This window comes from Moschus berezovskii, chromosome 18, assembly GCF_049115385.1.
Source record: "Moschus berezovskii isolate FMDL1 chromosome 18, NW_MosBer_1.0, whole genome shotgun sequence".
Lineage (NCBI taxonomy): Eukaryota > Metazoa > Chordata > Mammalia > Artiodactyla > Moschidae > Moschus > Moschus berezovskii.
The window spans coordinates 7,287,451-7,357,748 of record NC_142477.1 but is presented as its reverse complement, the minus strand read 5'-3'; the positions used below and the strand labels follow the sequence as shown (position 1 = coordinate 7,357,748).

General features: G+C 51.4%; 2 protein-coding genes across 4 annotated transcripts; one reads left to right on the top strand and one right to left on the bottom strand.

Annotated features, from left to right (window-relative positions):
- Nucleotides 1–21,532: 21,532 nt before the first annotated feature.
- LOC129553121 (uncharacterized) lies at nt 21,533–25,596 on the bottom strand. The gene is made up of 5 exons (XM_088845559.1): nt 25,380–25,596; nt 24,571–25,316; nt 24,270–24,393; nt 23,627–23,709; nt 21,533–21,912 (listed from the first exon to the last, which is right to left on the bottom strand). The coding sequence occupies exons 1-5, from the start codon at nt 25,594–25,596 to the stop codon at nt 21,553–21,555; spliced, it is 1,530 nt and encodes a 509-aa protein (XP_088701685.1). The 3' UTR covers nt 21,533–21,552.
- Nucleotides 25,322–30,208, top strand: IRX2 (iroquois homeobox 2). Of its 3 annotated transcripts, none has more exons than XM_055422298.2 (5): nt 25,323–25,843; nt 27,175–27,580; nt 27,880–28,599; nt 29,384–29,458; nt 30,134–30,208. In XM_055422298.2, exons 1-4 carry the CDS (start codon nt 25,595–25,597, stop codon nt 29,434–29,436), a joined length of 1,428 nt encoding a protein of 475 aa, XP_055278273.1. In that variant the 5' UTR covers nt 25,323–25,594; the 3' UTR covers nt 29,437–29,458; nt 30,134–30,208. The 3 variants fall into 3 exon arrangements, with proteins under 3 accessions (XP_088683745.1, XP_055278273.1, XP_055278274.1); XM_055422299.2 differs by lacking the exon at nt 25,323–25,843 and adding an exon at nt 25,926–26,207; XM_088827619.1 differs by having other exon boundaries at nt 25,322–25,843; nt 29,384–30,208.
- Nucleotides 30,209–70,298: the final 40,090 nt, after the last annotated feature.

Genomic DNA, 70,298 nt, shown 5'->3' with positions numbered 1-70,298 from the left:
GCGTTATGAAGCATCCTTATGAACAAAACTAGTGTGGGTGATGGCATTCCAGTTGAGCAATTTCAAATCCTTAACGATGATGCTGTGAAAGTGCTGCACTCAATATGCCAGCAAATTTGAAAAATTCAGCAGTAGACACAGGACTGTAAACGGTCAGTTTTCATTCAAATTCCAAAGAAAGGCAATGCCAAAGAATGCTCAAACTACCACACAATTGCGCTCATCTCACACACTAGCAAAGTAATGCTCAAAATTCTCCAAGTTAGGCTTCAACAGTACATGAACCGTGAACTTCCAGATGTTCAAGTTGGATTTAGAAAAGGCAGAGAAACCAGAGATTAAATTGCCAACATCCGTTGGATCATCAAAAAAGCAAGAAAGTTCCAGAAAAAATCTACTTCTACTTTATTGACAATGCCAAAATCTTTGACTGTGTGGATCACAACGAACTGTGGAAAATTCTTCAAGAGATGAGAATACTAGACCACCTGATCTGCCTCCTGAGAAATCTGCATGCAGGTCAGGAAGCAACAGTTAGAACTGAACATGGAACAACATACTGGTTCCAAATCGGGAAAGGAGTACACCAAGGCTGTAAATTGTCACCCTGCTTATTTAACTTATAAGCAGAGTAAATCATGTGAAATGCCGGGCTGGATGAAACACAAGCTGGAATTAAGATTGCCAGAAGAAATATCAATAACCTCAGATATTCAGATGACACTGCCCTTATGGCAGAAAGCGAAGAAGACCCAGAGTCTCTTGATGAAAGTGAAAGGAAAGTGAAAAAGCTGGCTTAAAACTCAACATTCAAAAAACTAAGATCACGGCATCTGGTCCCATTCAGTTCAGTTCGGTTGCTCAGTCGTGTCCGACTCTTTGCGACTCCATGTATCACAGCACGCCAGGCCTCCCTGTCCATCACCAACTCCCGGAGTGCACTCAAACTCATATCCATGGAGTCGGTGATGCCATCCAGCCATCTCATTCTCTGTCGTCACCTTCTCCTCCCGCCCCCAATCCCTCCCAGCATCAGAGTCTTTTCCAGTGAGTCAACTCATCGCATGAGGTGGCCAAAGTATTGGAGCTTCAGCTTTAGCATCAGTCCTTCCAATGAAAACCCAGGACTGATCTCCTTTAGAATGGACTGGTTGGATCTCCTTGCAGTCCAAGGGACTCTCAAGAGTCTTCTCCAGCACCACAGTTCAAAAGCATCAATTCTTCGGCACTCAGCTTTCTTCACAGTCCAACTCTCACATCCATACATGACCACGAGAAAAACCATAGCCTTGCCTAGACGGACCTTGGTTGGCAAAGTAATGTCTCTGCTTTTTAATATGCTATCTAGGTTGGTCATCAGAGAAGGCAATGGCAAGCCACTCCAGTACTCTTGCCTAGAAAATCCCATGGATGGAGGATCCTGGTAGGCTGCAGTTCATGGGGTCGCTACGAGTCAGACATGACTGAGCGACTTCACTTTCACTTTTCATTTTCACACATTGGAGAAGGAAATGGCAACCCAATCCAGTGTTCTTGCCTGGAGAATCCCAGGGACGGGGGAGCCTGGTGGGCTTCCATCTATGGGGTCACACAGAGTTGGACACGACTGAAGTGACTTAGCAGCAGCAGCAGCAGGTTGGTCATAACTTTCCTTCCAAGGAGTAAGCGTCTTTTAATTTCATGGCTGCAATCAGCATCCGCAGTGATTTTGGAGCCCCAAAAAATAAAGTCTGACACTGTTTCCACTGTTTCCCCATCTATTTCCCATGAAGTGATGGGACCAGATGCCATGATCTTACTTTTCTGAATGTTGAGCTTCAAGCCAACCTTTTCACTCTCCTCTTTCACTTTCATCAAGAGGCTTTTGAGTTCCTCTTCACTTTCTGCCATAAGGGTGGTGTCATCTGCATATCTGAGGTTATTGATATTTCTCCCGGCAATCTTGATTCCAGCTTGTGCTTCTAAGTTCCCCCAATTTGCTGGCATATTGTGTGCAGCACATTCACAGCATCATCTTTTAGGATCTGAAACAGCTCAGCTGGAATTCCATCACCTCCTCTAATTTTGTTTGTAGTGATGCTTCCTAAGGCCCACTTGACTACACGTATCAGCATGTCTGGCTCTAGGTGAGTGATCTCACCATCGTGATTATCTGTGTCATGAAGATCTTTTTTGTGTAGTTCTTCTGTGTATTCTTGACATCTCTTCTTAATATATCTGCTTCTATCAGGTCCATACAATCCCTGTCTTTTATTGTGCCCATCTTTACATGAATTGTTCCCCTGGTATTTCTGATTTTCTTGAAAAGAGCTCTAGTCTTTCCCATTCTATTGCTTTCCTCTATTTCTTTGCATTGTTCAGTTAGGAAGGTTTTCTTATCTCTCCTTGTTATTCTTTGGACAACTGTATATCAGTTTGCAAAACACACATGCCAAACACAAAAATGGATTATATGCCTAAACATAAATCTGCAAAATTCCTTGAAGAAATAATTAAGAGAAAATATGTGTGATATTGAAGCAGGCAGAGATTTCTTAGAATGAAAAAGTGTAAATCCCATAAAATAAAAATTGATAAAGTGAACTTGAATAGAATTAAAAACCTCTGCTCTTGGAAAGATTTCTAAAAAGTAAAAAGGCATGCCACTAACTGGGGAAAACATTCACATATCAGAGCAAGGGTTTACATCCGATATATATAAAGAACACTTGTAACTCAATAATAGGAACATAAATTGCCAAATTTTTTAATGTTGGCAAATATTTTAAACATGCTACATATAAACAAAAGATAGGAGAAAGATCAGTAAGCACATGAAAGACATTGAGTATGAAACCATGGGAATACTTAAAATGTAAAAGCTTGGAGACAGAAGTGTTGGCGTGGAATTAGAGTAAGTGCAACTCTCACCATTGCTGGTGGAAATAATACGCGCCATGGTAGAGCAGCCAAGAAGGTCTTATAACGTCAGCAGTATGTTCATCATAAGACCCTTGTGCTATACGCCACTCGCAGTCCTGGATCTCTACCCAAGGAAATGAGAACAGTCTACAGAAAACTGGTGCATGAATGTTCATAGCAGTTTTATCCTTAATAGCCTCAATGAGTACATAAAATCATGCTCTGATAATGATACTTAAATACACAATTAGAGCGAGGTCAGGGATAACTTAGAAAACACAATCAGCAAAATGAATTTATAAGGAAAGGATAAAAAAGGAAAATATGGTACCTAGAGAAAAAAAAAATATGCAGAAAAGAAAAGCTCAGCCTATCAGTACTTATAATAAATGTAAGTGAGCTACATTCATGTCATAAACAGGACTTTACAAACTGGGTTTAAAAAATCCTATTTTAAGTCAGCTGAAGAGACACATCAAAACATGGAAGTTGAAAAGAATGTGAAGGATAAAGGTAGGCCAATCAAATGTTAATAAAATGCAAGCAACTGGAGCGACGTGGCACAAGTTAGAATTCAGCGCTAAGACAACAAAATGGATGAGGCTGGGTATTGATATAACAAAGGGAATGATGCAAAGAACCTGTCACTCAGAAACCTTGTTGTCCGCAGCAGTATTTCTTAAAAGGACACAAAATAAATTAACGACAAGTGAAAAATTCTCACAGAAGAAGCATGAACTTAAATTTCAGAAACTATTAACAACAGACTAAACAGAGAAAATGTTTAATGCAGAAAAGATGGACACCACACTTAACAAGTTATATCTACTTTGCCTTTCAATACTGAAATTGAACAGTGAAAGAATATCCTGTCTTTTAAAATTATCATGAAAAATTGGGCATTTATTACTGCACATAGAAATTTCAACACATTTTAGATAAATCTTAGAGTAGATAGTCTTTAGATGGATATAAAAATTGATGTTTAGAAAAGAAATAAGATGAAAACTTCACAAGTTTGAATAAGAAAAAAATGGGAAAACACAAACAACCAAAATTCACCATGGAAGAAGAGCATAAATGATTAAAACTTTACAGAAACACATTTTAAAATCTAGACTTAATGGAATTATCATGAAGACATAAATACACAACACTTTCTCAGGAATAGGTAGAAAATCTAAAACAATGGAATATTTTGCAGTCAATAAAAAGCAAGGAATTTGATGATATGAAAAGTTCTTAAAGGTTCTTTAATGAAAGAAGACTGCAGAGTACACAGAGCAGGTTCTATAGGACCTATTGCATTGTCTATTGAGTGTACACCTATTATTCCACAGTTTGTGGCTCAGAAATCTGAGTGACTTAGAACCTCTGGAAAGGCTGTGGCGCTGCTGATAGCTGAGACCACAGCCATTTCACTAGGAGAAAATCTAACTTGATCCTACTGGTATCAAGGACCCTCCTCCAAGTTCAAACATGTCTGTTGGCTGGCCATAGCCCCCCACCAGGCAGCCTGTTCAGAGGTTGCTTTGCAGAGAGCTGGTTTTCCACCAGAACAGGTTCTCTGAATAGAACAAGAGGAAGCGCACCCACAGTGGAAGTGGCAGGGTTATAACTCAGACTTGAGAGTCCACCATTCATGCAACCCGCTCCAGTGTTCGTGCTTGGAGAATCCCATGGACAGAGGAGCCTGGCAGGTGCGGTCCATAGGGTCGCACAGAGTCAGACACGACAGAAGGGATTTAGCACGCACGTGCTAACCAGTTCGCGACGTTCTCACTCGTCATACGCACACACCTGCTCATGCCTGTGCACACGCCTGTGCCCGCCGTGTCTGTAGATGCATGTCCGTGCACAGAAATGCTTGGAGAAGGCTCCAAGCAATGCACACTGACCCTGAAGCGGGGAAATGAGACTGAGGTACTGGTCTGAGGTGGGTGTATAACGGTGGGCCCCCAAATCCCCCAAGTCCTAACCCCAGAACCTGGAAATGAGACCTTATTTGGGAAAAGGGTCTTTGCAGCATCCTTTCTGCTCACACCTACAGTCAGCGCCCAGCCACATGACCTAGCTGCAGGGCATTCTGGGAAATGTGGTCCTTACTCCAGGAGACCATGCTGCCGCTGCTGCTGAGTCGCTTCAGTCGTGTCCGACTCTGTGCGACCCCACAGACGGCAGCCCACCAGGCTCCCCCGTCCCTGGCATTCTCCAGGCAAGAACACTGGAGTGGGCTGCCATTTCCTTCTCCAATGCGTGAAAGTGAAGTCACTCAGTCGAGTCCAACTGCTAGCGATCCCATGGACTGCAGCCTACCAGGCTCTTCCGTCCACGGGATTTTCCAGGCAAGAGTACTGGAGTGGGTTGCCATTTCCTTTTCCTTCTCCAGGAGACCATGGACTCAGCTAAACACCAAGGTTCTGTATTTCTAGGACTGCGCGGTTTGTGTGCCGACGGGTTCTTGGCTATAACATTTCCCAGTCACTACAGTTCAAAATTGCATCTTGTGGACACCGCTCCAAATAAGCAGGGGGTTGCTGATGAGAGGCAAACAGGTTTTGTTGCATCAGCCAGAAACAGTCCATCATTGAAATCATTCAAGTAATGGGTAAGTATTCAAAACAACTTACTATGCAGTTACCATTTAGCTTTCCGTGGTTTTATTAATAGGATATGTGTAGATCACACTTGCTTTATCATACACAGAATCTAACAAGTTATAGAGGCGATCTTCACATTTTATTTCATATATTACTGCTCTGTCCTTTTTCAGAATCTTCTTAATACTCCACTGTTGGACTCAATCATAAGGTGTGTGACTGAGGACCTATCTTTTTAAATTATAAAAATAAAAAAGAAGAAAATTAAAGAAGTACACACGCTCCTGCTAGTTTCCTTTGTTCTATTCCTCAGAAGTTATCCATGTGGTATTTAACCGTATGGTATGAATCTTAACAAAAGATTTCAGTGTGTCTGTCAACTGTGCGAACACCTGACTTTGAGATTTGCCAAACATTCCATCATCCATGAGCTCTTACTTATTGCATCTCCCCAACAGGAGATGTTTACTGAACTTTAGGCTGCTACAGACCTGCAGTAAGAAATGCCCTTTTAAACAATCTTGGGGGTATTTCCACCATTTAAATTTGCAGAAATAAAATTCCTGCTTCAGAGATTATAAAGATTTTAAATTTTGAGGAACACTGTCAAATGGCCTCCAAAAAGTGTAACCAAAGTATATTTGTGCCCGAATCTATCATTTCTGTTTCCCCTCGCCCCCGATGAACACCTTCTCACATTTACTCACCAGATAGCAAGCTTTTTCCTTGTTGTTGCTAATGTTGCTTCATTTCAAAGTAGATTGTTTGGGGATTATTTTGTTGTTAATTTATGATATTAGGGCTGCTTGTCTTTTACTTGGAGATTTAGGACATAATTTTGTTGCCAAAACATGCATTTTAATGAATTTTCTATGAATTTTATAAGCATTTTATTTGCTGAAAGTGTATATGCATAACATATATGTATATACAAATATATATTATATATGCAAATTTTCAATTAAGATATGTATATATAAGGTCACGTAAAAGGCACTAGTTGACAGCTGCTACATGAATTCTTCTTAGCAAGCTGTCTTTGTCGGCATAAAACCTTGAGAAACTTGAGACTGACAGCTGACTTGGCAGAAGCCCACTCATGGAACAGTGGCCACCGCGCCCTGTCTAAGAAAGAGCGCGCGCCCTGGCCTTAGGGACGCAGGCCCGGGTGGACGAGCAGCGGGGCTGGGAGGGCCGCTCCGGGCGTGGGAGGCCTTGCTCTTGCTGCAGACCGACCCCTCGTTCTCCCGTCGAGGCCGAGCTGTCCGGCGGGGGTCCCCGCGGGCGCGCCTCCCGGAGCGCAGGTGCGGAGCGCGGCGCCTTGGGGCGCGGGGTGGAGTCTGCCGTGGCCCCCGCCTCCCGAGGCCTCCAGCAGGCGGTGGGGAGTCTGCGCTGGAAACTGGTTGAACCAGTTGCGCTCCGGAGCCTCTCCACCCGCACGCCGGCCTGTGGGACCGGAGGGCGCATTCCTGCGGTGGCGGCGGAGGCTGCGGACTGGGGACGGGGGGAAGGGGCGAGGGGCGCCCCCGCGGGGCCTGGGGGGCAGAAGACCCCCCAAACTGGAGCGGGCCCGGAATTCGGACGGGACCCTCCGCGGGCCCCCAGAAATGAGAGCGGCTGGGCCTCGGCCTGGGGACGGGAGAGGGGAAAGGCAGGGAGCCTTCCGCAGCCCGAGGGTAGAGCCGGGGAGGTGAGCTCTCAGTCGGGGCGACCTTCGGGCGGTAGGGGGACCCTGGAAATGGAAACTAGAGGCTTCGGTCGTTGGAGACGTGGGAAGAGTCGGGGGCGTGCTGACCTCTGCCCGCCGGCCCCTGCCCAGCGAGTCGGGGCGCTGTGTTCTGGGCGGGGGTGGTGGGGTGGTGGGGCGGTGAATGTCCCCCAGATGCCAGCCGAGTCTGGGTGGGAACAGCCGCTGTCCCTGCTTTCAGAGCAGCCCTGAGTGTTCTCTCACAGGGCCCATTGGTTCTGCATTCCTCTGAAGTCTGTGTTGTTGTTTAGTAGCTAAGTCTCCTCTGACTCTTTGCGACCCCGTGGACTGTAGCCCACCAGGCTCCTATGTCCATAGGACTCTCCAGGCAAGAATACCTGAGTGGTTGCCACTTCCTTCTCCATGGGATCTTCCCCACCGTCGGGATCGATCCCGTGTCTCTTGCATCTCCTGCATTGGCAGGCAGATTCTTTACCATCTGAGCCACCAGAGAAGCCTGTAATTTCTACATATTGTAGTTGGTTGAATAGACAACACTCCGCTCCAAAATCGACGGATCCACTTGGCACTGTGGCTGTGACCTTATTTAGATACAGGGTCTCTGCAGATGTGATCAAGGCAAGCATTGGCCTGGGTTAGGGTGGGTCTAAGTCCAAGACGGCGTCCTTCTAAGAAGAGGATGCAGAGCGGAAGACCACCGGCACAGAGGCAGAGCTCAGAGACGGGGCGTTGGCCCCGCACACGGAATGAGGCCACAGGAGGGAGCCTGCCCTGGGCAGCTAGACGCCGCGCTTCTGGCCTGCGGGGCTGTGCGAAAACCCACTGCTGCTGGTTTCAGTTCTGCTTTGTCACTCAGTCGTGTCTGACTCTCTGTGACCCCGGGGCTGCAGCACGCCAGGCCTCCCTGTCCTTCACCAACCCCCGGTGCTTGCTCAAACTCATGACTCGTGTCCATGAGTCAACGATGCCTTCCAACCATCTCCTCCCCTGTTGGCCTCTTCTCCTCCTGCCTTCAGTCTTTCCCAGCATCAGGGCCTTTTCCAGCGAGTCAGCTCTTCGCATCAGGTGCCCAAAGGATTGGAGTTTCAGCCTCAGCATCAGTCCTTCCACTGAATAATCAGGACTGATCTCCTTTAGGATGGACTGGTTGGATCTCCTTGCCGTCCAAAGGACTCTCAAGAGTCTTCTCCAACACGACAGTTCAAAAGCATCAATTCTTCGGCGCTCAGCTTTCTTTATGCTCCAACTCTCACATCCATACATGACCACTGGAGAAACCATAGCTTTGACTAGACAGACCTTTGTAGGCAAAGTAATATCTCTGCTTTTCAATATGCTGTCTAGGTTGATCGTAACTTCTCTTCCAAGGAGCAAGCGTCTTTTAATTTCACGGCTGCAGTCACCATCTGCAGTGATTTTGGAGCCCCAAAAATAATGTCTCTCACGATTTCCATTTTTTCCGCATCTATTTGCCATGAAGTAATGGGACAGTATGCAATGATCTTAGTTTTTTGAATGTTGAGCTTTAAGCCAGCTTTTTCACTCTCCTCTTTCACTTTTATCAAGAGGCTCTTTAGTTCTTCTTTGCTTTCTGCCATAAGGATGTTTTCATCTGCATATCTGAGGTTATTGATATTTCTCCCGGCTATCTTAATTCTAGTTTGTACTTTGTCCAGCCCAGCATTTCACATGATGTACTCTGCATAGAAGTTAAATAAGCAGAGTGGCAATAGACAGCCTGCTGTACTCCTTTCCCAGTTTGGAACCAGTCCATTGTTCCGTGTCCAGTTCTGCCTGTTGCTTCTTGCCCTGCATACAGATTTCTCAGGAGGCAGGTCAGGGGGTCTGGTGTTCCCATCTCTTGAAGAACCCCTTTGGAGTCATTGTCTACATCAGTCACAGGAAACAAATACACCTTGAATTCCGTCCTGCTCCCTGCGAGACTGGAAGTCTTTGCCCAGCTCCCCACATCTTAGGGAAGCTCTCTGTCACTTTCCTCAGGTTCCTGCTTAAAGATCATCTTGTCAGTTTGACATCTGACAAAAGCGCCCTCTGATCACAAGCCCTGTGGCCAGTCCCTCCGCCATCACTTCCCCCATTGAAGAAAATGGGGCGGACGGATTCCATGGATCCTCCTGCCCAACCTCTTAGACAGTCTTCTTAGCAGACACCTCTCAGGGCCGGGGTCCAGCCCCAGAGACCTGTACCTGGCCCTCCCTCTAACCCGCAGCTTCCCAGGTCTGCACCTGCCGTGTGTGAAGACTGCCGGGACCTGATGGCAGAGACAAGCCCCAGTTTTGCCCTCGCAGGACTCAGGGACGCCCTGCACAGGGATGTCGCTCTGCCCACAGAGACCTCCAGAGGCCCTTCTGGGAGAGACGCCTCCTCATTCTACCCTCAGAGCACAAGCCTGGACGTCCAAGATGGTCGAGAAGGCCAGTCGCCCGACACACACACCCCGGAAATGTTTCTCCCTCCAACAGCAGAGGAAATGGAGGCTCGGGTGAGAAATGGCGCTTACCTCACAGCTGACTGAAAACCACACTGGATTTTCTTAATTTCTTCTTGAGTAAATGGAATTTCCTTTGCTTTACTGTCCCTTGCTTGGCTGCTTAGGCTGCAGTGTGGAATTGAAGATACGGTATTTGCTGCAGATTTTTGGATGCTTTTGGCATTACCAGTGTGCATGCTAAGTTGCTTCCATTGGATCCAACTCTTTGCAGCCCATGGACTGTAGCCTGCCAGGGTCCTCTGTCCGTGTGATTCTCAAGGCAAGAACACTGGATGGGCTGCCATTCCCTTCTCCAGGAAAGTGAAAGTCACTCAGTCGTGTCGACTCTTTTCGACCAGGGACTACACAGTCCATGGAATTCTCCAGGCCAGAATAAGGGAGTGGGTAGCCTTTCCCTTCTCCAGGGGATCTTCCCAACCCAGGGATCGAACCCAGGTCTCCCGCAATGTGGGTGGATTCTTTACCAGCTGAGCCACAGGGGAATCCCAATGATATTGGAGTGGGTAGCCTTTCCCTTCTCCAGCGGATCGTCCCCACCCAGGGATCGAACTGCATTGCAGGTGGATTCTTTACGAACTGAGCTATTAGGGAAGCCTTCCCTTTTCTCAGGGATCTTCGCAACCCACGGATTGAATGTGTGTCTCCTACAGCTCCTGCATTGCTGGCGGATTCTTTACCACTTGAGCCACTATGGAAGCCCTAGCATACCAATAATCACACTAATTCCTAAAAGCCAATTACCTTTTTCTTTATAACTTCCTTTTGAAAAGAGCTTTTATCAGACTAATAAAATACATGGAAGCCCCAGCCAAGGTAATATATCATATTAATGTAAAATTTGCATTGCTAAAATATCGCTAATTTTGTTTGAATACAGACCAAAAGCATGACAACATTAAAATGTTTAATTTGTTTATATTATCATGATATATTAACAAATAAAGATTGGGATGAATATGAAAGAAACAAACCAAAACAAAGCCAGAAATAAAAAAATAACCGTGTTGAATACAGGTGAAGGGGCGGCTCATTGGAGATAAAACTGATGCTTTAATTTTATTATGTCTTTGGTCACACCATCAACTTCTTGCAAGATCTTGAGCTTGCAAGACCCAGGCGTGAACCCACACCCCCTGCAGTGGAAGCAAGGAGTCCTAACCACTGGACCGACAAGGGATTCCTGAAACTGTCATGCTTTTAGAAAACGAAAAGGAAAGCACGGTCTAAACCCTGGGAAGATCAGCGTATCCTTCAGCAAACCTAAGAGAGCGCAAGAACAGCTGCGTCGGGAAAGCTGGTCACCGCACATGTTTCTGCAGGAAGTGGCTGTAGTCACTTTGGATGTTGGCAGGAGGCTTGGACTCCTGTGTTGAAATCCCAACCCTCTCTATTCTGCATAATTTTATAGATTACAGAACCTGGTGGAGGTTGGCCTGTGTCTCTCTTCAAGTCTTCTGATGGGTTTAAGAAGAAACTCCGTGCTGCAATCTCTCTGCCCCACGGTGCAGAGTTTTTCTGCACAAATTCAGTATAGGTGCATGGAGCACACCAGTACCCCGACTCATTCCAACTTCATATCGCTCTCCTGTGAGCACTGGAGCAAACCCCCAGAGGGAAGAGATTAGGTCTCATAGACAGCCCCTTCCCACCCAATCTGCAAGAAGCTCAGGTTGGGGTGGGGGAGCCCGCAGGCGGCTCTAGGTGTCCACCACTAGCCCCCGGGCACATGGTGCTGCCTGGGGAGTGGGGGGCTGCTTGCCCACCTCCCACCCCCAGGGAGCCTGCCAGTAGTCTGCCCGTTGAGCACTGTGATTTCCATTTTCCGCCCGTCTCAAGACAAAGCAGCTGGGAAGTGTGACAAAGCACCTGTTCCCTTAGCTTGACGTTGGGGTCAAGGGAAGCAGGTCAGGGTGGAAGGCGGGCTGCAGGCGGGAAATGCAGGTGGGACTTCTGTGTGCTGGGGAGGCGGTGCGTCTGCATCCTCACCCTGGTGGCTCAGCCAGCGGAGAATCCGCCTGCCCTGCGGGAAACCTGGGTTCCATCCCTGGGTGGGGAAGACCCCCTGGAGGACAGCATGGGGACCCGCTCCAGTATTCCTTCCTGGAGAAACCCCATGGAGAGAGGAGCCTGGTGGGTTACAGTCCATGGTGTCACAGCGTCGGACACCACCGAGCGACTAAGCGTACAGCACAAGGGAAGGTTGGTTTGACATTTGAAAGCTGATTACTGTAATGCATCACCTTTGTGGAATAAGTTAAGATATGTTTAATCAGTAGACACAGAAAAACAGTTTCCAAGAAAGTGCAGCTCCCCTCCATGCTGGAAAACTCTGGGCAACCTAGGAAAAGAGGGAGACTCCTAACTTAAGGACGTCTCCAGAACTTACAGCAGCATCATGCTTAGTGAGGAAGCGCTGACCTTTCTAACGAGGGTCATGGCAAAACGAAGATGCCTCCATCACACTTGCGCTGCATAATCCCAGAGGCGCTGGCTAGTGAAAGGCACAATGACTGAGACAGCAGACAAGCTGGAAAGGTTGAAATGAAACTTTATTCACAAAAGACAGAATGGCTGACGCAGAAAATTTTCAAAATTCGCAGAAACCACTATAACCCATCACTGAGGTAAACAAGATCGAAAAACATGTGGTCAATATGCAAAAATCGCGGCTATTTCTAAATAAGCAGTGTCAAAATAGGTCACACAAAGGCATTCCCAGTGGCGGAAATAAGTGAATAAAATGCTCAGTAATAACTTTAGTAAATCTTGTCCAAAGTGTCTACACTAAAAACTATGAAAGATTCCTGAGAAAAACTTCTTGGACTCAGTGGGAGAAAGCGAGGGCGGGATGATTTGAGAGAACAGTGTTGACACAGGTACATTACCGTATGTAAAACAGATGATCAGTGCACGTTCCATGCATGAAGCAGGGCACCCAAAGCCGGTGCTCTGGGACAACCCAGAGGGGTGGGAGCATTTAGGATGGAGGGACGCATATAAACCTGTGGCTAATTCATGTTGATGTATGCAAAAACCATCACAATATAGTAATTATTGTCCCATTAAAATAAATTCATTTAAAAAAAGCCTAAATAAAAGGAAAGGTATACTATATTTATGGATTGAATAAGTTGATATTTTTTAAAAGACCAGTTTTCCACAAATTGATCTATATTATCAACTAAGTTCCAATCAAATTGTAGAATTTGTAGAAATTGAAGGACTAATTCAAAATTTACATGGAAATACAAAGGACTTCAAATTTCCAAAACAATTTTATGAAATAAAAAATAAAGTTAAAAGACATACTACATAATTTAAGATTTTCTGTAAAGAGATTAAAAAGCAAAACAATACGGTATTGAGCTAAGGACAGACAGATCTGAAAGGGACATTGTTAAGAAGCCAGAAATACACCCACACTCAAATGGGCAATTTTTTTTTTCTGCAAAAGTGCCAAGATAATTCACTGGATAAAATATGATCTCTAATAAGTGGCATGAAATAGCTACATACTAGATGGGGAAAAAATAATGTTGACTCATACCACACATCATACACAAAATTATTCCAAAATGAATCGTAATAGGTAAATGTAAGAGCTACAATCACAGAAACTGCAGAAATCACACAGGAGAAAATCTCCACGACCTTGGATTAGGCAAATATTTCCTTAAAAGAACACACACACACATCAAAGGAAGAATTTTTGAAAACTGAGTTTTATAAAAATGGGAAGTTTTGCTTGTTGAAAAACTCCATTAATAGAATAAAAAGAAATTGAAAACGCAAGGTACAGATTGGGAGAAAGTATCTGCAAAGCATATATCCGAGAAAGGACTTGGGGCCAGAATATGTAAAGAGCCCTTGTAACGCAATAATTAGAAGAAAATGCATTTTTAACAATGAGCACAAGCACTATATAGACATTTCAGAAAAGAAGGCACGTGGACGGTCTACAGCACAGGAGCAGATGATCTGCATCATTAGTCATTTGGAAAGTTCACCTTCAGCCGTAATGAAACGGCCACTTTGTTCTGAAACGAACGTGCGGGGTTTTACCTCCGGGAGGTGACTGAGCTCCAACGCCGAGAGGTCAATGCCATGGAAAGGAGAATTTATGGCCCATGTTTCACACATCAGACTAGACAACACGCTGAGTTTCTTTGAACAGTCTACACGGTTGGGATGAGAAGAAACGAGCAGTACTCAGGCTGGTGTCTGAGTACAAAACAGAAGAGAGGTCTGCCAGCTCCAGGAAAAACTGCACCCTGTGACCAGACGTCCCACGTCTGAGTGCTGGGTTGAAGCGGTGCCTTCTCCAGCAAGGAACAGCCTGGAAGAAAGCTGCCAACCACAGCACTAGAGTACAAGCTTGTAACAGCACACAAGTCCTTCACCAGGGGTCTGGTGGAGGGACTATGATGTACCCCTGAAGGGATACATTCAGGTATCTTGCAGAAAATCAGGTATATTTGGGGAAAATCTCCAGAAAGGAATCCGTAGTAATCTCCTTGAGTTACTGTTAGGAAAACAGCAAGTTTTGCAAGGACGCATGTAACGGAGGAAGAAAGGGAGAGGATTCATTGACTAGTGGCTGTGAACGTGTGCATGTATTTGCTCACGTTTGCAGAAAGAAATGCTGCAAAGACCTGTAGAAGCTAATGTGGGCGGAGAGGGACTGCTGGAGGGCAGGAGGAATGGAGAACAGGGCCAAGGCTGCAGAGCACACGCTCCCTGACTCTTAACCGCGCAAGCCATTGAACCCCAAAAGCCCAGTTCCGTCAAAACGGAGGAAAGTCCTAACGCTAACTTAGGACTGAAAAACAAATCTTTGTATACAGCTAATAACAGATGAAACACTATTTTCAAGTAATTTTGTAGACTGCTTTGTGAATCCCGAGTGTGATATTTTCCAAACGTTAAATGATCTGCAAAGGAAAATAGAAGCTCCACTCAGTGATTTATTGTTAGTAGTCATGAAGATATTTATAGTTTCGAAGCATTTATGTATGTTTTACAACAAATCAAATAAATGAAGACTGGTGAAAGAATCAAGAACTTCACTATATGAGGAAAGATATAAAGAGAACATTAAATATGAATGAAAATGTGTTCTTATCTCAAATATAATTTATTATCAGAACATATATGTAAATTCAGAACATATATGTAAAATATATGTTTTTCTCAGACTAATGTAAAAATGTATAAAAGTCAGAGAATTCAAAAGATAACATAAAAACATGTTTTTCTCATCTCATTATAGTATACACCCAATTCGTCATATTTGTATATAATTTTTTAAAAATTGAAGTATAGTTGATTTACAATGTTGTATTGATTTCAGGTGTAAAGCAGTTGACTCAGTTATATGTACATATATAAATATGTACATGTATGTGTGTGTGTGTGCCCACACGCTAAGTCACTTTGGTCGTGTCCAACTCTTTGCAAACCCTGCCTGTAGCCTGCTGGGCTCCTCTGTCCATGGGATTCTCCAGGCAAGATACTGGAGTGGGTTGCCATGCCTTCCTCCAGGGGATCTTCCTGCCCCAGGGATCAAACCTACGTCTGTTATGTCTCCTGCATTGATAGGCAGGTTCTTTACCACTAAGGCAATCTGGGAAGAAGCATACTTTTTGAGATTCGTTTCCGTGACAGGTTATTCTGAGACACTGAGTAATGTTCCCTGTGCTATGCAGTAGGCCTTTGTTGTTTACCTGTTATGTATATATATTAGATTTGTTGATACCAAGCTTCCAATTTATCCCTCCCCAACTGTCTGTAACTTTTTAAAAATCATCAAATACCTATAAAATCAAAGATACAGAAGGCAATGTTCCTGGCTTTGCTCCTCCAGAGAGATGCTGCCTCTTACCGTCCCCGGGTCACCTGTCCTGCCTGCCTGTGCTCAGAGCAGGCACCGTGCTCAGCTTCACACCTTCGCATGCCTGAAAGGTCTCTGAAGTCACAGGCCATCAAGGTGCTGCCTCTCATCACCCGGAGGACCCCGCCTGATCCTTTTTGTAAACACAGCCCCCTCTCTCATAACCCCCTTGACTCCCCCACCTTGTTCCTGACAGCCAGCAACCTATTCTCCCTTTCTAAACTTTTGTAATTTCAGAAATGTCCTCTTGGCAAGAATCACACAGTAAAGAAGCTTTGGCATCGGCTTTTGTCCTCCAGCCCAGTTCTCTGGAGATTTCATGCGAGCTGTTTGGACCAATAACTAGCTTCTACGGTTGAGCATTAGTTCCACCCACTGAAGGACATCTGGGCCGACTCCAGTTTCTGTCTGTTACAAATAAAGGTGCTGCGAACATCCGTGTACAGGGTTTGTGTGAACATAAGTTTCTGTTTCTCTGGGAACAATGCCCAGGAATGCAATCACCAGACTGCATGGTAGTTTCAAGTCAAGTCTTTTTTTTTTTTCTTTTAATTGATTTATTTTAATTGGAGGATAATTACTTGACAGTATTGTGATGGTTTTTGCATCATCGTGAATCAGCCACAGGCATACATTTGTCTCCTCCATCCCACACCCCCGTCCCACCTCCCTCCCCACCATGCCCCACCCTTCCAGGCTGTCACAGAGCAGGCATTGGGCCCCTGCATCATGCATCAAACTCGTACCATTTACCTCTATCAGAAGCTGCCCAGCTAGTTCCCACAGTGGGTTTACCACGATACATTCCCACCAGGAATGCATGAATGACCTTGTTTCTTTGCATTCTCACCTTTGATGTTATTGCTACTTTATTTTCTTATTTTAGGCATCCTGATAGGTGCATATACTTCACAGTGCTTTTAATTTGCATTTCCTTGATGGTTAATGATGTTGAACACCTTTCATGTGAATATTTGCCATCTGTATATCGTCTCTGGTGAAATGTCTTTTGACCAAATTCCAACTGGATAGTTTTGTATTGTTTTATTTTACTATTCGACTTTGAGTATTCTTTATATATTCCAGATACTAGTCCTTTGTTGGGTACATAATTTGCAAATATTTTCTGTCCATCTGCATTCTTTTCATTGTTTCAGAGAATAATATATTAATTCATGGATTCTGCTTTTGGTGTCTAGTCTACAAATTCTTTGCCTTGTCATAGATCTTGAGATTTTTATCGTCTATTTTTTTAAAAGTTTCATAATTTGACATGTAAGTCTGTGATCCATGTCTAGTTAACTTTTGTATACAGTGTGGGAGTTGGGTTGGAGTTTCTGTATGTTTATATGTGCATACTTGCTTGCATGCTCAATTGTGTCCGAATCTTTGTGGCCCCACGGACTGTAGCCCATCAGGCTCCTCTGTCCCTGGGATTTCCCAGGCAAGAATACTGGAGTGGATCACCGTTTCCTATTCCCGGGGATCTTCCTGACCCAGGGATCGAACCCCCGTCTCTCACATCTCCTTCATTGACAGGTGGGTTCTTTACCACTGAGATACCTGGGAAGTCCTGCACACTTGCTTAGGGACGTCCAACTGGTCCAGCAGCATTTGTTGAAAATTGCTTTGCATTCTGTCAAAATAAGTCAGAAATATGTATACATGTTTGTTTCTGGAATTTTCTCTTTTGCTCCAATGATGTAATGTCTTGGAATTGGGAAGACGGATCCTTCCCACTTTATTCTTGTCAGACTTGTTTTAGCCATCCTAAGAAGGAAACGGTAACCCACTCCAGTATTCTTACCTGGAGAATCCCATGGACGGAGAAGCCTGGTAGGCTGCAGTCCACGGGGTCGCATAGAGTCGGACACGACTGAGTGACAGAACGGAAGATTCCTGCCACTAAAAATAAATTTCAGAGGAAACTTGTCTGTTTCTAAAAAACCCTTGTTAGGATCTAATCAGCTTTACACGGTCGGTCCCACTCTGGATGTTTCGCTAACAGTATCCTCAGTCTGGTTTGTTTTGGCTCGCCTTCCTTGTTCAGGAGCCTCTGCGTGCTGGGAGTGGCGCAGGTCACGTGGGACGCAAAACCAACAGCCGGAGTGCACTCCCGCTCTTCGCGCTTCTCGAGGGGCGCGAGGTTTGGGGCGGACGCACTCAGGGATTTAGTTCTAAAATGAAGTGCTGTTCTCAGCGTGCACAGCTACTGGGCCTTAAAATTCAACGTGCCGATGCACCGCGCTTCACACACGAGAGCCAGGGCTCCCGAGCTGAGCTGCGATCAGTTTGCCTGGATCAAGATGCGCAAGTGCGTGGAGGGTGCCTAGCAGGGAAGCCGGCGGGAAACGCACGCAACCACCCCGTGGTGCTGCTGCTTCTGTCCCTCAGTCTCCTGGGGACCTTTGAGGAGAAAAAGTGGGCAACCAAGAGCAAGCCATTCACGGCGTCAGTCAATGCGTGTCTGCTGCTCCACAGTGCTCCCTGGCAGGCGGTGGCGGAGGCCCGTGGGCAGGACTTTTGCAAGCGGCAGGGACTGATGTGGAGGGGTGTGTGGCCACAGGCAGGAGGGCCGGCAGGCCAGGAGCCTGGGCAGAGAGCTGGCCAGGTTCGGGCGGCAGTCAGTACCAAGGGCCTTCAACCGTGTGGGTACAGGGAAGACTTTGGACACACAGGGCTCCCCAGGAAGCCGCCCCTCTCCGGGCACAGCCCCCCTCTGACTGATCTTGACTTGAATTTTTAAGGCACTTTTACTGTGGGTGGGGAAAAGATGCAGACTTCTCCAGGGCAAACGTGCCCTCCTCAGAGACGAGAGCGGCCTGCCCCGGAGAAGAGCCAGTGGCCACAGGTGAGCCACTCACCTGACGGGCCCAGGTGAGGAACCTGAGGTCCCGTGGACAGCGTCCTGCCCAGGAAGCCTGTCTCTCTCTGCCACGTTCTGGATGACGCCCAATGACAGACACACTGGGGGCAGTCCGTTCGGAGGTCAACACCACAAATCTAAAGACTATCTTTATGTTTTGAAGGATGGGATGGGTGGGGTGGGGGGGAGGTGAAGCCAGGAAGAAAGAGACAAAAATGTACATTTTTGAGAAACTAACATTTTTTTAAGAAAGCACTCAATTAATTCCCTATACTTCTGCGCTATGACACTTCTTTTAAACGATAACACACATTCTTGTTTTAATTTTCAAAGTGTTAAATATTTCACATGCTAGGAATGTAGAGTGCAGAAGAATCCATGTAGCCATCATTTCAAGTTAACAATCTCCAGTGACATTTGCAGCAGACAGATCTTTCGGAAACCAAGCATGTCTACCAGCGTGGGCCCCCAGCCTCTCTTCAGGCGCCCAGTGGGCCTGCAGCCAAGCCGAGAAGCCCCATAGCGACACTGCCACCCCCACCTGTAAACAGCACGCATATTGCTGGTTTGTTTCTCTTTTTGTCAATTTCAACAGCAGCAGCAAGCTGTCCGTATCCTTTTCTCAAAGTATTATTATTTTCACCAGCTCAACCTTATACCCCCAGGACTGGCTCCAGCGGGTACAAGCAGAGTCTGGGGTGGTTCCCATCATCCCTGGGGAACACTCTGTTCCAGGGGACGTGCCCCGGGATGGGCTCTGCAGCCGGGCCTCCTCTGACTGCCATTTAGGATGCTTCCAGCCCTGCACTTTGCAGACAATGCTGCAAGGGCCGTGCCAGGGCCCAGTGCCCCCAGCCTGGCATTTTCTCAGCGGTGGACAATGAGGCAAGGGATCTGGGGGTCCGAGGGGTGGGCAGCTCCTGCTCTTTTAGATGCTGCCAAATGTCTCCCTGATTCCTTTGTAGCAGTTTCAACTAACACAGCAGGGAGAGGGTGTCGGGTCTCCGCACACCCTGGGCCTTGTTTGGGGTCAAACCGTGGCATCTGATACACGGTATGGTTTCCCCGTCAAGAACGAACGTGGGCCTCTGCGACCCTGCCCTTTAGGTTGTCCTCTGGGCGGAGACTCTGCCTGTCTCTGCCTGGCCCATCTCTCGGGCGGATGGCTTCACCTGGTGACCTTGGGCGCCCTTTCTGGTTCTGCAGGGCAGGTTTGCCATTTAAGGGCGCTGCAAACCTTTCTCCCCAGGTGAGTGCCAGCAATTTCTGTGCAACTGAAGTTTTTTACTTTTAATGCAATCACATTTATCAAACCTTCCTTTCCGCATTTCCGCCAGTATCAACAACAACAAAGGCCTTCCTTACCCGCGGCTCCCCCACCCTGTGTGCGCCTGACCACGCGCGGCGGAATCGCGGTCTGGACGAGCCCTTTGGCTTAAGTCAGCAGGCGGCTGTGAAACGAGGCCCGGGACAAACGCCCTCTATAGCCTCTCTCGTCTAACAAAAGTAATGGGCGAAACACAGTTCCTTCTCCTCCGCTGTTTTCTTGCGAGCGAGGATCCTACCTGCTCTGGCCGGATCCGAGCGACGCTCCGGGTCTCTGCAGCCCCTGGGCGCGCTCACACCCGCGTGCACGTGCCGAGCTGCGCTCCGGCGTGGAAAACGGGGAAAGCAAAGCGAGTAATGGAGAGGCTGAGGACGGTCTGGGCGTCGGTGGAGGTGGGGGGTGAGGGATGGGTGTGTGTGAGCTAAATTCTTCCAAAGGCTGCCTCTCAGAAACATTTAAAAGAAAAGAAAAAAAACAAAACAAAACAAAAAAACGACACCTCTCATCTGTTTCCACTTGCCTAGAGCCGCTCCCGCGGCGCGCGGACCTCCCCGGGCAGCGCGACTCTGCGCGCGCACGTGTGTGCGGGTCGGGGCGCCGGGCCGCGCGGCCGTGAACGCGGAGGGCAGAGCGCTCGCCCACACTGTTCTTCCAATCGCCGACCGCTGAACGAGGGCGCTCGGGTCTTGGCGGCTCCGGAAAAGGGGCTCGGGTCACTGGGGTCCTTTATCCCGTCCGCGGCGCGCGCACCGCCGCCCTTCCGCGCACCCCGGCTCGGCGCTCCCGGCCGGGGACGCGGACGCCGGCGGGGACCTGGGCCCGGGGACGCGCGCACGGCTCGCCCAAAGGGGCTGCGAGTCGGGGTTCGCGGGGGTCAGGGAAGAGCCGGAGCGATGGGAACACGGGATGCGAAGAAGAGGCGAAGGATGCTGATTCCTGGGCCGCGGCGAGGGAGAAACTTCAGGAAGCGGGTCGGAGGCGGGGCGTTCGCGGAGAGGATGGGCCGTGTGCGGCCGCTGAACGAAACCGGGAGGGACACGTTAACGGCCCGCAGACTTCTAGTCCGCCGACCTCAGCTGCTGGGCCGTGGAGCTAGAACCGGGTCGCGGGCTGAGCCCAGAACGTGCAGAGGAGCGCGCCCTGGTCCAGGGACCCCTCCCGCGGCACTGCCCGCGGAGCCCGAGGCCTTCGGGCCGGTGGAAACCCAAGGGCCGCGTCCGCGCTCCAGGTTCCCTGACTGGAGCAGCGGGGAGCCCCTGGGCCTCGCCTCCCGCGGTGTTTTGCAGACACACGTGGCCGCATCAGAAGACCGTGTCAGAGACTCGAAAGGCCAGTTAAAGTGTCCAGAGACCCGCGAGCTGGCTCGACCGCGCTTGGAAAGCATTCAGGTTTCATTTGACTTAAACTCTGTACAGTTTACAGCGAAGTGTTCCTGTTTCCCGAAAAGAAAACGCAGACCCGGACCCGCGGCTCTTCTTAGAAGTTTCTAATACCACTCGCTCCGCAGTGCCCCAGGAAGAGCGACATCAGACGAGACAGGTGCCCTATACATGGAAACCACTTCCATTTCACACGCAACTTCACGAGGAGGAACCACGTAAAATGTGTCTTTAAATCTTAATTGACTCCCTCCCCCCGGCACATCTACACGCTCCAAGATGGTACCTCTTTGCCCACCCAACTCTTACAAACTCCCAAGACAGGGCAAAAGGCGGGACGAGAGAGAGGCCGTTTCGGCTAGCCTTTATTCAAACGCTCCAGTGTTGCTGTCCGTTTGCCCCGAATGCAATCGACGTGGGGGAGGCCGAGCCGGGGCGCCCTCGGCGGCCGGGGACGGCGCCGGGCCCACCGCGGCGGGGACGAGGCGGCAGCCGCGGGCCACAGCGCCCCCTCGCCGCCCGCGCGCACGACTTCGGGCCGCGTCGCCGCTCGGCCTTCCCGCCTCCCGGGAGCCCCGGGCGAGTGGAAAGCGCCTCAGCCTGCGCCGCCGCTGCTTTCAGAGGAGGACCTCGAGCCCCGGGCCGCCGTTTCCAGAGCTCGGCCTCCAGGAAACCGCGGTTCCCGGAAACACGCGTGTCCACGCCGACTCGTTCCAAAAGCATCGGGCACTGTGGGGACAAGAAACAGAGATGTGATGGCGTTAACCGATCCCTCCTAGTATTTCTTTTATGAATGCACACCTGGGGCAAAGTAGGCGGAGGGTGGAATCCACCATAAACCCCGAAACCGAACTGCTCGGACCCATCGCTCGCGTGAGCGCGCTTTCAGGGCACGCACCCGGTTGGCCTGCGCGCCGGCACTTTCTCTTCCATCCCAGGGAGGAGAGAACCGAAAGTGACAGAGGCCGTGTCCGTCCGGACCCCGGCGCTCCGCAGGCCTGAACGGCCTCCTCGCCCGTGAGCAGAGCATCCAGGTCCTGCTCCCCTAAAGCGGCGGCCTTGGGGCCCGGGCGCTCCCCGCGGTGACCCGAGACGCAGTTGCAGGATTCCAGTCACCCTCGCAGGCGGCCGCGCGCCCAGCCATCGCGTCGAGCCTCCACACTTGCAGCCCGTTCTTTCGACTGCGTTTTTAGAAAAGACCGAGCCAACTTTAAGAAAAGGGAAAGTGATTTTATATATATATATATATATAAATCTGAGTGCTTTAAAGCGAAACGGAGTTTATATATCCCGATAACAATGCAGAGCGTAAGTGTTAATGTCTCTGCGTAGGCATTTTAATTTGCTACAGTCACTACCAATAAAAACGGCATGTAGTGCGATTCGGCTGTTTAATAGTGCAAGGTAGACGGCTCTTATTAGTAGCAGGCAGCAGTAGGGAAAATTTAGATTTCAGTGGAGGAGTATAATTGCTGGGGGGGGGGAAGTGTAAAAAAAGACACTCTGAGCAGAGGCTGTCTTACGGATCAGCTACGCTGAGCTGCGGGCAGCGCGAGAGCCGGCAGCCCTTTCTGGAGAAGCACCCTGGGCGACGCGAGACCCTCCAAAGCCACGTGCACATGTCTGGTTACACACTTAATTGATGTCAAAATCGAGTGTATCGGAGCTTATGCTCCCTGCTCCAAACTGGGGATGTTTTTGTAATAATTCGCTGTTTTCTTTTCTGCCCCTGGCAGTGATCGAGCCCTGGGGGTGGCGGGTGGGGGGTGGGGGGATCGAGGGAGGGGGAGGAGAGGGCGGCGGGGGGGGGCGGCCCCAAATGCTAATGAGACAGCAGCGGGACCTGGTCTTTAGAAATGTAAATACTCAGGCCAGTCCTCCTTGGAGATAAAAATTAGACCTTTATATTTTCTTTTTTCACTTGAACTACATAACTGGAAGGGAACCGAAGGCCCGGAACCTGATCTGGCGCTGTGAATGTTGGTCATCCGTCGTGTGTCTGTCTCATTTCGGCCTCTTCCTGGCCGAATTCCCTCCAGGGAAGACCACGGATGCCGCGGACCCCGGGAAAAGCAGGCTCCACGGGGCTGCTGCGGCCTCTGCCTCTCCCCACTTTCCTTTCCTTCTTAACGCGACAATAATTGATTTAAAATAACTGCCCTGAACTGCATTAGGGCGTCCTGCTTGGGGTCAAAGGATTGCTGAAACTCACCTGCTGGGCCCTCGCGGCGGCGCAGTGTGTGGGGTGGGGTGGGGGGTGAGGGGCGGAGGAGTGTGTGTTTGGGGGTGAGGCGGCTAGGCGAGTGTAGAGGGTGCAGGCTGGGGTTTGTGGGCGGCGCGAGGGCTCAGAAAGGAGAGCCGGTGTTGGCGGGACAGGCGAGGGCGCAGCGGTTTGGGGGCGAGTGGGGAGGTGGCTGGGGTCAGGTGCCTGGACCTCACCTACCGGGGTGGGCCACAGCCTGCAGGCGGAAGAGGATGGGCTCTGCTCAAGTCCAATCCTGCAGTTTACAACCGGTCTCCTTGGATCTGGAGGAACGAAACACAGCCTCGAAGGTTCCTCAGGCGGTCAGGCCCGAGGCTGGAGCCTCCTGGTCCTCGCTCTACAGCCGCGCCCCGCAAGAGGCCGCATGGCACCCGGGAGACCGAGACCCGAACGCCATCACCCTGGTCCCTCCGCGAGCTGCCCAGCCAACCGGGCTGGGAAGTGGGCCGGCGGTTGGGTAGGAGGTGGGTAGGGAGTGGGGGAAGGAGAGGCTGCGGCCCGGAGCTCCGGCCTACCGCGTTCCCCACCACCCCCCGCAGGAAGAGGCACCTGTTGTGTTGACCACCACGCCGGGGCCTCGCACACCCGCCGCCCCCCTCCCCCGGTGCGCCCACTTCCTGAGCGCCCACCGGTGGTCCCATCTGCCACTCGCCCTCCCCCCCCAGACCAAACGCCAGACGCCCTCCTCCACGGCCAGGTGGGGGAGGATGGAGAAGACCCGTGGAGAAGGGTATCTGTGGGACTGGGTCCCAGAGCCTCCTGCCGAGCGCCTCGCCGCTGGGCCCCGCGAGTCGGTCCCCGGGTCGCCTGTTACCTGCGCTACCTGGGCAGTTGCGTGCGCCGCCCGCGCCCCCGGCCTGTGACTGTCTCGTCTCTTCCCGAGTGACAGCGAGACTCCACGTCCTGCCAGAGGCGGTCTGTCTGGTGACGATCGTTTCCCCCGAGTGCTTTACAACACAAATCCGAAAGAAGCGTCAACTTATTAAAACAAAATAAAAAACCCTTTGGGGGAGGGGGCGGCGTCGTGAAGAAGCACTGGAGGCGCGGGCTAAACCGCATCCGAGAGCAGAGTCCTGACACCCAGGGCCCGCTGGCCACTGCAGACCTCGGGGCAGAGAGCTCACCTCAGGGCCCTCCTGGCGGCTCGAGACGAAAGCGCCCGGGATCCGGGTCCCGCGGGAGCACGCCGGGGAGGCGCGGGGCCAGAGGCCAGACTCGAGGCCCTGCGCGGAGGCTCGCCCTGTGCGGCGAGCAAGGACGGAACGGGGGAGGTGGGCGTGAGAGCCGCGCACGCCGCCCCCAGGAGGACCCGGGCCACGGTGCCCCACTCCCGCCGAATCACCCGTAGTTCCGACCCGGGCACGAGGATCCGGCGCGCAGTCCGCGGCCAGGGAGGGGGGCCGGGGCCGCTCACCCCCACCCCCCACCCCAAGTGGCAGCGGGCGGCCTCTGCCCGGGTCCTCGCGGGCCGAGCTGGGGGCGGGGCAGGGGGAGGGGGCAGAGTGGCGGGCGGGGGCGACGCGGGCGGCGGGAAGGTGGGGGGCGCGGGGGTGGGGCGCCGGGAGTCCGCGCGAGTGGGAAAGGGGAGCGCGCTCTGCCCGGTGCGGCCGGGCTGCGGGCCGTGGGCCGGGGCTGCGCGCGAGGCGACTGAGCCACAAAAGCCTGCGCGCCCGGCCTCCCGCTCCGCCCGCCCCTCCGCCCGCCCCTCCCCGGCGTCCCCGCCCCGCCCCCGGCCGCGGCCGGGCGGCGGGAGCGGGCGGAGCCGGCGGGGCAGGGGAGGGGGCGGGCGCCCGAATATGCAGATGAGCCCGTGACGGACAGCTCCGCGTTCCAATGTCACTCGGAAACTCGAGCGCTCCTTCCTCAACTCCTCACTCCCGACTGCAGACTCCCCCAAACCCCGACCGCCGGCCTGGCGCGCGGCTGCGCCCACCGGCTCCGAGCTGCCGCCGCCGCCAACGCCGCCGCCGCCCCGCCGCTCCCCCGGCCCGCGGGGCCGCCCGGGCTAGTGCGCGGGCCGGCCTGCCTCGGCTGGCGGTCCCCACGCCCGCCGCCGCCGCCTCGCGCCCCGGCCGGGCGTGGATGGAGGGCGCCGCGCGCCCTGCCCGCTGCTCGGCGTGACGCGGGCCCCCGCGCCCCGCGCCCACCATGTCCTACCCGCAGGGCTACCTGTACCAGGCGCCCGGCTCGCTGGCGCTCTATTCGTGTCCGGCGTACGGCGCCTCGGCCCTGGCGGCGCCGCGCAGCGAGGAGCTGGCGCGGTCGGCGTCGGGCTCGGCGTTCAGCCCCTACCCCGGCTCCGCGGCCTTCACCGCGCAGGCGGCCACCGGCTTCGGCAGCCCGCTGCAGTACTCCGCCGACGCCGCCGCCGCGGCCGCCGGCTTCCCGTCCTACATGGTAACCGAGCGCGGGCTGGCGGGCGGGGTCGCGAGATGCCGGGCGCAGAGACCCTAGTCTGTGATCGGCGAGCCGGAGGGTCGCGGGGAACGTAATGTGGGAGGCGGCTCCGAAGTCGCGGAGTTGAAGCCCTGGCGCTGGCCGGCGGGGCGAGAGGCGGGGCGGTCGGCCGGCGACGTCCGGAGCGCGGGGCTCCGCGCGCCCTTCCCCTCGGCTGCCGAAGTCATCTCCCCGCGAGCCCGAGAAGTGCGACCCCACTGTGGTCGGGACGGATCTGGCCTGGGTGGCCCTCTTTCAGGCGCCGAAGCTGGGCAAGGAGTCTTGAGCGGGCCGGGGCTCGCTTTTTCCGGCGCGGGGATCAAGGGTCGGTGCCCCTGGGGCCTCCGGGGCGATTGCCAGGCGCTATGCACTTTTCTCGCGGGGCTTGGGGTCACGGGGCTGGGGAAATCAGCGGAGACTTGGCCGCGGCTCCGGGGCCCGGCCGGGCCGCCCAGATCTTCGCTTTCATCTGCCCCACAGGCCCGTGCTTTAGAAAAACATGTCGGCCGGCGTGCGGCCCGCTAAGTGCCGCCTCGGTCCCCGCGCGCGGAGAGCAGCCCTGCGTCCCGGGCCCCCGGGCCGGTCCGCGCTCCTCGGGCTCCGCGGCCCGGCCAGGCCCGGGGGCTAGCAAAGTGTGTTTTAGACGCTGGAGGCCGGAACGGGGGGGCCTGGTGGCCACCTCCCGCCCTCGGCAGAATTCCAGAGCAGAGACGGGGTAGCCGGGGCCTAGGCACTGGCTGTAGAAGTCTCGAATTTAAACGTTAAGGGCTGAATTAAAATGCTAATTGCCGCGTATTTGAAGAATTCGAAACGGTGACTGGCTTCGAGTTGCAAATTGGATTTACCGAGCTTTAGGGCGGTGAATAGCGGAGCGGGGGCTCTGGGGTGTTTTTTTAACCATTTAAGGGAGGGGAAGGGGACTAGAAGGAGGCGGCGACTCTTCACACCAGGAGAAATTTAGATATCAAGAAGCTACCTGCGGGCCCCTGTGTGCGGGCCTGTTTGTGCACACCCGTACCGGCGGCTCAGGGGCATTTGGGGCCAGATGTGTCATTTTTAGGAAAATGAAATCGTTGGAAAATTTGGGAATAAAACCGCAGCGCTTTCCGAGATCCACTGCTGGCGTTAAACGACCCCGCTGCGTCCTCCGGATCTGTTGCTGCGGGAAGGCGCAGCCCCAGCGCGGGGAGGCACCGTGGGAAAGGCGGCCGCGGGCGGGCGGAGGGGTCGCCGGGGCGCTAACGCTTGTCGGGCCCTCGGACGACCGCTCACCGGGCTCTTGTCGGTTGCAGGGCGCGCCCTACGACGCACACACGACCGGGATGACGGGCGCCATCAGCTACCACCCTTACGGCAGCGCGGCCTACCCGTACCAGCTCAACGATCCGGCCTACCGCAAGAACGCCACGCGCGACGCCACGGCCACTCTCAAGGCCTGGCTCAACGAGCACCGCAAGAACCCCTACCCCACCAAGGGCGAGAAGATCATGCTGGCGATCATCACCAAGATGACCCTCACGCAGGTCTCCACCTGGTTCGCCAACGCGCGCCGGCGCCTCAAGAAGGAGAACAAGATGACGTGGGCCCCCAGAAACAAAAGCGAGGACGAGGACGAGGACGAGGGAGACGCGGCGAGGGGCAAGGACGAGAGTGCTGACAAGGCGCAGGAGGGCACCGAGACGTCGGCGGAGGACGAAGGTGAGCGCGGCCGAGGCGGCGCAGGGTCGCCAGAGCCTCCTTCTTCCCAGGCGGGGCGCCGAGCTGAGGCCGGAGAGGAGGCCGCCCGCCCGCCCGGCACTCCAGGCTCGGCCGCCTGGCGCCTCTGGGGCCCAGCGAGAGCGCCTCCCGCTCGGAGCGCGCGAGCGGGGAGGTCAGGCTGCCTGGCTCGGCTGGGGTCGGGGTGAGGGATGGAGCGGGTGAGGGATGGCCGGGGTGCGGAGCGGTGGGCAGCGGGGCCCGGGGTGCCACAGACCGTGCCCGCCCCCGCGCCCCTGCAGGAATCAGCCTGCACGTGGACTCGCTCACCGACCACTCGTGCTCCGCCGAGTCAGACGGAGAGAAGCTGCCCTGCCGCGCCGGGGACACCCTGTGCGAGTCGGGCTCGGAGTGCAAGGAGAAGTACGAGGACTTGGAGGACGACGAGGACGACGACGAGGACAGCGAGCGGGACCTGGCACCGCCCAAGCCCGTGACCTCGTCGCCGCTCACCGGCGTGGAGGCGCCGCCGCTGCTGAGCCCCCCGCCCGAGGCCGCGCCCCGCGGGGGCGGGGGCGGCAAGACGCCCCTGGGCAGCCGGACGTCGCCAGGCGCGCCGCCGGCCGCCAGCAAGCCCAAGCTGTGGTCTCTGGCCGAGATCGCCACGTCGGACCTCAAGCAGCCGAGCCTGGGCCCGGGCTGCGCGCCGCCGGGGCTGCCCGCAGCCGCCGCGCCCGCCTCGAGCGGGGCGCCGCCGGGCGGCTCGCCCTACCCCGCGTCGCCGCTGCTCGGCCGCCACCTCTACTACCCGTCGCCCTTCTACGGCAGCTACACAAACTACGGGAACTTGAACGCGGCGCTGCAGGGCCAGGGGCTGCTGCGGTACAGCTCGGCGGCCGCGGCCCCCGGAGAGGCGCTGCACGCCGCGCCCAAGGCCGCCAGCGACGCGGGCAAGGCGGGCGCGCACCCGCTCCCGGAGCCCCACTACCGGCCCCCGGGCGGCGGCTACGAGCCCAAGAAAGGTAGGCGGCCCACGGGGCCCTGGGGGCGGAGGCGGGCGGTGGGTCCCGGGGTCGAGCACCCCCAGGAGCCGGGAAAGGGAACCGGGCACCTGTAGGTCTGGCCGGGGAAGCTCTGTCCCTGAACTGGGAACGGATGGCTTTGCACTCCCAAGTTAGAAATAAAGGGTGGTGGTGGTGAAGACAGAAACGGGGTGGGGACCAGGCGATCCTGCCTCGAGACCGCGACGGGACTGACCCCCTTATTTCTGACTTTTCATTTGATTTATTATTCCTGTTGGTATCGTCCTGACTGTCCTGACTGTTTTCGGTTGGCAAATACAAATCGACGCCAAACGTAGCTTCCCTCCGGCGTCCTGAGCGTCAGTCTCGGCGCTTTCTATCGGTTCCCAGTCTCAGCTCAATCTCCTCTTCTGCCTTCGGCTGCAAGGAGATAAAGCCTTCTGCTTCCTCCCAGGGGCCTCCGGTTTTTAAATCTTCAGAACAGAAAAGGAGAGTCCGCTTTCTCCCCCCCTTTCTCTGCCTCCCCTCCGTTGCCCCTAATGGAGGCTTGAGCCGATCAGACCAGTAAAAGGAGGTCAAGGGGGCAGAAAATGCGTAAATGTGATGGGCGTGTGTCTCAGGCGGCGGGTGGTGGCGGGGGCAGCTGGGTCCCCCAGACCGCGTGGGGGTTCAGGGGGAATGGCACGGCGTGCTTGGGCTGCGCGGGGCTGGTGGCCGCTCGAGGCTGTTGGGAGGCAGATGGCTCTGGGGTCGGGTCCTGACTAACTGCCCCCTCCCCTGACAGATGCCAGCGAGGGCTGCACCGTGGTTGGTGGGGGCGTCCAGCCCTACCTATAGAAGGGCCAAGGCAGCAATGCAAGTAAGTGGGCTCCCTGGGGTCCCCCCCTCCCCACACCCCTTGCAGAACGTCCCGCCACCAATTGCCCAGCAAATTCGCTTAATGTGTGTTTCTTGCTTCTTGTCATGGGGTCTGAGGACAGAGGCTTACTTCTCTCTTTTTTCTTTAAGTGGGAGAGGATTATGCTCTTTTTGAGAGCTTCTCTTTTTTGCTCAAATTCTGCTTTAAAAAAAAATCACTCCTTCAACTGGAATGTATTTATTGAACCATTGCTGCTGTTTTCTCTTTGGAAAAACAGATTCTTAAAATCTGGGTATTTGTATGCAATTTGGAATCTTAAAAAACTATGCTAGACACTTAAAAGGCACTTGCTTTCATGAGCTAGTGCTCCTGAAACTGGGGGTATCAGACCTCTTTTTAGATGACATTTGCAGTCAGACTGGAGAGACACAGAAATACTAGTCTTTTATCAGGCCTGTCCCAGTGTCCAGATGGACTAGATAGGATCAGCAGTTTGCCTGGCTGACAGTAGTATCTCAAAAAGAAAACTACTTTACAAGTAGGCAGAATTACTCATCACAGATCTTGAAGGTGGGCAAGACGAAAAACCTTTTGAGATGGACCCTTTTTAGAATGTGGTGATACTGGTGGGGGCTGAAGGATTTGGGATGACTTGGTTTTTTCCTTGGTCCACAGGTAGGTGTCACAATTGCTTTGGAAAAAAAAAAGTCAGCAGGCCATTCTCTCCTCCCAAGTTCATAAATATACAGATATATGTATTAAAAAAATGACCTCTAAATCTGGATCGCATCTTGTGCCACTGTAAAAAGGAAGGATCCACAGGGCACTGCCAACCCACAGACTCTATCGGAACAGACTTTTGTTGGACATACGTGAATTTGTTGGCATAGTATAGCTTCCCCAATGTATGTGTGACTTTTGAAAACAATCTTTTTTCTCAGGATATCTTGATCACTTCATTGCCACGGTATATATTCTATAGGTGTGATAGGATTTACTGTAAAATTTATTTGTAAAAGATGCACACAGTAGAAATAAAACATGATTATAGAACTTGAGTACTTAAGAAGTGGAAACAAATTTGATATTTATTTTTATAATGATATAAAGCTTCTAGTAATTTATGCAAGTTGTATTGCAATGGAATCTAAACCTTTTGTAAATAAATTCTGCCTGGTTTTTATTTGAACATTGCTGGTTATACAATCTTTGTTGGTTGTTTAACAAGAATTCTTTACTAATTTATATCTTAAATTGTAAATAAAAACAAACTAGTCTACAACAGTGTGGTGTTTGGGGCTCATTTGTCCTGGAAGAGTCTTTGGGTAGGGAGTCCTGGGGATAGCAGCCCCTCCCCCAGGGTGATCTGACCTCAGGCTTTTTAATGAAAATGTGTAAAATAATCCCTCCCTTCCGCTCCTGAAAGAAGGCAGAGGCCAGAGCAGTGCATAGTGGGGAGATACGCATGGTTTTACACTATTTATATACACATGCATTGTAAGAAAATCTGGATTTTGTGTTCTGAATATGCAAATGGCTTGTTAGTGTACACTTAAAAATCTTGGCAAAATAAAATGATCTGATACCCCATGCCTTAGGATCCACTGGACATTTATTTCTGGGCTTACTGAGCCTTCTCAGTGAGTCGAGTGGGTAATATGGGTAACACGGGGTATGAATGGCGCCCGCAGCAGACGCTGTTGAGTGAAATGGTTGCTTATTCGGATTGTCCACACCGGCGTAGGCCGTTCAGATTTACTGAGTGACTTCTTGATTCTCCTTTTCATACAACTCGCGTTAAACACGAGGCAAAAATCCGGGGAGAAGAGATTTATTTTCCTTTCAGTGGCTCTTAGCCAAGAAAAGTTTCAAGAACCCTAGACTATTGCCTCGTTATTGTGTGACTCACTACCTAATTCTAGGACAAGTCTACAATTTGTAGTCAAGGAACATATTCCCTTTGATTAGTATCATAAAAGCAGCAAAACTGTCACTTTAATTTTCAGCAAAATTATATGGATACCCATATAATATAATTTCAGAAAAGAAATGAACAATCATTTATTTCCTTTCCAAAGATAAATTGAGTGAATATAACTTACGTTTATAAAACAAGAATAATAGCTTCTTAGATTGCCCTTTAATCAATCATACACTTATTTTTCAAGAGGTTCATCTATTTTATTCCATGATTAATAATGTTGCAGCCTGAGAGCATTATTGGATCCCAGCGGGGGTCGGCCCGGATGCTTTTAACTGCTTTGGAATGGTCAGTTGGGGTTCATTATGGGCTGATATTGAACAATTTATAAAATCTTGTCTAAACATCTGCCGGCTCTGATAGGCCGATGTGTCTGAGGATGGGAAATTGCCAGACCAGTTGATATTGACAAACGGATCCCTCTCCAGTGGCTTTTTGTGCTGTGGAAATGAGTGGCCTCTTGCTGGGGTCTTGTTAGAAAGGGTATTTGAAAGTAATCTTAGATACTTGAGGCAAAGCTAGGGGGTTGTGAACTGGTCACAGGGCCCTGCCTTTTATGGGGTCTGACTGCCCAGGAAGGGGCAGACCAAGGTTTCGGTTTTCTGTTCCTTCTCAGGCATTCTGTTGGCTGGGAGTAGATAAGCGATCAGCGGTTACCAGAAAGCGAATCTTTGCGGGTAGAGAACTCTTTTTTCCTCCTTCCTGCCTCCCCTAGTAGGAGACCTGGACATGTTTGGAGTGGAGCTATCTCTTGGCGACAGGGAAGATTTTTCACGTGGGAAGCCTGGTTGCTCTGTGGCAGCCCGTCTGGAGGAAAACAGATTCGAGTCTGTGCACATAGAGAGGGGGCCAGGAGCTCCTTTGCCTGTTTTTGTTTCAGAGGGAACCTTTGTGGAAGTGCCGTGAGGATAGATTCCGCCCCCCCAGGTGGCATTTGACTTTGCAGTCTGAAGATGTTCGCGGTTTTGCTTTTATTAACATTAGCCTTATTTCCTAAATCAGCAGAGAATCCAGCCCCCGTGACAGCAGATTTGCTATATGTGATATTCTAACTTGAAGATTTCGTGAAAAGTATGAAAGTTAACAATATTTAACGAATAGACACTGAAAGACCATGCCCCCTGATGAAGATACATAGTGACAGCACTTGGGCTCTTAAGCAGGGAGAAGGAGGGAACCGGGTAAAAACCGATCTCCCTGCATATGTTCAGAAACTGAAGCCTGGATGAAAACTGCCTCCCTTTGGAACAGAAGATTGTTTTACCTGGATACATGATCCCTTCGCTGCACACAGGGGCGTGCACGCGCGCGCACACGCACACACACCCCAGACCTCCTTCTCAGGGACAATCTGCACCTTTCATTTGGTGCAAACTCCGAGCAGCTCAGGAGATTAGCCCAGACTAACGAACCCTCTTTGATGTTTATATGCCCAACAAATTATCAAAGATTTCCATAACTTACCCACCCTGCCACCTGACCTGAATTTCTTTCGGGAAAACTTGATTTTTTTTTTAAATGTATGCTAAGCACAGAAAACCTGCAGGTGTTCAGAGGGATCTTTTTTAAGGAAATGCAGAGTGCCTTTTACGATTTCTCCGTTGCAGATCTCTAGGAAAGATGAGGAAGGAACAGAGAGGCTCTTCTCAGGGAAGAGGGTTACTGTGTCTGATTTCTCTCTTCTGCTTTACAATTCAGCTAACCAAACATTACGTCCCGGCCCACGGAGACTTTCGCAGCTGTTAGCGGAGGACCGGGAGAGGGAGGCGGGCGGCGGCGAGCGCGGGGCCGCGGGGACGCAGGATGGAGCCTGTGAGGCCCGGCCCGCCGGCCTCTGCCCCGCGCCGCCCTGGGCGCCTTACAGCCGACTTATCGGAATTCGCGCTTTAATCTCAGGTGGGCCCCGGGGACCGGGCCGAGAGCAAGCGGGGCGCTGGCCCGGCGGCCGCTGCCTCCCGCGCCCGTCAAATGTCAACATTTGTTCCTAATAAAAGAGTTATTGTTTCTGCAAAGCTGCTGCGCAACTGCCTTTGAAACTTGAAAAGAACTTCATCCACCTTTGTCTGCGGCCAGGCGGCGGGGCCGGCTCAGAGGAAAGGACCGGGGCTCCACGCAGCCCGCGCCGCCGCCGCCACCGAGTTGGTCCAGGAGGCGGCGAGCAGCCGGTCCCCGCAAGGCCCGCCCCGCGCGTGTTCAGCCGGCACCTGCGGGCCTGGCCCGTGCGCGCCGCTGCTCGTTTTGGGGTCATCTCACACCGCATCGAGATATTATCAAAGAGGCTAAGAGTCAATTCGATCGTTTGTTTCTTAAACGGGACAGAAAATATGCCCTAAACTTTCTCTGCTCAAGTCGAAGTAAACAATGAACGTTTGCCAAAATCATCCAAAGCCATTTATCTGTGAAGTCAGAGCATCTCTTTCAAGTGTAAATAATACACTTGAAGTAACAGTCTCCAATGATCACCCACCATATAATTTTCCTTTAGTTCTCCAGTGCATTGACAATCCCAAGGAAAGCATTCATTTTAACCCCCAAATTAAGGACATAAATAGACACATTAAATGTGTGTGTTTACACTGCTTTTTAAAAACAACATTGTAAACACTTAAAAAAATGTGTTAACTCAAGAGGCAGTCTTGGGAACAATACATAACACTCTGTGATATGTGGATATTATGATTAACAGCATTTGAATTTCTACAAATCGCAAAGGGGACATGTCCCTTTGATGTATTTGCAAACCTTTATGTAAGTGACAAATCCCTACAGATATTTTAAAGGCTTATTATAAGGAGAAGTAATCTATGACAATATAATTTTCCAGTTGCTGGAAATTACTTTCTATTGGCTGTAATGAAAGCACACGCCAGCCCTCCCCTGTGCTTGGGCTGCAAGGAGAGCAAGCTGGTGTTTGATGCTGTGCACTTGGACATCAGGCCTTGGTAAGTGAGAGAGAAAGCACTCCCACCCTGGGTTTGCGGAGCAAATATACCCGCTTCTGCACGCCCCACTCTGCTCTTTCACCTGTGTCTCCTGCAAAGAGAGGGACGTTGTCTTAGCTGGCACCTTCACCCTCCACCCTCCAGGCAGAGGACGGGGCTTCTGTTCCCTCTGCTGAGGGCAGCGTGTTCACGCTCTTTCTAAGAAAGATAAAAACTGTAATATAATGCAAATAGGGTGGCTTAGAAAACCCGAGGGCTGTTCTTTTGCAATCCCAGGTAAAAGGAAAGAGGAAGAATGGTCTTTGTTTGTTTAAGGGTGGCTCCAAGATAATAAGGAAAGGCCTTTTTAAAAGGCTTCCCCATGTTAGTCTGTTCTGGATGAAACTGAAAACAAATGGAAAGCTCTTAAAGAAGCAAGTGGGAGGCTCCGGCCGCCTCCAGTGGCCTCAGCGGTGGAGCTTTGTAGGCAGTGCCCAGGGGAAGGAGCAGAGTAACAGGACATCACTCAGGGTTTTGTGGGGGAGATAAATTGGCAATTGATTGTGTGTAAGTCCTGATCAATTATTAACCATTAGTGTCAACAACACGGTTATAATTACCTTTGGTTATTTTAAAGACTTTTTTTTCATTTCTCTGATAGCATAATTAAGTTAATGCTCTTGAGTAATGATTCAGAGGGGAGATGACCAGACCACGTCCCTCCTGTTGGTGACCTTTAGGGAAAACACACTCACTGCTCTCCTTGTCAGAAGGACCATTCTACTTCAGGCACTTTTTTCCCCCTTTTTCCTCTGCCATAAATAATGATTGCGCAGGAAAAGGGGGAAATGACAAACAAATAGAGCGCAGCTGGAATTAATAAGGCTGATCAAAGTTAGTGGGGCTGGGACTGCTCGCTGCCACAGGTCTAAGGCCCTTAAAGGTGCCAGCGGTTCCCGCTTTTCCCCTCCAAGATCGAGAGAAAGGGCAAAGCGAACATTTAACGCCGACATCCTCTAGCGAGGGAAGGATGGGCTTGCGAGAGAACGCCCGTTTTCAGGCCCTGTTCGCACCAGCACAGCGAGGCCGCCTGGTTCGGGGGTGGCAAGGGTGCCGCGTGTTCGCCCAGCGCAGGCGCGGGTCCCGTGTTCGCCCGGCTCCCTCATCCACCTCGGCCCGCGGGCGGGGGCAGCGTCCTCCACCCTGAAAAGCTGGAAGGTGAGCTGGCAGGTCAGGTGGGGACAAGTAGTGTCGGGGCAGATGGGGGCGGCGATGGATGTCCTCCGGGGAGGCAGTGTCAGCCCAGGAGGCCTCCCCGGAGCGCGCGCGAGGAGGGCCGTGGGCGCCGGCGGCCCCGAAGGAGGCGCGCGCTGGAGGCGGCCCGACAACCCGACGTTCTTTAACGTCCGTCACCCCAGGGTTGGTTCGAGCCCACGTTTGGCTCCTGCACAACTAACATCATTTCTTCAGGGAACTGTCTTTTCTCCTCTGCCTGCAGCCCCCGGGGGGCTTTCCGAGGTTGAGGTCGGCCCTCCGCGGACACCCCCGGACTCATTTCTGTCCCGCCGGCCTCCGGCGCAGCGCCACCGCGTGTGCGCTCCTGGGTCACATGGAGGCACCGAAGGGCGGCGACCAGGACCGAAGCGGGCCAGCCGAGCCGCAGGTCCCGGAGCACGGAGACTTGCCCGGGCACCGGGAAGTGCGGGGCGCGCGGCCTGCTTAAAGCCTCCCTCCATTTCCGGGCCCCAGCCCCTCGAGGGAAGCGGGCCTGGGTCACCCTTCGAGGCCTCCTTAGGAGGCCGCAGCCACGGCCCGGGCCACCCAGCAGCCTGCAGGGACGCGAGACGCCCACCGGGTCCCAGGGGAGGCCCCATCCCGGGTTCCCCCGACGACGCGCGCCCCTAGCTCGGCTTCGCCGGCTCCGGGCCGGCCCCCACTCCGAGGCAAGCCTCCCCTCCTCCCGGCCCCTCTCCGCGCCCCCAAGCCCTCCAGCCCAGCTCCGGGCGCCCTCGCCGGCGGCTCTGGGTGCCGCCCGCCCTGCCCCTTGGGAGCGCCGGTGAGCGCGCGGAAGGGGCGCCGAGTGCACACCGGGGCCGCCACAAACCGAAAGCGCTGCCTCGGAGCTCGGGAGCATCGGCGGAGGCTCGGGCGCCCTTCCCACGCCCGCGAGGGAGGAGCCGCCGCCAGCCTCTGTCCGCCCCCTTCGCTCTGCCTCTGCGAGTCTGCTGCGCGCAAGGCGCTCTGCGCGGCGCTGGGAGCCCAGCCCGGGATGACACGCACTGGGCCGCCGGGAGCACTGTCCCCGCTCGTCCCGCGGGGCGGTGACCTGGGCGGGGACCCCCCGGGGACACCCCCCCACACCCGCACCTCCGGGGTAGCGAGTCAGAGGCCTGACGGCCCTAGAGCGAGCTGCTCGGTCTGGGCGCGACTTCCCGCAGGCGAGGGGCCTGAGACATCTCTTCTCAGAGCACTTAGCCGGAGAGGTCGGGGTTTCACAGGCCCGACCAGGCGAGTTGATTTACCTCGACACGCTTCTTTTTAAGAACCGGTTGGAGGACTGCCTGGAGGTGCCGAGAAGCCCGCGGGGCCACAGCGGAGTTCGGGGCTTGGATCGGGGCGCCCTCGGGCGTGCCAGGTCCCCTGGGGGACAAGCTCCAGAGTCAAGGGGAGTGGGGGTGCTTGAACCCTTGAACCTCCAACCCTTCACTTCCGGAATTGTGCCGGCCAGACCCGACTGGGGCCCTCCTTTGCGGGGGTCCTGGCGACCTTGACTTGGACGCTCAGAGCTGGTAGCGCTGAGGTGGGACCACAGGAGTGGAGTCTGGAACTTCCTGCTGAGTTGGAGAGGGTCCTTAAGGACGCAGGAACTGCAGGAGGCCTGGTCCCGCGGGGGAGGCTCTGGGGCTGGGGTTGAGTGAAGGTTGGACCCGGGAAGGTACTTTGTAACCTTTGGGAATCTTCAGGCAAGCCTGTTGTTCTGGGTCAGCTGTGCCCAGGACATGACTTTGGCCCCAGCTTCCTGCCATCCCACTCCAGGAGGGGGCAGGGCAGTGGTCCGTACACCTCCAGCATGGGGAGACTGTGGACCATGCCTGGACCAACCCGCCAAGGCCTGGAGGAAGGGAGGGGTGGGAGGATCCTGTGGGATTTAGGGCCCAACGGACCCCTGGGCAGATCCAGGTCCAGGGTGCTGGTTTATTTAGACAGGAGGCCCAGCCCAGCTCCAGGTTTATTCTTTCTGACTCTCAGGCAGTGGAAAAGCAATTTGTTTTAAAATGATTAGTGATCCTCAGCCCCTCCAATAATAATGCCTTAGCTGGTAATGGGCCCAGATGTAAACAGGAGTTCCTGAAAGGCCAGGCTTCCTGGGGGTGGGGGTGGGGGGTCTGTCTGTGGCAGGGGTTGGGGGACCCAAAGCCCAGATGAGAAAGGCTTTTGGCTTAACCTCTGTTGGGGCTGGGCCTCTTGCAGAGGAAGGGGCTGATTTAAGGCTGCTGGGCTTTGAAAGAAGATAAAGTGGCTTGCAGGGAGAAAGTTTGCACAAACGAGTTACAATGTAAACTTTCTACTGACTTTAGATCTTGAAGCAGAAGCAAAGGATGTTCTCAGGGGCTTGCCCCTGTTGGCCTTGCCTGCCCTGCGCAAAGGTGTCAGAGCCAGCCAGAAGGGTAAGCCACAGGTGGGCTGCAGGCGGGGCCCTCTTGGCCTGTTCCCCGGTGATCAGGGAAAGCCGCTGGTAGCAAGTCTGTGGGAGACGGGCTGCTGTGGTCCTGACTCGTCATGGCAGTAGAGGCCAGGGAGGCCTCAGGCAGGATGCCCAAGGCAGGTGCTGAGTGCCGTGGTGGCACTGTCACCTGGAGTGGGCCCCGCACGAGACGACGGAGTGGAACGGGGTGTGCAGGCGGCCTCCTCTGTAGGGCTTCAGCTCTGGCTCTGGGCAGGGGTCCCGAAGAAAGGGGCAGGGTCTGCACTCCGGAGGCAGAGCTTCTGGGCAGACAACCCCAGACCAAGCGATGCCTGCTGGTGCCCACCACAAGCTCGGGAGGGCCGGGGGCAGCACTCAGGCTGATTCTGGGGGTCCTTTGAGCGCCCCAGGTGGTCCTCCTCCCACTTCCCAGCTCCTCCTGCCCCAGACGCTCTCCCAGGGGCCCCTCGCTGGGTGATTCTGGCCCAGCGTCAGCATTCACCTGCCTTGTTGGCCTGTTCAGAGCCCGAGGCCCAGTGATGGCCACGAAGCGATGAAGGGGCTGTGAATGACGGCCACGAAGGGACCAGCCCAAGAGGGTAAACTGAGGCCCGGTCAGAATGCTCACCATTTGCAAATAAGGCTTATAAACTGCCCCATGCAGTATATTTTAGTTTTCTACCTGGGAAAAATACACCTTCAACTGACACAGTCACAAAATATGTGCAAAGCAAAACTTGCACAGAAATCATTACCACATCAAAGAGGACTGACTTTAACGCTTACGCTGCATGTCTGGGTGTTTCGTTCTGAGGGGCCGCGATGCTCAGATTTGTAATGAAGACCATGTAATTCATAAATTATATATTTATTCAATCTTTTTCTTGTCTTCTTTCAGCAGGATCACTCTTACCTTGTAGTAATCGAGCTTTTCATATAAGTTGTGTTCCACTGACAATAATGATTCAAAAATTAGAAAGCAATTGTATTCAAAGTATACATTTAAATACATTTCCAACAGAAACTGTATAGTAAACCAGATGCAAACAACAAGAATACACCAAACTGGGTGTTCTGTTTTTTATTTGCTAAATCTGGCAACCCTAATACTGATGAAATGCATTAAAAATATTTGTCAAATGATACTTTCTTCATACATGGCTTGGAACAGAGGTGTGTGGGAGGGGAACGGAGGCAGGATTGAGTTTAGTGACTTGCACGGATGGAATTAGAAGTGTAACGGGACTTGGGTTCGAGCCAGGATTACATCACCCGGAGACAGAGAGCAGGCAGAGCTTCTTACAGAGTTACTGTTGTGCAGCCGCTAAGTCACGTCTGACTCTTTGCAACCCCGTGGACTGCAGCACGCCAGGCTTCCCCATCCTTCACTGTCTCCCAGCGTTCTCAAACTCATGTCCATCGAGTTGGTGATGCCCTCCAACCATCTCATCCTCTGCTGTCCCCTTCTCCTCCTGCCCTCAATCTTTCCCAGCATCAGGGTCTTTTCCAGTGAATTGACTCTTCATATCAGGTGGCCAAAGGATTGGAGCTTCAGCTTTAGCATCAGTCCTTCTAATGAATATTCAGGACTTAGTTCCTTTAGGATTGACTGGTTTGATCTCCTTACCATCCAAAGGACGCTCGTGAGTCTTCGGCAACACCACAGTTCAAAACCATCAGTTCTTCAGTGCTCAGGCTTCTTTACAGCTCAGCTCTCACGTCTTTGAATAACTACTGGGAAAACCACAGCTTTGAGTATACAGACCTCTGTTGTCAAAGCGATGTCTCTGCTTTTTAATACGCCATCTAGGTCTGTCATAGCTGTTCTTCCAAAGAGCAAGTGTTACTTGCTTACTCGTGTCTGGCTCTTTCCCATGGACTGTAGCCCACCAGGCTCCTCTGTCCACAGGATTCTCCAGGCAAGAATACTGGAGTGGGTTGCTATTCCCTTCTCCAGGGGATCTTCCCAATCTAGGGATTGAATCCGGGTCTCCTACATTGCAGGCAGATTCTTTACCAACTGAGCAAGCACCTTTTAATTTCATGGCTGCAGTCACCATCTGCAGTGATTTTGGAGCCCAGGAAAAGAAAGTCTGTCACTGTTTCCATTTTTCCCCTTCCATTTGCCATGAAGGGATGGGACTGGATGCCATGATCTTCGTTTTTTGAATGTTGAATTTTAAACCAGCTTTTTCATTCTCCTCTTTCAGCTTCATCCAGAGGCTCTTCAGTTCCTCTTTGCTTTCTGCCTTTAGACTGGTGTCAGCTGTACATCTGAGGTTTTTGATATGTCTCCCAGGGGTCTTGATTCCAACTTGAGCCTCATACAGAGAGACCTCAACAATTCTTTCCTCCAAAGGATCCCGCTCCAAATCCTCCATCTCACATTTCTCCAATGAAAAGCTGTCCCCAATTCACATTCTCTTCTCAGTAGTAAATGCTGCTGTTTTAAAATGGTCACCTTACTTCAGCATGGATTTGTTGACAGTCACCCACATTTGGGGCCTTTATGTTTTACATTAAGTGGCTTCATCCATTAACCCAGTGGTTCTGAGCCAGGACAGCTTTGAACTTGCCTGTAGAGATCTGGAGTCAGTTGGTCTGACGGGACCCAGGCACAGGACTGGGGTGAGACAGTGAGAAGAAAACCAACCACAGTGGACCTCGAGACGACACCGGGCAGTGGAGTCCCGCGGGACAGGGCTGGCCCTGTAGCATGTGGACTTCCTCCAGGGTGGAGCGCAGACGTGATGACCCACGTGCTCTCCAAAGAGCTGGGCATTTCCAGAGACCGCTGATGTCTGGCAAACGAAGCTGTGTGGAGACACTGGAGACGGTGGCTTAGCACGGCCACCACAGGGTTGTCAGGAGGCTCTTTGGTGTCCGTCAGAGGCAGCACAGTGTCTGCGTGTGCAGATGGTGGTGCCCAGGTGGGGGTGGCCTCAGCCTGGTGGGCATGCAGACCACTTCTCATCCCGCTCAGCTGGAAGGAGGCGTGCTGGTGTTCAGAGCTCGGCCCCGAGCACTTTTCTGCAGACAATTTGACCTACGAGGTGGCCTGTCCCAGTTTCAACCAGCGCCAAGATCTGGGGACGCAATGGGCAGGGAACCTCGCTGGGTTGGCCTTGACTGCAAATCGACACAGTGCGTACGTGTGGATTTAGGTGTCTGCAGATAGGAGAGGAGCAGCAGGGTGGAACTGCAGCGCTAGGTCTGGTCGTGGGGCTTTTCCTGAGGTTTGGATTCCTGTCACCTCCACAATCTGCTTTCACACTGGTCCTCGTCGGAACCCTGGGCTCTTGGTCATTACTGCTCAGTTCAGCAGGAATTAAAGACAGGAGATGTAGCTTCAGTTTTCAGTAGTTTCTCATTGGATTTCACTATGTGAATCCAGATGTGTTATCAATAAGCCCCTTAGAATCCACCACGAACCTCTAGGGACTCAGGTTTCTTAGGAGCTTCCCTCTGGCCTCAGTCACCGTGCAGCCCTGGACGTGTGCGTTAAGGACACACCGGTCTTTGCAGCCGGTGCTCTCTGTCCCCCAGCACAGAGCAGAGTAACCCTGTGCCCAGCACCTGGCCCGAGTCCATTTCACCGTGGCTGCCTTGTGTGTCTGTGGAAGGACATCGGACTTTGAACGGCCCCGGATATAGCGATGGGTACTTTGCAGGTTGGTGTGGGCGGCTTGGCGCCGGGAGGGCTCAGGGGCAGGAACCCAGGGTCTGGACGCTGCAGGGCAGACAGAGAGGTGAGGACCGCCTCAGGGACACCAAAGAGAAGGCTGGCGAGGCCGCCGAGGGTGCGGAGGCCGTGGGCCACGGGCACCGCTCTGCACTGCCACGCGGCTTCCCTCCAAAGCAGGAGAAGGACCAAGTTCAGCGTCTCCCGCGCCCCGGCTGCCTGCGCCTCCTGTTTCTTCTTCCGCGTATCAGTCCTCTCTGCTCAGAGTGGGAGCTACGACGTGAAAGTCACGTTCTCTTTGCACAAACCCCGACGTCTCAGATCAACTCTGATGGACGTATCAGTTAAGCTGACAACTCTGCTTATCAATACATTATGCATGTGTCATAGCCAAAAATTAAAAGCTGCAGGTAACAGTGTGTCTGTGTGAGCGTGCAGCTGTCTGCATAGGCACCAGTAAAATTCTCACCTCCTAAGCCCCTTTCCCATTTTCTGAAAAAGAATCATTTCTGTTCCTTTCCAAGGCAAACCATTCAATATTACAGTAATCCAAGTCTATGCCCCAACCAGTAACGCTGAAGAAGCAGAAGTTGAACAGTTCTATGAAGACCTACAAGACCTTTTAGAACTAACACCCAAAAAAGATGTCCTTTTCATTATAGGGGACTGGAATGCAAAAGTAGGAAGTCAAGAAACACCTGGAGTAACAGGCAAATTTGGCCTTGGAGCATGGAATGAAGAAGGGCAGAGGCTAATAGAGTTTTGTCAAGAGAATGCACTGGTCATAGCAAACACCTTCTTCCAACATCACAAGAGAAGACTCTACACATGGACATCACCAGATGGGCAACACCGAAATCAGATTGATTATATTCTTTGCAACCAAAGATGGAGAAGCTGTATACAGTTAGCGAAAACAAGACTAGGAGCTGACTGTGGCTCAGATCATGAACTCCTTATTGCCAAATTCAGACTGAAATTGAAGAAAGTAGGGAAAACCACTATACCATTCAGATATGACCTAAATCAAATCCCTTATGATTATACAGTGGAAGTAAGAAATAGATTTAAGGGACTAGATCTGATAGATAGAGTGCCTGATGAACTCTGGACGGAGGTTCGTGACATTGTACAGGAGACAGGGACCAAGACCATCCCCATGGAAAATAAATGCAAAAAAGCAAAATGGCTGTCTGAGGAGGCCTTACAAATAGCTGTGAGAAGAAGAGAAGTGAAAAGCAAAGGAGAAAAGGAAAGATATAAGCATCTGAATGCAGAGTTCCAAAGAATAGCAAGGAGAGATAAGAAAGCCTTCCTCAGCAATCAGTGCAAAGAAACAGAGGAAAACAATAGAATGGGAAAAACAAGAGATCTCTTCAAGAAGATTAGAGACATCAAGGGAACATTTCATGCAAATATGGGCTCAATAAAGGACAGAAATGGTATGGACCTAACAGAAGCGGAAGATATTAAGAAGAGGTGACAAGAATACACAGAAGAACTGTACAAAAAAGATCTTCACGACCAAGATAGTCACGATAACGTGATCACTCACCTAGAGCCAGACATCTTGGAATGTGAAATCAAGTGGGCCTTAGAAAGCATCACTACGAACAAAGCTAGTGGAGGTGATGGAATTCCAGTTGAGCTATTTCAAATCTTGAAAGATGATGCTGTGAAAGTGCTGCACTCAATATGCCAGCAAATTTGGAAAACTCAGCAGTGGCCACAGGACTGGAAAAGGTCAGTCTTCATTCCAATCCCAAAGAAAGGCAATGCCAAAGAATGTTCAAACTACTGCACAATTGCACTCATCTCACATGCTAGTAAAGTCATGCTCAAAATTCTCCAAGCCAGGCTTCAGCAATATGTGAACCGTGAACTCCCAGATGTTCAAGCAGGTTTTAGAAAAGGCAGAGGAACCAGAGATCAAATTGCCAACATCCGCTGGATCATGGAAAAAACAGAGTTCCAGAAAAACATCTATTTCTGCTTTATTGACTATGCCAAAGCCTTTGACTGTGTGGATCACAATAAACTGTGGAAAATTCTGAAAGAGATGGGATACCAGACCACCTGACCTGCCTCTTGAGAAACCTGTATGCAGGTCAGGAAGCAACAGTCAGAACTGGACATGGAACAACAGACTGGTTCCAAATAGGAAAAGGAGTACATCAAGGTTGTATATTGTCACCCTGCTTATTTAACTTATATGCAGAGTACATCATAAGGAATGCTGGGCTGGAAGAAGCACAGGCTGGAATCAAGATTGCCGGGAGAAATATCAATAACCTCAGATATGCAGATGACACTACCCTTATGGCAGAAAGTGAAGAGAAACTAAAAAGCCTCTTGATGAAAGTGAAAGAGGAGAGTGAAAAGGTTGGCTTGAAGCTCAACATTCAGAAAACAAAGATCATGGCATCTGGTCCCATCACTTCATGGGAAATAGATGGGGAAACAGTGGAAACAGTGTCAGATTTTATTTTTTTGGGCTCCAAAATCACTGCGGATGCTGATTGCAGCCATGAAATTAAAAGATGCTTGCTCCTTGGAAAGAAAATTATGACCAACCTAGACAGCATATTAAAAAGCAGAGACATTACTTTGCCAACCAAGGTCCATCTAGTCAAGGCTATGGTTTTCCAGTGGTCATGTATGGATGTGAGACTGTGAAGAAAGCTGATCGCCGAAGAATTGATGCTTTTGAACTGTGGTGCTGGAGAAGACTTTTGAGAGTCCCTTGTACTGCAAGGACATCCAACCTGTCCATTCTAAAGGAGATCAATCCTGAAAGGACTGATGCTAAGGCTGAAACTCCAATACTTTAGCCACCTCATGGGACGAGTTGACTCTCTTGAAAAGACTCTGATGCTGGGAGGGTGTGGGGGTGGGAGGAGACAGGGATGACAGAGAATGAGATGGCTGGATGGCATCACCGACTCTGTGGACATGAGTTTGAGTGAACTCAGGGAGTTGGTGACGGACAGGGAGGCCTGGCGTGCTGTGACTCATGGGGTTGCAAAGAGTCGGTCACTACTGAGTGACTGAACTGAACTGAAGCCCCTTTCCCAGCTCACGAGCCCCAGGACACACATGTTTCGATGGGTACAAGCCTTTTCGGGCTTCCCTGGTGGCTCAGATAGTAAACAAACCAGCTACAATGCAGGGAACATGGCAAGAGCCATGGGTTCGATCCCTGGGCTGGGAATACTCCCCCTGGAGAAGGAAATGGCCACCTCCTCCAGTATTCTTGCCTGGAGAATCCCATGGACAGAGGCGCCTGGTGGGCTACATTCCAGGAGGTCTCGAAGAGTCGGACACGAGTGAGTGACTACTGTTACTACTACTCTGAGACTCTTAAGATGAAGAACACACTCGCGAAGTTCAGAACCATTTTAGTCCTGTTAGCCACTATTGATCTGAACGAATGGCCTTGAAGGAAAAGTTAAATAGGCAAGTGAATTGAAAACCTTCTTCTCAACTTAATATTTTGTTTAGTTAGTGACGACTGATTTGCTTCATGACTCAGACATCGTTGGACTGGGAAAGAAGTGGATTAGACGTATGTTTACTCTGGTTTCTGGGGGAATTTAGGGCTGGTGGTGGTGGCGGCGTGGTTACCCCACATGGGATGGGGGAGTCGAGGCTGAGATTAATTAGCATCTTTGCGGTGGGGCTAAGCTGCGCTTCTGCTGAAGGGCCCGCCCTGCCTTCTGGACCACAGCAGCTGTACTGGGACAGCCTCAGAGAGCGGAGAGCCAGTGGACTAACAAGTGCCAGTGACAGGGAGGGCTTTTATCCACCCACTTCGGGCACAGCCTTTCTATCCTCACATCGTGGTTTCTGCGACCCGAGATAGACCCACTAAGCTTCCCGGCTGGCACTAGTGATGAAAGAACCTGCCTGCCTCTGCCGATGCAGGACACGTAGAGATGCGGGCTCAATCCCTGGGTCCCCTGGAGAAGGGAATGGCAACCCACTCCAGTATTCTTGCCTGGAGAATTCCATGGATAGAGGAGCCTGGCGGGCTACAGTCCATGGAGTCACAAAGAGTCAGACATGACAGAAGCGACTTAGCACACAGCACAAGCTAAAAACATATGTGTGTCTTTTATGGCTAATGTCTGAAGCTCAGTTCATTCCAGTGACCTGGGAGAAGTTTAAGAGTTGGCAGTTAAGTCTGTTGAAAGAGGAACTGGGGGACCTCACAGAAGTTCATGGAGCGGGCATCTTGGGGCTGGAGGTGCCCCACGAGCAGAGCTGGAGAGGACGTGCATCGCCATGGGACCAGCTCAGAGGGAGCAGCACCTGCTTATCCCCTGCAGGATCTCATTTAAATGTCTTCCCTCAGCTCTCTCCGGGCTGACGCCGTGTTCTTCACGTGGCACACAAGAGAGCGTGGATGTTCCGAACGTTTCGTCTGAGGACATGCCGTTGATGGGAGAGGCAGTGGCTGCCCATGTGTCATTGGTGCCCACTCTAAGAACTGACACATTGGAGAAGACCCTGATGCTGGGAAAGATTGAGGGCAAGAGGAGAAGGGGACGACAGACGATGAGACAGTTGGATGGCATCACCAGCTCGATGGACATGAGTTTGGGTAGACTCCGGGAGTTGGTGATGGACAGGGAGGCTGGCATGCTGCAGTCCATGGGGTCACAAGGAGTCAGGCACGACTGAGCAACTGAGCTGAACTGATCTGTGCACTTGCCCTGGATCATCTCACCTACCCTTTCCAGCAGCCCTGAAGAAGGGCTGTGAGCTTCATCTCCGCTTTACAGGTGAGAAGCCCGAGACTTGTGAGCCACCCAGATTAACCCCCAGCGGGGGCTGTGCTGTGGACTCTGCTCTGGGCCAGGAGTGCACGGGGCCCCGCCGAGATGCCCCTGAGCTTCGGCTCTTCCAGACGCTTCCCCTTTACCACAGGCCCTCAGCGCCATCCCCAGCGCCAGCACCGGCCTTCAAGCAAACAAAGGTTGTGGATGAAATGATGACAGAGTGGCCCATCCCCATGGCCCATCCTCTTCGGCCGGAGGGGCCCCAGTAAATGTTTCCAGGACCTGTGGACACATGTAAACACAGCCCTGTGAAATCGCTCTTGCAGCTCACAACTTCCCCTGCAGACGAGTCCATCCTGGTTTCAGCATAGCAGGTGCCAGCACCCTCCTAAAACTGCTCTACAGCAAGTTCACAAAAGAGGGCTTCCGGGTTTGCAGAAACCAAAGGATGCGCTGTAGCATCCAAACCACCACCTGGTAGAAAGGCATGAACAATGCTGGTCTCAACCCTCAAGCCAACAGGGCCACGCTCTGGTGTCCTGGGGTGGTGGGGGGGCCAGGACGCACTCAGACGGACCCTGTGCTCTGCCCCGGCTCTGCACATGGGGACTGAGAGGGACTCCGGCGTTTTCTTTCCTGGACCTGTTGGCTTCTTTCCTGAGACCTGAGGGTTTTTGATCTGATGTACTCTCTGTAGCACTAGCAGTTAAAAAAAAAAAAAAAAAAAACTCACCTGCAAGGTAGGAAACGTAAGACACAGTTTGACCCCTGGGTCAGGAAGATCCCCCAGAGAAGGGCGTGGCAGCCCACTCCAGCAATCTTGCCTGGAGAACCCCATGGACAGAGGAACCTGGCAGGCCATGGGCTATACATGGGGTCCCAAAGAGTCAGACGGGATTGAAGCAACTTATTACGCCTCCCTCTTGGAGTGTCTCTCTGTTTCTGTCTGTCTGTCTTTCTCTACTCATATACCATCCCTCACCCACGGAGTTTGCATTTTCAAGAATAAACAAAAATCTGAAAGGGAGCTGAAGTCTAGAGCTGCAGCTTGTGCAAATGTTGCTTGAATTTGCTCTCTTCTAACGAGTAAACCGTCGGCTTCTCCCTGACCTGAGATCCACAGGACACCGGCCAGGCATGCTCAGCTTACCGAGGCAGGTCCCATCTCTTGCCCTCTCTAGGAAATTCTTCTCCTGTTTTGAAAACCGAGTGTCCTTGGCACAAACAATAGTTGAGGTTGTGCAGCCCTTAAGAGTCAGGCATGGTATCTGCCTTTTGATTTCTCTGTCTCACACACACCCCATTATGATCCCCAGAGGACTGCAACGCTCCCCTAATTGCACTCGAGGCTCAGATTCCTGCCTCGCCTGCACAATCTAATTTTGGAGCAGAAGTATGTCTGCCTGCTCCATGCTGTGGAGAAACAGCCCTTAAGCAAGACGAATCAAGTTGACCGCGAATCTCAGGAATACGTGGGGACTGTCACCTGTCATCCGTCACCAACTCGACACTGTCTGTCTTGCACCAGCTGCCTGGGAGAGATGGGCCGGGTGGGATTCACCAGCTCCTGCGCGTCCCTCTGTCTCTTTCAAAGGCACTGGGAGCTGGTTGGGGTCTGCAGGCCTCGGTTCAGTGGACAGGCATCGCCAGATGTTTACAGAAGCAAATACTCAACTTCCGGATGAAGGTTAAGGTCCGCTGACTGGGAGGGGGCGTCAACAGGGAGGTGCTCCTGGGGAACAGTGTAGGGGCAGGGTGGGGGTGCAGGGGTGGCCTCCCCCAGTGTGGCCTCCTGGGGATGGGGGCCCCCTCCATGTGATCCCAGTGTCCGGCTCCCAGGCTTCTCCATGGGGGTCCCCCTTACCCCATCCCCTTGGGGGAAGGCTCCCCCCAACGGTGCCCCTGGAGTGTAGTTGTGGCCCCTCTTCCCAGTGAGCGCTGGAAGTGTCTGGCGGGGGACAGTCCCTTACCTGCTGTTGGCTCCACCCAGGGCCCTATGTTGGACGCCTGCGTCCTGAAGGACCGTGAGAGGGAGTATTTTGAAAACCACATTTCAAACATGGGTTTATTGAGTGTCTCCTGATCTGGGAGGCCGTGGGGGGCACGTTCGGGGGGGTCAGACACTGCCTCCCCCCGCTACCTGGACGTCCCCATCTCACCCACACCAGGAGAAGTCGCAGCAGACCAGCCCCGGAGCCACACCCATGCAGAGGCCCTGGGACTCGGGGCCCTCCCGGGTCGGGCTGCCTGCAGTTCTGCACAACTGAGACGACACACTCATTGGCTCACTGTCTGGGAGGAGTGTCTGTCATCACCCGAGAATTTCTGCAAAGTGTACGTTGTGGTAACAAAACCAAGATTGTTTACCCTTGAAAAGGCTATTTTTTAAAATGGAGCCCATGTGAAAATACTAAAGAATGTGTATATATGTATAACTGAATCACTATGCTTTACAGCAGAAATTAACAATAGTGTAAATCACCAATACTTAAAAAAAAAAAAAAAACTGTAAGAGACTACTACTCAGCCATGAAGAGTGACAGAATGACGCCATTTGCAGGGACATGGGTAGACCTAGAGGCTCTCGTACTGAATGCAGTCAGTCAGAGACAAAGGCAAATCCCTTACGATGCCGCTTATATGTGGGATCTGAGACGTGGCTTCTGAGACAGAAACAGACTCACAGACGTAGGGACCGAGCTGTGGTTGCCCAGGGGGAGGGAGCCTGGGGGAGGGACGGTGTGGGAGCTTGGGATTAGCTGATGCCAAGGACTATACGTAAGGCGGATAAACAGAGTCCTGCTGTATAGCACAGGGAACCATATTCAATCCTGAGATGAGCCATGATGGAAAGAATATAAAAAGAGGTCATACACGTGTAACTGAACCACTTTGCTGCAGAGCAGAAATTAGCACAACATGGCCAATCAACTACACTCCATCAACAACCACCAAGTAAATAAAATGGTCTTTGTGTAAAATACCCGCAATCAAAGGGTTTTCTACTACTGTTAAGAATGGATAAATTATTCAATTCATTGAATCTTATTAATGCTGTCGCTGCTTGGTCACTTCGGGCATGTCTGACTCTTTGCAACTCTTCGGACGGTAGCCTGCCAGGCTCCTCTGTCCATGGGATGCTCCAGGCAAGAATACTGTAGTGCATTGCCATTTCATACTCCAGGAGAGCTCTGCCACCCAGGGGTCGAACGTGCATCTCTTCTGTCTCCTGCATTGCAGGCAGATTCTTTACCACTGAGTCACTGGGATAGTGTTAATTATAAGTAGAATCCTTGGTTGGAGAGATCACTCAGAAATATTCCTAAAGCTTAGAGACAGGAGATGGGTGTGGTATCTATTATCCATGAACGTGATCCCATACATAAAAGGAAACAGAAAAAAATAATAATAATGTTGAAATAGAGCACAATCCTTTGGTCCATAACCCCCATGTCCTACATCTGTCTTTCGTCTGTGGAAAAACTTTAACCAAAGGATAAGTTTAGTCAGAGAAGTAAGAAAATATCGAAACACAAGAAAGCAGTCACACAGGACAGAACAATAATCCCGCAGTCAGCGAGCAGAGTCAAGGGCCTTCAGCTCCTTCTCAAGGGGTGGACATAACACTCTGGGCCATGTCCTGTGAGCCTTTTGATAGATGTTGAAATCCCCACCAGGTGGGAGACCTTAACTCCATGATGACCAGACCACGGCCATGACATAAGCTGCCACCATTCTGAGAACTGGCCTCAGGAAATGGGAACACACTGGCCCTGGAACTGAAGACCAGCTGTACCTAAAACGATCAAGATGATACTCGTCAGACCACCGAAGACTGCTCTGAAGATGCCTGTCAGAGCTGAAGGTGCTGTTTCTGCATGCAGCCCCCTCTCTCCGCCTGCAAAAGCTCCTGCCCCCGGACTGTTGTGGGGAACAGGGCAGGAGGGGTGAGAGGAGGCCGTCTCCCCCAGAGCTGCTGGCCCAGCATCTGAAACACGGCAAGCTTTCCTTTCCTCCAACCAGACCTCTTTATGGACTGTTGAGCAGACAGCAATCAGACCCCACTTTTGGTTACAAAGTGACCCCCACCAATGGCAGAGTGCTCCCCCACCCACCCCCACGGTGGGAAAGAAGGAAGCTGAGAAAGACTTTATAACGTTGAAAAGAAATCCAGGAGAGCTGTATTGATCAGGCCTTTGTCGGTAGAACAGAAAAATGCCCTAGCTAATTGTTTGTCTGTATGGAAGTTGGTCATGTGTGGATGTGAGAGCTGGACCATAAAGAAAGCTGAGCACTGAAGAATTGATGCTTTTGAACTGTGGTGCTGGAGAAGACTCTTGAGAGTCCCTTGGACTGCAAGGAGATCCAACCAGTCCATCCTAAAGGAAATCAGTCCTGAGTGTTCATTGGAAGGACTGATGCTAAAGCTGAAACTCCAATACTTTGGCCACCTCATGCGAAGAGTTGACTCACTGGAAAAGACCCTGAGGCTGGGAGGGATTGGGAGCAGGAGGAGAAGGGGACGACAGAGGATGAGATGGCTGGATGGCATCACCGACTCCATGGACACGAGTTTGGGTGAACTCCGGGAGTTGGTGATGGACAGGGAGGCCTGGCATCCATGGGGTCACAAAGAGTCGGACACGACTGAGCAACTGAACTGAACTGAACTGAACTGATGGAAGGTGGGCTCTGGAGCTTCTCTGCTCTTGTTTGAGAGGGGACGCCTTCTGAGTTCACGGTGCCCGGCGCTCACGGGAGACAGAATTAGGGGGACTCAGAGCTCACGCAGTGGCAATGGTGCGCTGCACCTAGCCTGATTCTCACTCGCACATCGCCTCCTCACGAGTCTTCCCTCTGTGAGAGGAGCCTGTGTTTCCTGACCCTGAGACCCTCTCCAAGAGGCTCTCAGCACTTCACTAGTATGAATTCACCAGCTCATCCGCAGCTGTGGAGGCAGAGGCAGTGTCGTCCGGGTTCCTGAGGCTGAAGCGCCTTCGCTGAGGTCACTGGAGCGTCTCCAGGCTGCAGAGGAGCCGGTCACCCTCACCCTCGGGCATGGCCCTGACCACAGCCCAGGGGGGCCCGCAGAGCCCCCGGGGATTCTGTGCACCCCGAATGGAACTTCCGCTTCTTTTCCTTGAGAACAGTCCCTTTTTTCATAGTGCGGCGTCTTCATGATGTGGTTTTGAAGGAGAAAATCAGAAGCGATTAGGCTGATGGCTTGCTGTCTCTAAGATGCTTGATCGCTCGGTGTCGCATTGGGGAAAGGAAGACTTCACGTCGACAGGCTATTTCGGCTGCACTCGGAGGTGAGAAACTATACTGAAAGACATTTAAAAATACCTGTGCCCAATGGCGGGACGCTGGCAGCCGGGCGAGGAAGAGTTTAGTATGCTTCACATGAAAGTTCTTTACTGGAGAAGCTGACAGGTGCCCCGTTTGTATGAGAAGAACCAGCTATTGTTCATCCAAACCTCTCAGATCCCTTAACACTCTGCTTGACGCGGGCGGATAGATCAGGATGCTGTCTGATGGCATTGTTCACCGTTTCTGTTAATAATCCCTCACAAGCACTTCACTAGTGACTAAAATGACCTTGGACTCTACAAATGAAAACCCTTCCCAACCACATCCAGGGGTGAGCGGGAGGCAGAAGGCCCGGTGGGTCCCTTCCCCCCGTCACTCGTGTGGCCCTTCTTAAGCAGTTTTTGTTTCAAAGACATGTTTTATCTTCCCCTGGGAATGCCAGGGGCGTGAACTTACGAAACTTCCTATTCCTCGCTTCCCGCGGTCTAACCTCATCAAAACCTGGAGCTCGTGAGACGAGGGCTGTGGGTTTGCCTTCTAGGTGAGCGTATGAGAGACGAGATCTTGGCAGAGTTGTGACCGCATCTCCTGTCTCGGCTCAGAAGCATGGGCGAGCAGGCAGGGGAGCACAGGTGGGGCAGAGCGGTGGTCCTGCCGCTCTGCTGGGAGGGTCTTCGGTTTCAGGCAAGCAGTGCCTTTACCAGCATGAAGGTGAGCAGGGGTCACAGGCTAGGGATGCCAACACAGAACTTGCCCCGGCCTGGGGCCTGCTGCGTGGCCTTGGCCTTGCTCGAGGCGTCATGCTCACTAAGTCAGTTTATGTAACTGCACTGCCGTTGCATACTGGGTGCTGGGTCGGACAATTTACTTCACAGATGCTTTCCTTTTAATGAATAAAACAAGCATTGGGAAGAAGGGCCAATTCAGCTTCTTCCAGAGCTAATATGAGTTCATAACCCTGAGATCGTCTGGATTGACATGCAATCGTTTTGAAGTTAGTAAGAGCTCCTTAAACAGAGGCAGTCCTATATGAAGCTCACTGATAACTCCTGTCTATCTCATTAAGCTGTTTAACTACCTTGGATAAAAGCTTGAGTTAAGTCAACTACACAGGGATGAAGGCTTCCCAGGCAGCACTAGTGGTAAAGAAGCCACCTGCCAAGGCAGGAAACTTAAGAGACACAGGTTCAAACCTGAGGTCAGGAAGATCCCCTGGAGGAGGGCATGGCAATCCACTCCAGTATTCTTGTCTGGAGAATCCCCATGGACAGAGGAGCCTGGAAGGCTACACTCCAACGTGTTGCAAAGAGTCAGACATGACTGAAGCGACTTAGCATGCATGCACGCAGACAAGGGCTCAGTCTGCAGTAGTGGTTGGAAACCACATTGGGAATCTAGCTAAATGCCTCTTGGAAACAGGCTCCTTGTGGCCACAGAAATCAAAGTGTCTCACCCTATGTAGGGAAAACCTCGTGGACAGATGCTTTGGGCGTGAATCTGAGGCAGCCACGAGAAAGCAAGATGGTCTAAGAAACTCAAGGCTGTTTTCAAATCGTGGGTTTCCCCCCACAGTGTGCATCCAGTTTTCCTTAAATGAAATAGGACAGAAGAGAAAGTAACACCCAGAAGGCAAGGGGCGTTCTGTGAACTTGTATTTCAGCTGTATGAGATGTGTGTGCAGATAATACTTCTTTCTGAGGACTGTGGTCTGAAGCCGCTGGTGGAGCCTGTGAATGGGTCACAATCCGTGCTTCTCTGACAATGATCAGGATTTCAGCTGGGTTCCGCTTGGGACTTTTGCTTTCCATGGGGCTTTGTGCAGCAAAGCCCAGGTGCTGGGCTGCAGGATCTGTGAGCCAGCAGGAGTCTGGGCTTCTGCTATTGCTCGCTCATGTGTGGTGGGGCAGCCTAGTCCACAACCCCACATCCCACCCCGAGCTCCATCTCTGCCTGCCAATTAAGGCAGTGAAAAGTGAAAGTTGCCCAGTCATGTCCAACTCTTTGCAACCCCATGGATGATACAGTCCATGGAATTCTCCAGGCCAGAGTGGGTAGCCTTTTCCTTCTCCAGGGGATCTTCTCAACCCAGGGATAGAATTCAGGTCTCCTGTATTGCAGGCAGATTCTTTATCACATGAGCCACAAGGGAAGCCCCAGAATACTGGAATAGGTAGCCTATCCTTTCTCCAGTGGATATTCCCAACCCAGGAATCAAACTGCGGTCTCCTGCATTGCAGGTAGAATCTTTACCAATTGAGCCACCAGGGAAACCCAATTAAGACAGTTCAGTTCAGTTCAGTCGCTCAGTCATGTCCGACTCTCCGCGACCCCATGAATCACAGCACGCCAGGCCTCCCTGTCCATCACCAACTCCCGGAGTACACTCAAACTCAAAAGGTGAGACATACAGAAACTATTTGGCTAAAAAGCTGTGACTACAGTCGTTGTTGGTTTCAGTAAATAGTTAATGGGCACAAACTTCATTCTTGAGCTGCTGGTGATGGCTGGCGATGTCAGGACTTCTGCGTCCTGGAGAGAAAGTGTCTGGGGCCTGGGAACGTTTCCGCAGAGCCCTTGTGGGCGTTGTTGCTCCTGGAAGCTCCCCGTTTTCCTGCTTCAGCCTTGCATACAGCAGCGTGGTCTCACTCCATCATTCTACCAGCCACCAAGCACTCAGACCCACGGGGAGGCTATTTTACAAACTCTTGGCACTATATTCTGAGAAGAGAAATCCCAGCAAACAGAGTAACGCAGACCTCTTGGCTGGCTCTGAGAAAGAGTCTTGAAATAGCTGGGGGCGGGGAGGGCGGAAAGGCACCCAGACAGGGACCACGTGATCGAAATCTTAACTTCCATGGTTGGCTCCCCACCCCCGCCCTAGCCCCGTGGGGCCCCAGGATGGATTCTCAGCCCCAGTTGTCTTCCAGGGCAATCTTCTTTCAGGAAACCCACTAAGGAATATTAGTCTTATTCCATTTAATCACCAGATCTGAACAGTGAAGAACCCTCTTCATTAAAGGCACTCAGAAATTCTGGCCAGCTGTTTCCTGCCACTCGGTGGAAGACGGGCTCGGGAACTCTCGGAGGTGCTCCACGTGCGTCAGCGGCATCTTTACACTTTTATCACCTCATTCCCAAATCCGGAATCCAAATCCAGGAGCGGTCCTGTGACTTATGGGCTTAACTTTTGACATGCTTTAAAGCATATTACACACCCTGAAAGTTCTGGAGATTGTGAGAATCATTTCCAGCGAAGTTTTGTTTTGTCATGCACATTTACTCCTTAACATTCATGAGCTTGAAGTCCTGAAACGGTTGGGGAGAGAAACCAAAGCCAAGTGCAACCGGTGGGCCGTGCAGGTGCCCCGTGTGTGCGAGGAGCTGTCTTCTCCGCAACTCCACTCTAGGACACAAAGCACACCTGTCCTCCAAAACGGCTCCAGGGCACCGTGCTCTCTTTGCAGTTGTCCTAAAACCTCTCATTCTCTGCCTGCAGCCCCAGAATGGTTGAATGGGAAGTTTCCATTTGTTTAAACTGGTAAATGGACAGCTCCTGTGTCCTGGGGCTGGGCATCGCTGATGCACCATGGACCCTGAAATGACCAGGGTGTGGGAGCGTCCCCCTGCCCCCAGACTCGGGTTTCCTGTCTGCAGACACCCCACCTTCATTTCCATCGGTGAAGTCTCTTCTCTCTTGGGCACCCAGGTCAGTGGTCACTCTGCACGATTACGAGAAGGAATGACCTTGGTGCACGTGGCCTTGGTTCTGGGTTTCTGTTCTGATGGGGAATAAACCTTCTCCCATGCAATGTGCAAGAATACATTAGTGCAGCCAGGATGTGCTTCTGGGGTGAGGGCCTGTCCCCTTTAATCCGGTCATTCTTCTTAGTCTGGGGGTTCAGAGTTCACTAAGTGAGGGGCCCCTGGTACTCTGACGCTCCAGTGAAGACTGGGGCGGGCAAGAGCCTTCCAGCTGAGAGAGGAAGAGGAGCAGGCTGTGATCCTCTGGCCTGTTTTCTGTAAATTTTGTGTTTTCCTGATTGCTTACCATAAATATCCACAACAACAAAAGCAGAAAGTAGGTATCCTGACTCTCACTGCTGCACAGACAATAGATTTTCTCAGGCATTCAGTGCAGGCTGGTTTAGGAGCAGAGGACATATTTAGGTCAGGGTATGGGGACCACGTGGGACTCTGACTACAGGGGCTCTTGTTTGGGGTGAGAGGGTGACTCCGTCAGGGAACGTGGCTCCTGGATGGGCCACGAGCCCAGCGTCTCACACTTCAGGCTCAGCTGCCTGCCTTGTCACAGCCCCTTCGTACCAGTGGCAGCCATTCCAAAGGGCTCCCCCTACTCCAGTGCGGAGAAAGACGTCTCTGGAGTGTGTCTTCCACTCTATGAGCATGTGCCCTTGTGTTCAGGCTCCACTTCTCCCTGGTGTTTCGGAGAGTTAGGGGTGGGATAAAGCACAAGTCTGGTGAAGGGGCTCCCCACCAGGCTGCTGGTGAGGGTGGTCACCGCTGGACAAGCCCCGTGGCCATCGAGAGGGGCTGTGTGGCTGGCCTCGCACCTGCTGTGTGCTCAGCCCCAGGCCTGCCCCTGCACACATAAATCTTCTGCATTGATGGAAGCCACACCTGCATCACCCCCGAAGCAGGTGCGGCCCCACCTGGCCCGCAGGACTGACAGAGTGTGTGCACTGGGGGTGGGACAGCACTCAGGGTCCAGGAAGGCAAGGCCAGCCCACACCCAGCCCGTCTCGCAAGCCACCTCCCCGCTTGCTCCCCGTACCATTGGACCATCTTCCCGAAGTCACAGGTGCAGAGTCAGCCGGACTTAATCCTCATCACATTCCTGATGACAAAGCCAGGATTCTGCTGCTGAAGTAGCCACGAGACCTCTCAGTGGCTGACGGGTGTGAGCAAGTGCGGGAAGGACCGACTGACAGTGTGTGGAATAAGAACTCATCGTCCTTTTCCCCAGATGACACAGGCCATTGTGAGTGTGTGGTCGTCTAACTTAGGAGGGCTTTAATATCACAATAAATCACGGAATTTTACTTCCTGGGGACTGCATATGGAGCAAGCAGCCTCAGGGCTCCCCACGTGCTCTGAGGTTCCAGCCAGGTCTGAGCAGGCCCGTCGCCCATCACCATATGACAAAGTGACCATGCAAAGCAGCTCTCCCTGCATGCTGGGTCACTGGCTGATACACACTTGTGGCTTGTTCCTTTCACCCACGTACTTTAGGAACTGGGATCTGTTGCCTTTTCTCAAAGATGCTTCGGATGCACGGATGGGCCTGACCTCAGTGCTATTGACTCAAGGAGGCCTGACCACCCTGAGCCGGATCAGAGCAGAGGGCGTGGGACTCAGGGTGAGGCTGTGTAATCGCTCCTCGACACTTGTAGGTCTTGAGGATTTCAGCTCTGATTCATGACATCATTCTTCACACTGCTCACTTATTTGCAACTTGGCAAAAGCTAGAAAATATCATAGCTTCTATTTTTAAATGTGAGGCAGGGATACTCTGCTCAGAATTGCTAAGTTCTAGAGACACCTGAAGGAGAAGGCAATGGCAACCCACTCCAGTACTCTTGCCTGGAAAATCCCATGGATAGAGGAGCCTGGTAGGCTGCAGTCCATGGGGTCATGAAAGTCGGACACGACTGAGCGCCTTCACTTTCACTTTTCACTTTCATGCATTGGAGAAGGAAAAGGCAACCCACTCCAGTGTTCTTGCCTGGAGAATCCCAGGACGGGGGAGCCTGGTGGGCAGCCATCTATGGGGTCGCACAGAGTCGGACACGACTGAAGCGACTTAGCAGCAGCGGCAGCAGCAGAGACACCTGAAAGCATCTGGAGACTGGGATAATTCAAAAAACATAAAGTGAAATTTGTAAATCATTTCATAAATGTGTATATTGGGATCCTGGAAAGTAGGACAAATCCGTATGCCTTTTAAAGTATACATATTGTGAATCAACAAATATGTAAATGTATATGGGCACATAGCACTTTTATTCCAGATCATGTGAAGGATGAGTACAATGCAAGGCTTCAGGCATGTCATCGCGTTATGAAGTAATGTTTCCTTTCTCAGTCTGTGGTACTGCAAAGCCAAGAAGCAGACAAAACCCATCCTGAGATTGCGTTCCTGATACTGTACACGGCAGTCACAGGTTTCTGCTGTTCGGTCAGAAGTGACCGAGTTTATGCTGAAGTGAATCATCTTTCCATGCTGATTTTTCCCTCCTACTGCTGATTTTTCCCTCCTACTACAGATTTTTCTTTTTAAATGATCTATTTTGTATTAATTAAGAAATATGTTTGAAAAAAACTTTTCTAAACATTTATAAAAATAATGGGGCAATTAAAGTCAAGCACTTGAAGTGGTCACCACTTGCAACTATGTTGGGTCACTGGGTGCTCCTTTGATTGGGTGGCCCTTCAGGTGAGCCTTGACAAGGTGACGAAGGGACCTGGAACTTGAGATCCCCAACCTGCTTTCTGGCCACCAGCATACAGCCCTTCCATCCTGGAGGTGAAATGGTGGAGGATGCGAAATGTTACAATGATCGTGACAGTATCTTCCCAAAGGCGCTGGGAACCGGTCGGCAGGAGGGTGGTTTCAATGAGAGCCTTTGCATGCAGGGTCTCTGGGAGGTGTCAGCCTTCACTAGAGAGGCTGTTCCTGACACACAGGGAGAAGCAAAGCACAGCCGCCTGGGCGGGGACTCGAGGCAGGCACCTGCGCCAGCACCCAGTCCTGCCCGTTTCCAGAGTTGAGGACGGTGCTGGAGGGCTGCGGTCCACATCGCCGCTGCCCACTCATGCCCAGACCCTCCACACCTGCTTCTTCCTCTCTAGACTCTGGAAAAGCTGGGCATTTACTCCACAGAGCTCCCTGCTGCTCAGCCCCAACCACAGAACCCCTCGTAGTCAACCAGGCAAAGTGTAAATGGCTTGCGTCTTTTTTTATTTATCAAGGACTTAACTTTACAGTGGAAGTCCTGGCTCCCATATCTCGTGGACACCCCCTTCTCTATGGCCGTTTTAAAGTCATAGCTGAGCAATGGCTTCCTGACCTTCAGCTGTGTCTGTCCTTCCCCCGAAGCTGTGGCTCCCTCCATTTAGGGAGAAATGAGCCTCTAGCTGGGCTTCTCCCTGTGACTTGAATGGTAAGGAATCTTCCTGCAATGAAAGAGACCCGGGTTCAATCCCTGGGTTGGGAAGATCCCCTGGAAAAGGAAATGACAACCCACTCCAGTATTCTTGCCTGGAGAATTCTATGGACAGAGGAGTCATTAACTAGATAAAAATTGCAAAGATGGGCACAATAAAGGACAGAAATGGTGTGGACCTACAACAGAAGCAAAAGCTATTAAGAAGAGGTGGCAAAAATACACATAAAAATTATACAAAAAAGATCTTCATGACCCAGATAACCACGATGGTGTGATCACTCACCTAGAGCCAGACATCCTGGAATGTGAAGTCAAGTGGGCCTTAGGAAGCATCACTATGAACAAAGCTAGGGGAGGCAATGGAATTCCAGTTGAGCTATTTCAAATCCTAAAAGATGATGCTGTGAAAGTGCTGCACTCAATATGCCAACAAATTTGGAAAACTCATCATGGTCACAAGACTGGAAAAGGTCAGTTTTCATTCCAATCCCAAAGAAAGGCAATGCCAAAGAATGCTCAAACTACCACACAATTGCATTCATCTCACATGAATGCAAAGTAATGCCCAAAATTCTCCAAAACAGGCTTCAACAGTATATGAGCTTCCAGATGTTCAAGGTGGTTTTAGAAAAGGCAGAGGAATCAGACAAATTACCAACATCCGTTGGATCATTGAAGAAGCAAGAGAATTCCAGTAAAACATCTATTTCTGCTTTATTGACTATGCCAAAGACTTTGACTGTATGGATCACAATAAACTGTGGAAAATTCTGAAAGAGATGGGAATATGAGACCACCTGACCTGCCTCCCAAGAAATCTGTATGGAGGTCAAGAAGCAACAGTTAAAACTGAACATGAACCAACAGACTGGTTCAAAATTGTGAAAGAAGTGCATCAAAGCCATATATTCTCACCCTGCTTATTTAACTTATATTCAGAGTACATCATGAGAAATGCTGGGCTGGATGAAGCACAAACTGAAATCAAGATTGCAGGGAGAAATATCAATAGCGTCAGATATGCAGACACCACCCTCATGGCAGAAAGCGAAGAAGAGCTAAAGAGCCTCTTGATGAAAGTGAAAGAGGAGAGTGAAAAGGTTGGCTTAAAACTCAACATTCAGAAAACTAAGATCATGGCATCCGGTCCCATCACTTCACGGCAAATAGATGGGAAAACAATGGAAACAATGAGAGACTTTAATTTTGGGGGCTCCAAAATCACTGCAGATGTTGACTGCAGCCATGAAATTAAAAGATGCTTGCTCCTTGGAAGAAAAGCTATGACCAACCTGGACAGCATATTAAAAAGTAGAGACATTACTTTGTCAACAAAGGTTCATGTAGTCAAAGTTATGGCTTTTCTATTATTCATGTATGGATGTGAGAGTTGGACTATAAAGAAAGCTGAGCGCCAAAGAATTGATGGTTTGAACTGTGGCGTTGGAGAAGACTCTTGAGAGTCCCTTGGACTGCAAGGAGATCCAACCAGTCCATCCTAAAGGAAATCAGTCCTGAATATTCTTTGCAAGGAATACTTTGGCCACCTGATGCAAAGAACTCACTCACTGGAAAAGACCCTGACGCTGGGAAAGATTGGGGGCAGGAGGAGAAGGGGACGACAGAGGATGAGATGGTTGGATGGCATCACTGACTCAATGGACATGAGTTTGAGTAAACTCCAGGAGTTGGTGATGGACAGGGAGGCCTGGCGTGCTGCAGTCCATGGGGTTACAGACAGTCAGACATGACTGAGCAAATGAACTGAACTGAGCTGAAAAATACACTGTGCTAAAGAAGGTTATAACACACAGGGATATGTGACAGAATGCTGTCCCAGTGCGGGTGCTTCTGGGCATCTCTAGGAAAACTACACCCAGGACAACCAGGGTCGTGGTTTCAGAAACCAGATGCAGTGGGAAGAGCCTCCCTTGATTCTAGGAGCTTAGACAGAAGCGGGTGGAGTCACAGGCCTCAGTCCGTAGCCAACTATTTCTCTACATTGATAATAATCGATATTTATGTCACTAATACTCTCTTTAGGGTATTTTTGTGAGGTGACCTGTAAGCTCTTAGAAAAGGGCTATATCCATGGGCAGACAAAAGGCTGCCTCTCTTTCCTTAGAAAGAGTTGTGGAGACTAGTTAATTGTAATTAATCAATTATTCAATCATTCCAGTCATTTAATGCGTACGCATTCAGTGCCGACTCCGAGTGAACTTCTGTGTAAGTGGCTTCTCCCCTGTGACCAAGAGCTGTACGTGGAAAAATCGAGTTGAAATGTTACTGAATATCAACATCAAACACAAAACCTTTAAAATGACTAATTGTTCATTCTAAACCAGAAGATATTTTGAAGAGTAGTATAAGAAAGGTTTTGGATTTCAGAGTATAAAGTAATGAGTGAAGCAGAAAGAACCCTGAAGAAGTGTTTTCAGAGTTCAAGACTTAAACCCTTGAAAATCGTTTTTTAAAGATAAAATTTTATTTTATGGAAATCAGAAGCCATGTTACTACAAACCCAGTTCAACCTACTGCATATAAAAACTCCATCACCTTGCCTCAAGGTAAGAAAATAAAGTTTACCGCTATTGAATCAGACTAAAATATTCATCCATCAGTACTTTGTCAACCATGGTTTTGATGGCATTTAAATTGAATTTAATATAAATTTAAAGGCATCTCCATTTGATGTAATGAATAATGTGGGGTCACCATCAGCTTCAATTTTAATACCTCAAATGTAGTCTGTTCCACCACCTGGATGCATTATCCCTGGCAGTTACTTGCTATAATTTATTTTTTAACACTTTGTTATTTTAAATTTGTGAATAATACTGAAGCCAGAGGTGAAATCCCCACCTTGGTGTCACGCTCCTGAGTGGGTTCCACAAGTGACCGTCTTGGGAGTCCCTCTAGACACCTTTCCTTAGCACCCATGGAGGAGAGGAACCCCCACCCCCCACCCCAGCCTAGCTACTGACTCTGAAAGTAATTATTTTAAATACACTGCTGGCAGGGACCCCGTGCACTGGCCATCTATAAATATTCCATCAACACACAGTAGAAGAGAACTATGCCTCTCTGTTTTTTTGCGTAATAATTTCTTTCTTGGTTTTGCTGTTTAAAAACAGCTAATGGGACTCATAGACCATTTTCAGAAGTAGGAGTCTGAGCAAAGGTCTAAAGTGAAAGTTGTGGAGATTGTTTTGTGTCTGTGTACCTGTGAGATGACCCCACCCTTGGCATTCAGGCCGGATGGAAGCTTCCAGCAGCAAGACCAAGGACACGGTCTGCTGAAATGCTTGGGGTGGTAACCACGGAGGGCCCATCTCCCTGTGATGATTTATTGACCTTGAGATAGCTTGCTGACTGATCACTGCTCCTCTGTGAATAGGGACTGAACACACACCTGGGGCTGTAAAGTGTAGATACTTTGCTTAAACTGTGTGTGAACCAGCTACATTTTGAGGCCAAGGGAGTGCTAAATTCTGTGAACCCACAGTTTGCTGTTTCTCTTAGACTTGGTTCTGGGCTGTTTTTCAGGTCTACGTCTGCCTATCAGACGGGAAAAGAAAAGTGGTGACATTTAAACTTGAATGTATATGGTACAGAGCTTCAAAAAAATGAGATTGACACTGTTGAGTCTGTTTTCTGGTAATTCTGTAATGGTTTTGCTTCTCCGGGAAAGGCCTCTGATCTGAGAGTTTGTGGAGGTACCCCAATCCCTGGAATCAGCTGGAGTGCCACCCAAAGTGCTCTGAGGAGGGTGTGGGGCCCTGCCCAGTCCCGTCTCCCCATTTCCACCCTGGGTCTGAAATCGGGGCCTTCGCTGTAACTCTCGGACACCTTCCTGGCCTGAAGCCCCTTCGTGTTGTCACCGGGTTAAGGGCTATAGGCAAGAGGCTGCCACACAGATGGACTTCCCGCTGCCTGAAGGGGTGACGGGTGGCTGGACGCCCGGACCGCGAGGACAGAGGGCTGTCCAGAGCTCAGGGTGCCCCCCACCCCTCCCAGTCCTCTGAGGGGAAGGTCCGTCCTGGACACGGGGTCACCTCTGGCCAATTGGCCACTCCGTGTGAACTGGGGCCTCTGTCCATCACAACACACGAGGCCTCCCCCATCCCCCGGCAGGGAGCGCCCTTCAGAAGCCCCACCCTGTCAAAGGGGTCTGGGCCCAGGGCGTGGGGGCACCCTCTCTGCTCAGTGAAGATGTCCCTCCCTTAGGGGGTCCCAGGGCAGGTGTCCAACTTTTCTCCCAAAGGCAACTGCAGCCAAGGGTCCCCATGCTGGTCAGCCCAGGCCAGGTGCCTGGGAGTGGGGGTGGGGGCGGCAGATGCTGCAATGCCCAGGGGTGGCCCAGAGGGCAGCACAGGCCAGGCTGCGAACAGATGCCATAGGAACCTCTTCCTGGGAACTGGCTGAAATGGCAGGAGGGAGCCGGCCTGGGAGGGGGACGATGTGGGGGGGGGGCAGGGAAGAGGGGAAGAGGCGGGAGGGACATTGAGGAGGAAGCAAGCCTGACCTGAGGCTTCCCTGGTGGCTCAGTGGTGAGAACCCAGCTGCCAAGGCAGGAGGTGTGGGCTCAATCCCTGGGCGGGGCAGGTCCCCTGGAGGAGGAAATGGCAGCCCACGCCAGTGTGCTCTTCTGGGGAGCCCCGTGGGCAGCGGAGCCTGCTGGGCCACAGTCTGGGGGTCGCGAGGGGTCGGACACACCTTTGTTTTTGTTCAGTCTCTCAGTCGTGTCCACTCTTTGAGAACCTATGGATGGCAGCGCGCCAGGCCTCCCTGTCCCTCACCATCTCCCGGAGCTTGCTCAGACTCATGTACGCCAAGTCGGTGATGCCATCCAACCATCTCGTCCTCTGTCGTCCCCTTCTCTTCCGGCCTTCAGTCTTTCCCAGCATCAGGAGCTTTTCCAGTGAGTCAGCTCTTCCCATCAGGTGGCCAAAGCACTAAAGCTTCAGCTTTAGCATCAGTCCTTCCAATGAATATTCAGGACTGATTTCCTTTAGGATTGACTGGTGGGATCTCCCCAGTCTAAGGGACTCTCAAGAATCTTCTCCAACACCTCAGTTCAAAAGTTTGAGTCCTTTGGTGCTCAGCCTTCTTCATGGTCCATGTCTGACATCTACACATGACTACTGGGAAAACCATAGCTTTGACCATATGCATATCTTAGTAGAAGGGCTAAAAACCTTAAATTTTAAAATGTTTTGAGTAATCAAGGGGAGTGCCAACCACTAAGAAAAGTGGACAAGCAACAAGAGAAGACTTTCACTGAGAATGCAAACACAGGTAAATTGCTTTCAATCCCAGGGACAGATGTTCCCAGTCACTTGTGTTAAGAGAAAAGAAATCCGTGGGGGATCGGGCAGGGCGAGGGACGTGGAATTGGATGAAATATCGCAAAACCCCCAGACAGTCACCCTCCAGCTCTCAGAAGCTCTTCTAGAAATTGCGCCCAGGGTTTATCTGCATGGCTGGAAGCAGCATCAGCAAAACAGGCAAGTCACCAGGTGAGGGGCTGGACGGCGGCCTCCGGGGACCGAGCCGCGTCCTGACTCAGGCCTGGGAATGGAAGGGGCTGGACGGCGGCCTCCGGGGACCAAGCCACATCCTGACTCAGGCCTGGGAATGGAAGTGGCTGGACGGCGGCCTCCGAGGACCGAGCCGTGTCCTGACTCAGGCCTGGGAATGGAACCTTACTTGGAAGAAGGGTCTTTGAAGATGTGACTGAGGATTTTGGGATGAGAAACCTGTCCTGGATTACCTGGTGGGCCCTGAATCCAACGACAGGTGTCCTTCTAAGAGGGAGGTTAGACAGACTCTGGAAAAGAGGGGCACAGAGGAGCAGGCCACGAGACGATGGCGGCAGAGGGTGGAGCGGACGGCCCCAGGGGCTGGAAGAGGCAGGAAGGGCCCCCCAGCTGGAACCTTGCAGGGAGCACAGCCCTGCTGCCACCTTAATGTCAGACTCTGGCCCCCAGAGCTGGGAGAGAACACATTTCCAGGGTCTGAAGCCCCTTAGCCTGTGGTGCTTTGCCACAGAAGTCAGGGAAAATGAACACAGAGAGCCCGTCGGGGAGAAGGTGATTGTAAACTCCAGTAGTCACATGGCAAAGAGGGCTCAGAGGACCACCCCCATCCCTGGGCAGGAGAGGGAGCACCCATCCAGGGATGCCGGGTGCGATGAGGTCAAAGGCGCGGGGCGAGGGTGCTGCCTGTGTGGCCGGTTGTCTTCTGGGTCAGGGAGAAGATGAAATAAGGTCAACCTCCCTCTTCTTTGGTAAAATGGGAACAGAGGAAGGGTCTGCAGGGACCGGCGGTCACTCGGGTGGGGATGGAGGCGGAAATCAGGGCAGAGTGCAGCAAGACATGCGCCACATGGGAAAAGCACGGCCCCACCTTGGAGGAAAGAAGAGGCAGCCTTAACCCAGGAACGAATGTAGCTCAGACAGACGTCAGCCCAGGGGACACCGGGCCGATTCAATTAGCCTGTGAGCGTTGCACTCTATAGCTTCAGAGGCACATACTCCAAGGCCAACATAACAGGCTGCCAGGAAGTGTTTAATGACTGTTCCTCGTGTGACCTGAGGTATATCATACAGAAGAGACCAAAGGCTGCGCGAGGGCTGTTAGTGATTCTCTCCCCCGGTGATGGCCGCGCGTCTTCATGTGTAAAGCTTCTAGTACCGGTTCTGCAACAAAACTCCTGGTTCTGGTACAGTTCTGGTATTACTTCCAATAAGAAATGCTTTTTTTAATACACAGAATAAATGAAAATAATTGCTTTGTTCTTTGTCCATGAAGATAAGGCAGAGAAGGAATCTAGACTAAGGTTTATAACTGTCCTCATAGGAAAAGCCAGGACACCTGAAAGAGAAGCAACAGTTCAGTGCAGTTCAGTCGCTCAGTCGTGTCCGACTCTCTGCGACCCCACGAATCACAGCACGCCAGGCCTCCCTGTCCATCACCAACTCCCGGAGTTCACTCAAACTCATGTCCATCGAGTCGGTGATGCCATCCAGCCATCTCATTCTCTGTCGTCCCCGTCTCCTCCCGCCCCCAATCCCTCCCAGCATCAGAGTCTTTTCCAGTGAGTCAACTCGTCCCATGAGGTGGCCAAAGTATTGGACTTTCAGCTTTAGCATCAGTCCTTCCAATGAACACCCAGGATTGATCTCTTTTAGAATGGATGGTTGGATCTCCTTGCAGTCCAAGGGACTCTCAAGAGTCTTCTCCAGCACCACAGTTCAAAAGCATCAATTCTTCGGCGATCAGCTTTCTTCACAGTCCAACTCTCACATCCATACATGACCACGGGAAAAACCATAGCCTTGATTAGACAGACCTTGGTTGGCAAAGTAATGTCTCTGCTTTTTAATATGCTATCTAGGTTGGTCATAACTTTCCTTCCAAGGAGTAAGCGCCTTTTAATTTCATGGCTGCAATCAGCATCCGCAGTGATTTTGGAGCCCCAAAAAATAAAGTCTGATACTGTTTCCACTGTTTTCCCATCTATTTCCCATGAAGTGATGGGACCAGATGCCATGATCTTCGTTTTCTGAATGTTGAGCTTCAAGCCAACCTTTTCACTCTCCTCTTTCACTTTCATCAAGAGGCTTTTGAGTTCCTCTTCACTTTCTGCCATAAAGGTGGTGTCATCTGCATATCTGAGATTATTGATATTTCTCCCAGCAATCTTGATTCCAGCTTGTGCTTCTTCCAGCCCAGTGTTCCTCATGATGTACTCTGCATATAAGTTAAATAAGCAGGGTGACCAATATACAACCTTGACGTACTCTTTTTCCTATTTGGAACCAGTCTGTTGTTCCATGTCCAGTTCTAACTGTAGCCTCCTGACCTGCATACAGGTTTCTCAAGAGGCAGGTCAGGTGGTCTGGTATTCCCATCTCTTTCAGAATGTTCCACAGTTTATTGTGATCGACACAGTCAAAGGCTTTGGCATAGTCAATGAAGCAGAAATACATTTTTTTTCTGGAACTCTCTTGCTTTCTCCATGATCCAGCGGATGTTGGCATTTTGATCTCTGGTGCCTCTGCCTTTTCTAAAACCTGCTTGAACATCTGGAAGTTCACGGTTCACATATTGCTGAAGCCTGGCTTGAGAATTTTGAGCATGAATTTACTAGTGTGTGAGACGAGTGCAATTGTGCGGTAGTTTGAGCATTCTTTGGCATTGCCTTTCTTTGGGATTGGAATGAAGACTGACCTCTTCCAGTCCTGTGGCCACTGCTGAGTTTTCTAAATTTGCTGGCATATTGAGTACAACACTTTCACAGCATCATCTTTCAGGATTTGAAATAGCTCAACTGGAATTCCATCACCTCCACTAGCTTTGTTCGTAGTGATGCTTTCTAAGGCCCACTTGACTTCACATTCCAAGATGTCTGGCTCTAGGTGAGTGATCACACCATCGTGATTATCTTGGTCGTGAAGATCTTTTTGGAAAGTTCTTCTGTGTATTCTCGCCACCTCTTCTTAATATCTTCTGCTTCTGTTAGGTCCATACCATTTCTGTCCTTTATCGAGCCCATCTTTGCATGAAATGTTCCCTTGATATTTCTAATTTTTTTGAAGAGATCTCTTGTTTTTCCTATTCTGTTGTTTTCCTCTATTTCTTTGCATTGATCGCTGAGGAAGGCTTTCTTATCTCTCCTTGCTATTCTTTGGAACTCTGCATTCAGATGCTCATATCTTTCCTTTTCTCCTTTGCTTTTCGCTTCTCTCCTTTTCACATCTATTTGTAAGGCCTCCTCAGACAGCCATTTTGCTTTTTTGCATTTCTTTTCCATGGGGATGGTCTCGGTCCCTGTCTCCTGTACAATGTCACGAACCTCTGTCCAGAGTTCATCAGGCATTCTTCTATCAGAGAGAGAAGCCGGCCCCGGCGGTGCAGACCTGAGAGACGCCCGCCCTGGTGGCACCGGCTCCGCGCAACCGACCAGGCGCAGAAGCGTGGCTGAGAGGCGCTACCCCACGTCCAAGGTGAGGTACAGCGGCTACGCTTTGCTGGAGCGGCTGTGAAGAGATTTTCCATGACTAAGGTAAGAGAAAAGAGAAGCACAGTCAGAACTAAAATTGAAGAACATTTTCTTCTCTTGAGAAAGGAAACTTTAACTGCTTGGAATATTCCAGTCAGGAGCAGTGTTTGCAGTTAAATTATCATTATTTCTTTAATTACAGAGATGCAGCAGATGTCACTATTTCAAGGAAACACATTTGTTCCAGCATCATGAACCCCATAATCCATTGTGTATGCGGAAAGTCAACAGTGGCCTGTCCTCGGGGCGTGTGTGGTCCGCATCCACACTTCCCAGATGACCAGGCTCTCCCCAGGCCTTTCTTGTGTGGCCGTGAGCCTTGGCCATCAGGAGGCCTGGCCTCGCTAGGACTGACCACGTGCCCTGCTGAACCTGACACTGGAGGGGTGAGAGCTGACGGTCAGCACTCAGAAGAGGTTTGTGGAAGCAGCTGGGAAAACACTTAGGGTGACATGAAACCTCTCTTTGTCTGGAGGGAAGAGGGATGAAGTCCTGCTGGGCACTGGCACCCTTGCTGTGACCATGAGGGCTTCCAGCCTAGGATAACACCGATGCTTCATGTCACAGAACCAGATGTTCCATGTCCCCCTCCACTCTTTAACTGACCAGGGCCCATCCCAGCCGAGAAGAGGGACGTCTCCTCCAGGAACTCCGAGGGTCTCTGAACCACATCAGCGATATGCTCATCCTCCGCTCAGATCCATTACCCCATCTAATAGCACCATTTTCTGGCTGCTGCATGCTTGTCTGCTTGGGACGCTCCCAATGGGAGGGAGTAGAAGCATCGCCCAGCCCGGGAGGCTTCCAGAGAGGCGTCCTCACGCTGTATCGATGGGTTGAGACCTTCTTAACACATTTCACTTGTGATCTTTTAAAGCTGTCAGACCGGAGTGATTTTCAGTCACTTTGCTCCGGAGTGGATTTGCAATCATGTCCCAAAGGTGGTAGATTAATAGATTAAAAAGGCAAAGTATTAATCTGGGGCATCATCCTGTCTCCTTCTGCACGAGATACCGTATCACTGTCAGGCGGGCCTGGCAGCTCTGCAGTGAGGCATGAGCGGGCTTTGCGATGCTTCCAGCAACAGGGAGGGTTTTCACCCAAGGGCTCCGGGTCTGCCAGGACGGGAGGAAGATGCTTGCCCACCGCACCCCCCTCAAAGCGGTTAGCGCTACACTTTATTCTCTGGACACAGGGCAGAGCTGTCTGCTTGTTCCAGGGAAGTCTTGAAGCGATGTGACCCACTGTGTATTTGTCGGCCCAACTTTCTTGAAAGAAATCAATGTTTTTCTTCATTATTTAATGCCAGATTTCCCAGGAAAGCAAGAGGGAACTGTTAGAGACATCCACCCCCCTCAACATGATGATACCCAGGATTCATGGGTAGAAGCAAGAGTCTGGATCAATTGCTGTCTGCAACCTCTCCAGCTGTCTGGGACCATTTCTTAGTTGACGCGGCTAAACCATGGCTGTGTTCAAGGAAGCCCAGGGTCTCCATCTCTCCTTTTACATTTTCCAGCTTAAGGTCCATTTCTGGAGCAGCACAAGGCATTCTGCACCACACGAGTAAATGCTAGCTTCGAATCAGCGCTCATAAAAGACAGAGGTCTTCTGATCCGAGCAGCACTTGGTGTGGGATTCTGGAGTGCGTCAGCGGGGAGGAGCCGGCTCTGCGTCCCTCCCCGGGGGGCCCAGGAGCCTCACGTGCAGGAGCAGTCACAGTCACGGACGGACCCTCCATCTGGGCACGCGCTGTCCCCAGAGCTTGGGACCAAGAGAAAGTAGGTGTTCACTAAGTGCCCAGCACACACAGGTGTGTCTGAGTGAATCATTCCAGAATCTTCATGCACCCGGAGGACTCACTTCCCCTGGAACTTTCTCGAACCTTCTCGAACCTTCTCTCTTCGTCTGTGCTTTATCCAGAGACTTTTGTATGAAACTTTACACTTCGGACATTGTCTCTAGCGCTGCCCTCCCCCACTTAGGATGGGGACGCCTGTGGACAGCCAGGCATCCACAGCCCACACGCTCTTTCTGCTCAGAATGGGCACCAGCCAAGCAAAGGTTGCAGGAACTTTGCTGACAGTACAGACTCGGCTCAAAGGTGTGTTTTCTTGCTTCTGAAATTTCAGAAACAAAAAAATCCTTGCAGGAGCCCCTTCGTGGTCTCGCCCCCTAAATCATGAGGATGTCTGAAGTTTGGTGTCACCGGGACCATATTTTCTA

Excerpts from the sequence above, each read along its gene's own strand:
- IRX2 (XM_088827619.1), top strand. The coding sequence starts at position 25,595 with ATGTCCTACCCGCAGGGCTACCTGTACCAGGCGCCCGGCTCGCTGGCG. Across the intron at positions 25,844-27,174 it reads CCGGCTTCCCGTCCTACATG|GGCGCGCCCTACGACGCACA; the intron begins GTAACCGAGCGC and ends TGTCGGTTGCAG. Across the intron at positions 27,581-27,879 it reads GACGTCGGCGGAGGACGAAG|GAATCAGCCTGCACGTGGAC; the intron begins GTGAGCGCGGCC and ends GCGCCCCTGCAG.
- LOC129553121 (XM_088845559.1), bottom strand. The coding sequence starts at position 25,596 with ATGGTGGGCGCGGGGCGCGGGGGCCCGCGTCACGCCGAGCAGCGGGCA. Across the intron at positions 25,317-25,379 it reads GCGGCGGCAGCTCGGAGCCG|GAGTTGAGGAAGGAGCGCTC; the intron begins GTGGGCGCAGCC and ends GTCGGGAGTGAG. Across the intron at positions 23,710-24,269 it reads CGGCGCACGCAACTGCCCAG|ATCCAAGGAGACCGGTTGTA; the intron begins GTAGCGCAGGTA and ends TCGTTCCTCCAG.